Below are 69,400 nucleotides of genomic sequence, written 5' to 3'. Positions count from 1 at the left end.
GACTGTTGTCTCTCCCGTCCGGCTCTCCCAATCTGAGGGCTCTGGCCCCAGGCCCGGGGTAGTGAGCAGAGCTGAGAGGCGAGGAAGAAGCCGGAAGGATTCAGCCACAGAGGGAGTCAGCTCCGTGGAGGCTCCGGCACTGGGACGTGCTCAGGGTTGACTGCACGGCAGACACACTCTTTTCCTCAGCCTGTGTGCTCATCTCCAGTGGCTTCGGCTGAGAGGGGCTGAGGTGGAGCCAAGGTGTTCACGGTCCCCAGGGCTACACTCAGCATGTATACTCCTCCAGACCCTTGACTGTGACAAGCCCTGGGTTTGAGAAATTGTTACTTGAAAATGTTCCTTGTATCAGCTTTCAGTCGAATTCAAGAGCCAACCTCTTTGAGGTTTTGTCCAAATCTTCATGTTTGTTTTTGTGTACCCAAAAACCAATCCTACCAGATGGGGAAGAGGCACACTGCCTGTCAGGGTGTCTGCGGGGATGCCCTTTAGGATGGGGAATTAGAAAGGAAAGCAAAGCACCATCTTTATACAGCTTTGCTCCATCAGCTGATAAATAAGCAAATAAAAGGTGGTATATGCATACAATGGAATATTACTCAGTCATGAAAAAGGAACCGACTGCTGCCCCCTTGAAAACACTATGCTAAGAAGCTAGACATCAAAAACTACATCTTAACTGATTCTTTTTATGTGAAATGTGCACAATAAGCAAATCTATAGAGAGAGAAGGTAGATTCGCTGTTGCCTAAGGTTGAGGGCAGGTTAATTGGAGCGTGACCAGTGGTGGGTACAGGGTTTGTTTTTGGGTGGTAGCAGTGTTGTAAAACTCGATCATGGTGATGGTTGCACAACGATGTTTAAATCCTTAAGACTTCTGGCCCTGGCCGGTTGGCTCAATGGTAGAGTGTCAGCCTGGCGTGCAGGAGTCCCGGGTTCGACTTCCGGCCAGGTCATCTGCTTCTCCACCCCTCCCCCTCTCCTTCCTCTCTGTCTCTCTCTTCCTCTCCGGCAGCCAAGGCTCCATTGGAGCAAAGATGGCCCGGGCGCTGAGGATGGCTCTGTGGCTTCTGCCTCAGGCGCTAGAATAGCCCTGGTTGCAACAGAGCGACGCCCAAGATGGGCAGAGCATCGCCCCCTGGTGGGCATGCCAGGTGGATCCCGGTCGGGCGCATGCCGGAGTCTGACTGCTTCCCCGTTTCCAACTTAAAAAAATTACAAAAAGAAAAAAAAGTTATAAATCCTAAAGACTACTGAGTTACACATGTTAAATCAGTAAATTGGTATGTAGTGTGAATTGCATCACAATAAACCTGTTTAAAAAATAAATATTAGAATCCAAAAATTAAAAAAAAATGTTCTTCAGTGTCAGCTGCCAGTGTGTGGCCAATGCATCCAGGCTGGTGAGGATCCCGCAGGACCTGTCCTGGCACTGCTGACAGTTGGATAAATGGTCCGTCTTTGTCAGAACCAGGGTTCGGCTTCAGAGGTTTGGTGCCTCCGGGCGCCCAGGAGGTCCTCAGGATCTCGGGCACAACAAGACGGCGCACTGTGGGCTGGCAAAGGGTTTGGTGCCCCTCACGTTCATGTAACTCGGATTTTGTCGGGGTGGGGGAATGATGTACTAAAGGAGGCATTTGCAACATGCGGTCTTCTGTAACGGACATCTTGCATGGCATGCTAACCCGTTCACAACATAGGTGATCAGAGAGATCCCTCCGCCACGCTGGACCGCGCACCGTGCACTTCGGGGTTTCCGTTCACTGTGACTGCATCTGGATGCGCTGTGTCAGCTGGTCGCACTCGGACCCCACGGAGCACCCCTCAGGATGCACAGGGCCAGCTGGAGGCAGGCTCCTCCTGCTGCAAGGAGGTTTTTACTTTTTCCAGTAGGGGGCCCTGCCCATGTTGGCGGGGGCCGGGCAGTTCCTATGGTGGCTGCTGAGGGCTCTTTGGGTCTCTTTGTGAATTGCACTCTGGCCCCACGGTTCTGGGCAGGAACAAGGTTGAACTATGATCCACTCTCTCTGCGGACCCCTCAGTCCTCCTGAGGCCCCTCTTGACCTCTAAAAGTCGCCACTGACACCTTCTACTCAAATTTTATAAAGAAAGGGCCTGGACAGAGCCTGTGCCCAGCCACAAGCTTGGAGAAGCATGCTGAGCTCTCAAGAAGACCCCCTGGCTCCAAGCCATAGAGGTTTGGCCCGCTGTCCAGACGGTTCCTTCTCGTCAAAGCCCTTGCCTACTTGGAAGGGACATTTGCTTCATTTGTAACTTGGAGGGAAAACATGGGTGTAGCACTTAAAAGGGACCAGAGCCCCCTGGGATGTCTGTATGGGGCAGGAGAAATCTCTGGGCCCAGAGCCGCAGAGGGGGATTTATTTTGAGGTGGAAGATTAATGAGGAGGATTAGCTTGGTCTACACCGAGAGATAGACGAGAAGGGAGAAGAGTGTCCACAGTTCTGACAGAGACCAGGCAGGGAGGAGCCTGTGAAATTCTAGCACAAAGCAGCCCTGAAGCTGAAACAAACAAATGTCAGATGGAGGTGTGACCTATTCCAGCCATTTTGCGTTTCACTCAGTTGACAGTAGTTCTAAATCAGCAGCCAAGGTACCTTGGTGATGTTTCCCCGCAGGCGGGTGCCTCAGTGGTTAATAGCACAGATGGTGTGAGTTTGAACCCTGGTCAGGCTCCTTCCAAGGTAGGGACTGTGACCAAGTTACTGAACCTCTCCGCCTCAGTGTTCCCTTCTGTACAGTGGCATTCATAACAATGAACAGTATCTGCCTCTGAGGGTTGCTGTGAGGTAGCTAGCACATGCAAGGCGCTCAGGATGGGCCGGCGCTCAGGATGAGTTCCACTGAAATGTCAGATACTTTTTTGTTTATTTATGAAGACAGCATGGACAGTGAGTGCTGAGTTCGTGCCTCTGAGAACCAGCTCACTATGCCTGTGATACCAGGAGGCATCTCTGTAGAGGGTAAACTAATAAAACTGCCAGGAAGGAGTGAGAACCTTCACCTGGAGCAGGCGTCCCCAAACTACGGGCTACATGCGGCCCCCTGAGGCCATTTATCCGGCCCCCTGCCGCACTTCCAAAAGGGCACCGCTTTCATTGGTGGTCAGTGAGAGGAGCACTGTATGTGGTGGCCCTCCAACGGTCTGAGGGACAGTAAACTGGCCCCCTGTGTAAAAAGTTTGGGGACCCCTGACCTGGAGCTTCCTTGGATCCCCAAATTAAAACACGGGGGACAAAAATGACTGTTTGTCCAGATTGTGTCTGTTATTGTTATGACGTCCAGAAGCCCAGGTTTATGGGGCAAAGCTCTAAAACCACTCTGTTTGGGAACATAGATATGCCAATCTTATCCAAGTGCACCTTGATACCTTGCTTAAACACGAGTCAACGTTTCATAGTAAAATGGAATATTTGTTCATAATCTTAATCCTGTGCTATTCAGTGTTTTTTTTCCTAGAAAAAGCAGAAGGAGGTGGGATCTGGATCTTCTCTTAGCTGTTGTTGGCTTGTGTTCAGATGAAAGCTGCCGAAGTGTGTGTGTGTCCTCTGAGACAGGCCTCACCTGGCTGGTGGCTGCCCCCTCTGGAGCTCAGAGTCAGTTTCCTAACTGTCCTGTCCACAGAAGCCCCAGGGGGAGGTGTTAACATGCTGATTCCCGGACCCTGCCAGAGACTCAGACTGGGTGGGGTTTGGAATGTGCCCCTCGGCTAGGACTGATGCTGGTGGTCCCAGTCCCAAGAGAAACACGGCCCTACATTCCCCTTCCCCACAGAGGAAATCAATTAAACAGAGAATGGAAATTCCAGGTTTCTGCTGGGCTGCAGCCCTGCCCACGCACGTTGTCGGCAGGGTTTCTGTACCAAGTGCACTTGGTGTTCCCCTCAGACCCTTAGAGAGCAGTTCTCAATGTGTGCTTCTCAGAATACTCATCCCACAGCCTGGCCCTGTTTTCTCCCTGTCTCATGTCTCCTCGTTTGACATTTGAACTCTCTAGAGAACCAGGGACACACTTCTCCCCACTGGGTCCTCTTGGCCGTCAGCTTTCTGCTCGGTTGACTGTCGCTGCTCAGACCGTTCCTGTTGGCTTGAGTGCGAGGGAGCCGACGGTCCTGTGTGCTGAGTGGCTTTGAGGGCAAGGACCAATGGCGAGGTTGTAAATGTCTTAATTCATTTGTTGTAAGGTACCAAAAAGCTGCAAATTAATATTAATATTCTGGGCGAAAAGGTCAGGCTTTCCTGACCTTTCTTTGGAAAATAGAGGAAAAAGAATGTAGAAGTCTCCTGACCTACAAAGGACGACTAAGGTCATTTGGCTTTAAGTTCTCTGAAAGGACTAAGGTTATCTGAAGAACTCCCTTCCTGGAATCCTGAGATTAACATGTACCTCTAGGCAAAGGAGGAGAGATAGATGCTAAAGGGATTTGTGAATGACTCTGATTGTATTACCTTGGAAGTTTTAAGTTTTTTTGTAAATCCCCTAGACAAATTTAATCTTATTAATGTAACCTAAATCTTATCAAATGTTAATCTTGGTAATGATTATGTCATGCTGTCATACCCCCCCAACCTGTGTGTAATCAAAGGGTATATAACCATCCCCTGAAATATACTCGGGTGTATGATTTGGGCCTGCAGACGCCCCCTGTCAGCCATATGCGGCCGGCATATATAACAAATCTCCTCCTTCAATAAAACTCTTCAAAATTTATCTGGACTGAGTGTCTCTATGCGGACTCAATGAAGTGAGGTACAGTGCCGTTCAGAATCTGGGGTATGGTACTTTATAACATTTGAGGGCTTGTCTGGGATCTGGTGTTCCACGTCACCAGATAGAGACACCCCTAATCGAATGGACTCTCCACTGACCTGCCAGGCCTCGCTTGAACTTCGAGGGGAGGCACCACCTGAGACTTTTCAGGGCTCCTGGTCTTCCTGTGGGGTCCGGACAGTTCTCTGGTAGTTATCTCGTAGTTTCCAAATTCGACAATTTGGATAATTCGGCAGAGAAATCAGGGAGGTTGGTAAAGCAACTCTTTTTTGCTTTACTGAATTTTCTGGCTTTCCTCTGAACTCTTGCTTTCGCTTTTCTGTTTCGGACTAGAAGTAGGTAGAGTGGATTGGGGGGCTTTATTGAGTTGTGACTCTGGAGATGTGGAACTCCGGTGAGGTAGGTAGGGCTTTCAGAACTGTTTTGCTGTACGTAACTAGTCTATAGTCTTTGTGTTTTGGGGTACGGCGAAACAGAGCAGGTGTGGTCGTATGTTCTCAGCACACTCTCTAAGACCGAGACGTCGGTAGGGAGTTTCAGTGGTCCTGCCATGGGTTTTGCTGGGGAACATCTGGTTACTCTCTGGAGGGGTGATTGGAGAGGATTGGGTCCTGCTCCAGGCTCTCGGGGATATCAGTTCTCTAAGAGAGGTGTTAGTAGGGACTTCATCCTGCCCAGAACTTCCAGAGGTGTCTAGTTGTGCTCTCAGTAGAATGCCAGAAGAGGGGACAATTGTTTCTGTCTCTGGGAGGGCATTGTAGAGATTGGGTCTGTCCAGGATTAGTCAGTCTCGCATCGCACTGAATCAATGGAGACTGATCTAGCCTGGATTAATAAATTGGCCCGGACTTCCAGAGACTTCTCTCTTCTCTGTGTTTGTCAGGATCTCAGTTTTTGTTTTTAATGTGTCTACCTAGAAACCCCTGGTTTAAAGGACTCTCTGGTGCTGTGGCCAGTGTGCACCTGAGAGGCCACGAGGGGGAGCCCTCCCCTTGTCAGTGAGGTACAGTACCTTTCACAATCTGGGGTATGGTGCTTTCCATTGGGGGGAACCCCTTCCTCATCTATTGAAATTTGTCCTTGTTTATCAGAAAATATCCAGTAGAATTTTAATTGAAAAAGTACGCTCATTAATTGTTTATGTGAAGTCTTTGTTTAATGTGTAATTATGTTTGTTTCTAAGGCCTGAATGTAAGCTGTCCCCTTGCTCTGAGGAAGAAGGGTTCAGTTTCTTCCAGCCCTAATCTAACTATCTGTGATCGGACATTGCCCAGCCTGCTGGAACCTGCCACTGAAGGATTAAAGTTGCTCAAGGCCGTTGGCCCCCATCTCACGTCACTGTTTATGAGTCTAGGGAATTTCTTCCTAGCAGCAGGTAAACTGATCTCATTCTTGTAAACACAAGGGCCATTTACTATGCCTTGCCTGAATATTCAAGTTTTATTTATTTCTTGAAGATCTCTACTGTGGATATCGACAGTCTCATCTCTGTTGCTTTATTTAATGTATAGTGTCTCCTTTATTTCTTTTGTCTCAATGCCCCTTTTGGTCAAATAAGTTTGTAAATATGATAAATATGTTTGCTTGCTTATAGTTTGTATTGGGTGTGGGAGACAGGCTGTAAACAGGCCAGGTTGTTATGGCCTAAGGCTTAGTTATAAGACTAAGCTTTTCCCCACTCCCTTGACTGATTGCATGATGTAGGTGGTGCACTCTCATGAGGAATTCCATTATGCCTAAGAAAAATGAGTTTGTATCAGAGACTTCCTTGTTTGTATATTGGATTAAAGGTTTTGATTTCTATACTATAAAGTGGGGCAGACCGGGAGCTTGCTCTCTCTCGGTTCCTGCTATCACCATTGCAGGGGCCTCCCTGATCCATCGCCCTTCATGGGAAAAGCAGATTTTCTGCTTGTCTTCTCTTGTAGTTTGCCTGACTTGGTGAGACACCAATAAACAGAATGGCTCACTGTAAAGCCAGTAGCCACGGCCACCATTACAGCCGCCAGGCCCATGCAGGTTCGCATTGGATTTGGTCAGATGGTAATGAAACAACAGAGCCAAGAACTGGTGGGCTTTAATCCTATCTTGCACCCAGTGGGCAAGTAAAAACACACATGGGGCTCCAAAACCCACTCATTTAGTGCTCACAAAGCTATTGACTTATCCGAGTTTCCTAGAATCAAAAGTTTCTAACTCACTAGCCTTATTCACATCTGTTCCCCATCTCTTTCCTTCTCTCTGCACAAACTCTACACAAACTGGATTCTCCCTCAGCACTGCGCCATTTTGGCTGCTTCCCCTGGCCTCCTCCACGTGGCCTTTCTCTGCTCTCTCCTCTCATACTCATCTCAGGAACCAAGAGAGAGCCTCCCCCCGGTCTGCCCCACTTTATAGTGTAGAAACCAAAACCTTTAATCCAATATACATACAAGGAAGTCTCTCATACAAAGTCACTTATGGGAGGCACAATGGGAGTCCTCATGAGAATGCATCACCCACATCAAAAAGGGTGGGAAAGGCTTAATCCCAAAACCAAGCCCCAGGCTACAAGAATTGTGCCTGCCCACAGCCTGCCCCCAACACACATTAATATAATCACGCCCAGCCCAAGCAAGAAAGGCAACTAATATCATCACCTGGGTGATGGGCTTCCACGTGGGCAGCGCCATCTTTAACAAAGTAAGCATAATATATTTTATCTGCCCAATACCCATCATCCTCCAACTTCACCATTTCTTTACCGTCTGCTCGAATCCAGTGGCAACCTGCATGTGAATGGCCATGATGGCGGCTCCTGGCCTTACAGCCCCCATGGCTATTTTAGGCTGGAATCTCTCCTAATTCCAGCTAGAAACAGTGGTCATTACGACTTGGATTCTAGCTGTAGAATGTAGAATGTGACCACAATTCCAGTGCCTTGTGGACCTTTCATAAATATGCGTAACTCCTACTCATTGGGACATTTCTCAGACTGAAGTAAAATTGAATTACATTTGCAAATGATATGAAACAGTAATAGTGTCAATCATAGACTTTAGTGAAATTATGTTAACATGTTAAGGACATTTGAGACTGTAAGAATTTTATTTTGAATCCTGTTTGTTGGTCAAATAAGTTTGTAAATTGATATATATGTTTGCTTGCTTCTAGTTTGCATTGTGTGTGGGGGACAGGCTGTAAGCAGGCCAAGTCATTATAGCCTGAGGCTTAGTTTTAAGACTAAGCTTTTCCCCACACCATTAACTGTTGCATGATGTGGGTGGTGCACTCTTACGAGGAATCCCATTATGCCTCAAATAAGTGACTTTGTATCAGAGACTTCTTTATTTGTATATTGGATTAAAGGTTTTGATTTCTGTACTATAAAGTGGGGCAGACCGGGAGCTTGCTCTCTCTCGGTTCCTGAGATTAGCATTAGAGGAGAGAGCAGGGAAAGAAGAGCAGAGAAAAGCCATGTGGAGGAGGCCAGGAGAAGCAGCCAAGATGGTGGAGGGCTGAGGAAGAAGCCAGTTTGTACAGAGTTTGTGTAGAGAGAAGGAGATGAGAAACAGAGGTGGATAAGGCTGGTGAGCTAGAAACCTTTGATTCTAGGAAACTTGGATAAGTCAGTGGCTTTGGGAGCCCTGAATGGAAAGGGAAGTGTCCTATAACTGTGTATATTGCTTGCCCGCCAGGTGCAAGCTAGTATTAAAGTCACCAGTTATTGGCTCCCTTGTTTCATTACCGTCTGTCAGAATCTAATACGAACGTAAACAGGCCAGGTGGCTGTGATGGTGGCCGAGACTACTGGCTTTACACTGTTATATTGGTTAGATTAGAACTTTGAGACTTCTTTATTTGTATATTGGATTAAAGGTTTTGATTTCTGTACTATAAAGTAAGGCAGACTGGGAGCTTGCTCTCTCTTGGTTCCTGAGATTAGCATTAGAGGAGAGAGTTTAATAATATAATAGGCTTGGCCCTGGCTGGTTGGCTCAGCGGTAGAGCATTGGCCTGGCGTGCGGGGGACCCGGGTTCGATTCCCGGCCAGGGCACACGGGAGAGGCGCCCATTTGCTTCTCCACCCCCCCCCTCCTTCCTCTCTGTCTCTCTCTTCCCCTCCCGCAGCTGAGGCTCCATTGGAGCAGGGATGGCCCGGGTGCTGGGGATGGCTCCTTGGCCTCTGCCCCAGGCGCTAGAGTGGCTCTGGTCGTGGCAGAGCGACGCCCCGGAGGGGCAGAGCATCGCCCCCTGGTGGGCAGAGCGTCGCCCCCTGGTGGGCGTGCCGGGTGGATCCCGGTCGGGCGCATGCGGGAGTCTGACTGTCTCTCCCCATTTCCAGCTTCGGAAAAATACACACACACACACAATATATATATATATATAATAGGCTTTAGTCATTTTATTGTATTAGGACACTTATTATAGTATTTGTTAACATTAGCTATTTGAATTTTATTAATTGAATGACTTTCCAGTCTGCCTCAAAATAGGAACATAATGATTCAAATGAATAGATGCCACCCCAAACCAGTGGAGTCTTGGGACCCTTATTGCCAAAGGGTTATTCAAAACCAATTAGAAAAGGATTTTTTCAACAAGAAAGGAATAATTAGAAAAGCCAAACTTAGAATTTATTACAGAAGGCATAATATCTGAATGTTTGGTTTATGTCCAAGTAAATACTGAGCAAAATAAAGGAATTATAGAGAGAAACAGGGAAAAAGGAGTTTTCCCTTTTCCCAGGTAAACATTTAGAAATAGACTTTAATAAGTAATTGACAATTGTTGGGAAGTTGCTATATAGACTTCTTTCCAGGTTTAGCTTGCCCATTCTAATGATGGGTCTGCATTTGAGTCTAAAGGTCTCACAGCTAGTACGAAAGAAACCCAATATTAAATATTAAATTACATTGTGCCTAGAAGCCCCCCAAAATTCAGAACAAGTAAAACGCATAAATCAAATCATAAAGGAAACATGACCACTCCTTCCTTAAGTCCTGGCAGGATTTACAGGTTACTCAGCAAACTCTTCAAAAGACTGTCCAAGAGGTGTTTCCAACATTACCAGGAGATCCAGTACATCACCCGAGGACTGACTCTCACGTGGACGGGTCCACACACATGATCCTGACAGCTCCCACTGCTGCTAAGGTAGAAAAACTGCGTGCCTTACTCCAACCACAAACCGGAAGCTGGTTGGTCTACGTACGGCGAATGTATGAAGAAACTCACCAAGGACTCTTTTTTAATCAGACTTTGAGAAAAGAAAAACTAGAGTAAAAAGAAAGTCTACTTAATTGTCACTAAAGATGAAAGGTTTTAAAATGAAGAGTTCTGACTAAAAGTAAAGTGTTATAAAGGCCAATTAGTTTTATATAAGTTGCAAGAGGTTTGTACAATTTATAGGGAATCAACTAGTAACATTTGTTTCTTTAGTGGACTGTATTGCTATTAATACTGTTTGTTAAATATTTGTTACATGTTATAAGTTAATATCCCTACACAACAGCCTCATGCTTTTCAGTAAATTAAGTCAAAGATTTGACTTAAGACATAAAGCCAGTGGGGAATGTTGTAAGGTTGTAGCCATGGCAACCATCACAGCCGCCTGGCCCACACAAGTTTGCATTTGATTCGGACAGATGGTAATGAAACAACGGAACCAAGAACTGGTGGGCCATTAGCTTTAATCCTAGCTTGCACCTGGTGGGTAAGTAAAAACACAAACTGGGCTTCAAAACCCACTCATTCAGTGCTCACAAAGCTACTGACTTATCTGAGTTTTCTAGAATCAAAGGTTTCCAGCTCACCAGACTCACTCGCCCCTGTTCCCCATCTCTGCACAAACTTGAACAAACTGGCCTCTCCCTCAGCATTCTGCCATCTTGGCTGCTTCTCCTGGCCTCCTCCATGTGTTCTTTCTCTGCTCTCCTCCCTAATGCTAATCTCAGGAACCGAGAGAGAGCAAGCTCCAGGTCTGTCCCACTTTATAGTGTCGAAACCAAAACCTTTAATCCAATATACAAATAAAGAAGTCTGTAATACAAAGTCACTTATCTGAGATATAATGGGATTCTTCATAAGAATGCACCACCTCTGTAAAGCCAGTAGCCATGGCTACCATCACAGCAGCCTGGCCCATGCAGGTTCGCATTGGATTCGGACAGTCGGTAAAGAAACAACGGAGCCAAAAACTGGTGGGCCATTAGCTTTAATCCTAGCTTGCACCTGGCGGGCAAGTAAAAACACACACTGGGCTCCAAAACCCACTCACATTCAGTGCTCACAAAGCTACTGACTTATCCGAGTTTCCTAGAATCAAAGGTTTCTAGCTCACCAGACTTATTCACCTCTGTTCCCCACCTCCTTCCTTCTCCCTGCACAAACTCTGCACGAACTGGCCTCCCACTCAACACGCCACCATCTGGGCTGCCTTCCCTAGACTCCTCCACGTGGCCCTACTCTGCTCTCCCCTCTGCTCTCTCCTCCAATGATAATCATAGGAACCGAGAGAGTAAGCTCCCATTCTGCCCCCATTATATAGTGTAGAAATCAAAACCTTTAATCCAATATACAAAACAGGGAAGTCTCTAATACAAAGTCACTTATCAGAGAAATGATGGGATTGTACCACCCCACACCAAAAAGGGTGGGAAAGGCTTAATCCCAAAACCAAGCCCCAGGCTACAAGGATTCTGCCTGCCCACAGCCTGCCCCCAACACACATTAGTATCACCTGGGTGACGGCCTCCACATGGGCAGCACCATCTTTAACAAAGTGAGTATAATATATTTTATCTGCCCAACAATCACCACCCCTATGCTCACTTTACTACCCACAATCTATATACACCAGCATCCCTGTGCAAGGAAATTAGGCACATTACACAAATTACAACAGCACAAATCATACAGTTTCAACAATCACAAAGGTACACTTTACCAGTCTCTGAGCACTTTGCCCAAAGCGCAAAATGTCCTCGGCCTTCTTTCTAGCCACGGGAAAAGCTTCCCGGGGCAGGGGAAGGGCCTCTAGCAAAGCCATCCCCCACCCCCATCAGGGTATATCACATTGTCCAAAATCCGTAAGTCCATCCAACAAAGGAGCCAGTGCCCACTCCGGTCGTAGTCCAGGAAATCAGTCCATTCACATGGGGCATCAGCCACCCCCCTCATTCCTGCCATCCTGGCAGGTCTTACACTGTCCCAAAGAGGAGCATGTGGTAATGGCAGTCAGCATTTCCATCTCTGCTCCAGAGAGCATATCCAGCCCTATGTCCCCAAATCGCAGACCTACCGGGGCCGTAGTAGGTGCTGCTTCCAGCTGGGCTTTCACCTTCTGGAGACTGTGGATTGCCACTCCAGCCCAATTCTCCTCATCCTCCAAAGAGGAACTGAAAACACCAGCTCCTGTTGCCAGGCTCGAGCCCCGGGCTGCTGCCGCCTTCTGCTCTACAGACCTTGCAGCTCCGGACCCGGCCTCAGCCTCAGCCTCAGCCTCAGCCTCAGCCCTGGCCTCTCACCACTGCTGGCTCTCCACAACGTCCAGGGCAATCTGCAACTCATGAACCTGTGAATCCTCCCCCAGCAGCTGCTCCATTTCCAGGGGAATCTCGCAAACCTGGTTGGCCTTCTCCTCCAGCACTTCCTCCAGCTCCAGGGTCAGCATCTGTTTCTCCTGTGTTTGCTGCAGCTCCTTCCACTGCTCCGTTTGCAGGTCTCGGGCAGCCTCTTCCACAGAGCTCTCAGTTTTCTCACGCATGGCTGTAAAAGTCAGCCAGCCTATGGTCCCCAAAAGGACAGCCATGGGGAACCATAACAGCAGCCAGTATTCTATTCCACCACTCAAAGGTGGTGGTGGCTCCTTGCCGATCTGTATCAAATCCTGCCACAGGCTACGCCAAATGTAAAGCCAGTAGCCATGGCCACCATCACAGCAGCCCGGCCCATGCAGGTTCGCATTGGATTCGGACAGTCGGTAAAGAAACAACGGAGCCAAAAAACTGGTGGGCCATTAGCTTTAATCCTAGCTTGCACCTGGCGGGCAAGTAAAAACACACACTGGGCTCCAAAACCCACTCACATTCAGTGCTCACAAAGCTACTGACTTATCTGAGTTTCCTAGAATCAAAGGTTTCTAGCTCACCAGACTTATTCACCTCTGTTCCCCATCTCCTTCCTTCTCCCTGCACAAACTCTGCACAAACTGGCCTCCCACTCAACACGCCACCATCTTGGCTGCCTTCCCTAGACTCCTCCACGTGACCCTACTCTGCTCTCCCCTCTGCTCTCTCCTCCAATGATAATCTCAGGAACCGAGAGAGTAAGCTCCCAATCTGCCCTCATTTTATAGTATAGAAATCAAAACCTTTAATCCAATATACAAAATAGGGAAATCTCTAATACAAAGTCACTTATCAGAGAAATGATGGGATTGCACCGCCCCACACCAAAAAGGGTGGGAAAGGCTTAATCCCAAAACCAAGCCCCAGGCTACAAGGATTCTGCCTGCCCACAGCCTTCCCCCAACACACATTAATATCACCTGGGAGGCCCTGGCCGGTTGGCTCAGCGGTAGAGCGTCGGCCTGGTGTGCGGGGGACCCGGGTTCGATTCTCGGCCAGGGCACATAGGAGAAGCGCCCATTTGCTTCTCCACCCCCACCCCCTCCTTCCTCTCTGTCTCTCCCCCTCCCGCAGCCAAGGCTCCATTGGAGCAAGGATGGCCCGGGTGCTGGGGATGGCTCCTTGGCCTCTGCCCCAGGCTCTAGAGTGGCTCTGGTCGCGGCAGAGCGACGCCCGGAGGAGCAGAGCATCGCCCCTGGTGGGCAGAGCGTTGCCCCTGGTGGGTGTGCCGGGTGGATCCCGGTCGGGCGCATGCGGGAGTCTGTCTGACTGTCTCTCCCCGTTTCCAGCTTCAGAAAAAGTACAAAAAAAAAAAAAAAATTAAAAAAAAAAATCACCTGGGAGAAGGCCTCCACGTGGGCAGTGCCATCTTTAACAAAGTGAGCATAATATATTTTATCTGCCCAACAACCTCACATCAAAAAGGGTGGGAAAGGTTTAGTCTTTTTTTAATTTATTTTATTTTATTTTTTATTTATTCATTTTTAGAGAGGAGAGAGAGACAGAGACAGAGAGAGGAGAGAGAGAGAGAGAGACAGAGAGAAAGACGGGGGGGGAGGAGCTAGAAGCATCAACTTCCATATGTGCCTTGACCTGGCAAACCAAGGGTTTTGAATCGGCGACCTCAGCATTTCTAGGTCGAGGCTTTATCCACTGCGCCACCACAGGTCAGGCCAGGTTTAGTCTTAAAACTAAGCCTGAGGCTATAAGATCCTGCCTGCTTACAGCCTGTTCCCCCTCATATATAAGCAAGCAAACATATACATCATATTTTCAAACTTATTTGACCAACAGGTAACAAAAAGCTGCAAATTAATATTAATATTCTGGAAGAAAAGGTCAGGCTTTCCTGTCCTTGCTTTGGAAAATGGAGGAAAAGGAATGTAAAAGTCTCCTGACCTACAAAGGATGACTAAGGTCACTTGACTTTAAGTTCTCTGAAAGGTTTAAGGTTATCTGAAGAACTCCCTTCCTGGAATCTGAGATTAACATGTACCTCTAGGCAAAGGATGAGAGATAGATACTAAAAGGATTTGTGAATAATTCTGATTGTATTACCTTGAAATTTTTAACGTTATTTTTTGTAAATCACATAGACAAATGTTAATCTTGTTAATGACTATGTCATGCTGTCATGCCCCCCAACCTGTGTGTAATCAAAGGGTATATAACCAGCCCCTGAAATATAATCAGGCGCAGGATTTGGGTCTGCAGATGTCCCGTGTCAGCCATATGCGGCCGGCATATTGAACAAATCTCCTTCAATAAAACTCTTCAAAATTTATCTGGACTGAGTGTCTCTACATGGACTCGATGAAGTGAGGTACAGTGCCTTTCAGAATCTGGGGTACGGTACTTTATAACATTTACCCAAGTCCTTCCCTGCCCCAAGCAGACAGGGATGCCCAGAGGCAGAGAGGACAGTGGGGGAGCGATGCATGTGACTTCCTGGATCATGCAGTTGGGAGACAGAGCAAATGTCAAAGCCCCGGACATGTTTCTTTTTATCGGTTTCGATGTGATTAGGGATTCAGGTCTCATTCTCTTGTCTGAGATCATCCGCGTAACACTGGTGATGGGGAAGGGAAGACAGGACACAGTGTCCACAGGCATTCGAGACTGGACGATATAAATCTGGGAAGAGGAAGGGGGCCCCAGAGCCGGGTCTTCCTCGCTGGCTGCAGGAGACTGAGCTGCAGGAAGCCAGAGGCAGCTGAGCGGACCGGGTTTTACCTGCACTCCAAGTGACCATGAGAGCTGTCACGCAAATCACAGTCTTGCTCCTCCTGGTGACCATGTCTGACTGTGCTACAGTCAATGAGGTAAGTTGCTAAGGTTTCCCTGGGTTTCAGAGGGTGTCATGGTCTGAATGGGAGGGAGCCAGGCACCCCGGTGGGGGAAGGGCAAAAAAAGGGCAGAGAGGTTAGCCATCCAGTGGCACTTCCGAGTGTTTGACATGGTTTTCCCATGAGCTGGACCTCACTCTACTAAACGGCTCTGCTTTGGAGAAGCTGTGTGTATGCACACCAAGTCCTGTTTTCAATGCGTGAGGAGAACACTGAGCAATTTTTAAGTTCGGACCTTTGGTGAAATGAAGGTTCTTATTCGGTGTAAGAAACCTTTATAAAGTGGATCAGCATCTTCCAATAAACCTTCTGTGTAAGTTTGGGCTTTCCTCTATGGTCTGGTGTGTGTGGCAAGTTTCATTTATACGGCATGTTGGCTTCATTAAAGGCAGGGAGCTTATCAGCATCTATCGGGGACTGTCAGCCTCTGGCTTCTCTGCTCTTAACAAAGGCTGTCCTAAAGCTCCCTTGTCCTCACTGCCGGCAATGATTTCACTCTGTGCCCAGTTCTGATAGGAACAGGGGTGGCTCCAGCAATTGTCCAAGCGGCACCCAGAAGGAAGCGTGGGGTAAGCCGGAGAAATGTCTCACGGCGAGGTTTGTGCAGCCGGGCTCTGCACACGAGAGCAACTGAACACTCAGGCCGTGGGTCTCTCTCAGAGGTTTGGGGCACACACTGTGTTCCGGGGTGGGACCATTCCTCTTTCAACAGGAAGGAATGGTTCACCTAGGAGCTGCCCAGATAAAAGCAGCAAGGAAAAACAAAGGGAAATTTGTTATATCTTTGCCTCCTCCAACTTTCCCCCTAGAGAATGAAAATGCAGAAAAATGAGCTATTTTGGATGTACTTTTCACTTCTGGTTTCTCTCAGGAGGCACTAGTGGGCTCTAATGACTCCTTTGTCACCCCCCCACCCCCAGGCCTGTGATTGGGACGTCCAATGTGGGGAGGGCACCTGCTGTGCCATCAGCTTGTGGGCTCGAGGTCTGCGGTTGTGCACCCCACTTGGGAAGGAAGGATACAAATGTCATCCCGCCAGCCGCAAGGTATGGCACAGGTTTGCTTGGGACACACAGCCAATGAGATAGAGCAGGAACCACTCCTCCTACCGAGTGCTTTTTGCAAGTTTGAGCCTCTTTACAACCATGTGGTAGGCTTTGTTATTAACCCATTTTACAGGTAATAAAGTTGAGGCAGAGAGTGGTTAAATAACTTGCCAGTTGTCACATAGCTCGTAAGTGACAGGCGTGGGATTTGAACCCAGGCAGTGTGACACTAACTATGGTCTTAATCGCTCCTGCTCTTCCCCCTGACGAGCCTCAGTGGCTCAGCAATCCTCTGGGTGAGTCACAGGCAGAGAGGGTGTCTGTGCTACCCCGCTGCTGCCCAGCACCCACCGTGTCTGCACATGGGGATGAAGTATAAGTGGTAGTCAATGAAGGGACGTGTGGGTGAGTGTGTGTGTGCACGTGTCCAGGCCAGCGAGGGGTCAGCAGTGTTGGGGCTTGTGCAGTTCCTTAGGGTTGGAGGTGGACAGCATTGTGCTGTGGCAGGTCCCTTAGTCTCTTTGAACCGTGGCTCCTCTACCAATTAGCTGTGTGACATTGGCACCTTGCTTAGCCACTCTGTGCCTCAGCTTCCTCCTTGATAATAGCTGTTATTGTGCTCAGCTGGGGGTCATGAGGCCCTAGTCAGGGCCAGCCGGTCAGATGCTCCTGCCAGGAGGCCTGTGTGCCTTGGAGGAAGGTGTCATCCTTCTCTTCCTCTCTCCCCAGGTTCCCTTCTCCGGAAAACGCCGGCACAACACCTGTCCCTGCCTGCCCGACCTGGTGTGCTCCAAGGGCTCGGACGGCCGGTACCGCTGCTCGAAGTTGAAGAAAGACAATGTTTCGGAGCTTGTCTGATCTCAGGACCCTCTGCCCCCCGTCTTGCTGACACAGCCTAAAATGGTCTCTTACTGACTTCTATTTTATTAGTCATGTGGCCCAGCTCCCCACTGCCTCCTAGCTGTCCCTGTCGCCACTCCTCACACTGCCCACCAGGATTCCACCTTCCCAGTATAGACCTGTGCACCACCGGGGGCGTGGCCTTCTAGGCCACACCTCCCTCCTCCCTGCATGTTCCAACTGAACAGGAGTCCCAGCACGGGCCCAGGAGCAGGCCTGGAGTCACAGGTCCTGGCCTGCACCTTGGGCCTGTCTGTGAAGCCTGTGCATGTCAACCTGCAGAGGCCCGAGGTCAGCCCTGCCCAGAGGGGTGTGGTCAGTGACCTCATCAGGTGTGAGGAGCCAGGGAGGTCCACTGGCCCTCCAGATGGTGGCCTGCCCCCTAGGCTACAATCACAGGGCATATAAGGTCTTGCCGTGCACACTCTATCAGTAACCAGGGAACCCCCATTCCCATTGCCCCCCTAAAAGACAAATGGTCCTTGGCCGGTCACTCAGTGGTTAGAGCATCGTCCCAAACTGCTAATGTTGTGGGTTAGAATCCTGGTCAGGGCACATATGGGAAGCAACAATGAATACACAACTATGTGAAACAAGAAAGGAATCCCCCCCCCCTCCCCTCCCTCTCTTCCTTTCTCTCTCTGTCTCTCTAGAATCAACCAATAAAAATTGATTAAAAAAGGCAAATGGTGGGGTTCTATCTAATGCACTTTAAGAGGCAATTAAGGGCCTGACCTGTGGTGGCGCAGTGGATAAAGCATCGACCTGGAAATGCTGAGGTCGCCAGTTGGAAACCCTGGGCTTGCCTGGTGAAAGCACATATGGGAGTTGATGCTTCCTGCTCCTCCCCTTTCTCTCTCTCTGTCTCTCTCTTCTCCCCCTCTCTCTCTCCTTTCTAAAATGAATAAAAAATAAATAAAAAAAAGAGGCAATTAAGGAGTGACCTTAAACAGCTCCCCTCCAAGGCTCAGCCCCTGAAAGCAGGTCTGTGACCTTGAGGAGGATGGGCGGCCTCTGCCCAGCTGGGGGAGGGACACGGAGTGAGGGGAGGGGCGGGGGGGCATTGATTTCAGATACAAGGAGGCAGCTACCAGCAGGGACCACAGCCAGACCCCCAGGCCCCACGCTCACCGGATAAGGTGTCCTGCTACAGAAAGCAAGGGTGTCTGAAGATCACAGCAATCTGTCTGGAGGCTGTGTCACCAGCCTCCTTTCTTGTCTAAAACACCAGCTCCATAAGCACCTCACATGAGGACACCTCACATGGGGACGGGCCCGAGGCTCACTGGGGACGGGGAGATACCCGAAGCTGGATCCCTCACCTGCGGGCTGCAGAATAAAAGCTCGAATGAGGCCCAGTGGCCGTGCTGTCCCTGCTGTGCCTGTGTGGGGGACTTGGGTGGGACTCGGCTGGGGGCCTCCTCCTAGCTAGGGCAGGGTCTTGGGGAAAGTGCATTAAGCATCTTAGAATAAAGAAGGAGAGGAGCTCAGCGGCCACGGCTCGTGGGTTAATGGTCACGTGTTGATGGTTGGAGGCCGGAAGGGAGCCGTGACTGGCATCAGGTGGGGAGACTCTCCACTGGTGTCATCTGAATGCTCATAACCCCCATTCCTACAATTCTGTCCCTTTGGCTCAAATACTTGCCGCCACCACGTGTGCATGAAGGAGTCCATCTCAGGGATGGGCTGGCGGGACCCTGAGCCGGTGTCTTTACCCAGGGCCTGGGAGCGTCCCCTGAGGACTACAGTTTGGATTCTTCTTCTTTCTCCTCCTCCTTCTCCTCCTTCGCCTCCTCCTCGTCTTTTTCCTCCTTTTCTTCTTCTTCTCCTTCTCCTTCTTCTTCTTTTTCTTCCTCTTCTTCTTTTATTTTATTCAGTGAGAGGAGGGGAAGCAGAGACAGACTCCTGCATGTGCCCCCACCAGGATCCACCCAGCAAGACCACTAGGGGGCATGCTTTGCCATCTGGGGCACTGCTCTGTTGCTCAGCAACTGAGCTCTTAGTGCCTGAGGCAGAGGCCATGGAGCCATCCTCAGCGCCTGGGGCCACTCACTCCAATTGAGCCATGGCTGCAGAATGAGAATATATATAGAGAGAGAGTGAGAGAGAGAGAGAAGTGAGTGGAAGAGGGGTGGAAACAGATAGGTGTTTCTTCTGTGTGCCTTGACTGGGAATCAAACCCAGGACATCCAAAAGTCAGGCCAACGCTCTTCCACTGAGCTAACTGGCCAGGGCCATGGATCCTTCTTACTTCAATTTCTAGTCTAGAGAAATGTAAATGTAGGATGAAAGTATGTCATATCTTCCTGTTTCTAAGAAGCCTCCAGGACTGTGGTTTCTGAGCCTTGGGTTTCCTGCCCGCCCTCATTTGCCCTTGATCCCCTCAGTGCTGTGCTTGGCAGGGGGTGGGGGGCATTGCTCAGGATAAGCGGCTCTCCTGCAGGACCCACTCAGGCCAGGCCTTGCCCCACGCGGAGGCTCCCACTCTGCTGACTGTGCCCCTCCTTGGAGCCCATGAGTCTCTATCCCCTCTCTCAGGTATTCCAGTTTGCCCATCCCTGTCCTTTTGGCCTCCAGGTAGCACTGAGGCTGCCAGCCATGCTGTTCTGCGCACCCTCTCTGTGTGCAGAGCCGCCCTGGGAGAGGTAAGGGCTGCAGATACCAGGTTCCCACAGCACAGAGCGCCCCTCTCTGTCTCCACCTGGGAGTAGGTCAGTGTCCAGACCCATCAATAGGTTGAAACATCCACTTAACCTAACTGGACCAATTCCCACATTTTTATATCAGAATTTTCGGCTCTGGATGGTTGGCTCAGTGGTAGAGAGTCGACCTGGCATGTGGCAGTCCCAGTTCAATTCCTGGTCAAGGCACACAGGAAAGGGAACCATCTGTTTCTCCCCTCACTCCCATTTTTCCTTCTCTCTCTCTCTCTCTCTCTCTCTTTCCCTCCCACAGCCATGGCTCCATTGATTTGAACACGTTGGCCCCTGGCGCTTTACCTCAGGCGCTAAAAATATCTCCCTTACAAGCATGGTCCCAGATGTGCAGAACACCGGCCCCAGACGGGGGTTGCTGGGTGGATCTTGGTTGGGGCACATGTGGGAGTCTGTCTCTGTATCACCCTCTTCTCACTTAAAAAATCAATCAATAAAATAAATAAAATAAGAGAATTTTTGGGAATGTTATTGGTCTCTGCCCCAATATTTCCTGTTTTTCTTAAAGACTGAAGGATCAAGTTGGGGTGGGAGCCCGGAGAGGCTAAGGAAAGTTCATTCGTGTGATTTTTTTAATATCCAGGGCATATTGTTCACACATATGGATAGAAAAAGAATCTACTTATAAGTGGAATAGCTTCATAATAAGTGTATCTTAGAAGAATTAAATTAAATTAGTATTTGGTGAAAAGCACATCCCTCAAGACTCAGGCCTTTCAGGGGCAGCCACTCCCCACCTCTCATTCACCCCAATCCTTTCTTCCCAATCACTGGAGTCTGCTGCCCTCTTGTGGTTGGAGTGGGGATGGCACACAAACGCTGGGGAAAAATGGAAGCTTACGAAACATGCAAACTTCCCAAAGCAGATGGGGACCCATGTCCAGATACCCCCAGGAGTTAGACGCACTCAGAGGTTTAGAGGAGCAGTGCTTTCTCCTGCAGAAAGAGGGCTGCTGTTCTAAGGAGCACAGGAGAAATGGGTCCTGCCCCATCCTACATACTTCTCAGAAGCCACTGTCATCTTCCTGTGAGACATCTCTCCCTCTTTCCCCAGGTGGGCGGGGCAGATGGAGAGAGTGAATGGCCCTCCCGTCTGTGTGTGCTAGTCCTCTGGGTTAGTGTTTCCACCCCCCCACCCCCCCCAGTATCCAAGTCTGATGTTCAAGATCAGCCTAGGTTTTTCTTCTCTTTTACAGTCCCTTCTCCTGGACTTCCATGTCAACTAGTCACCAAGCTGTTTCTTTTGCCTCCTTGTCCCTCCAGCTGTGCCATCTGAGCAGCCCCTCTGCCTGGCATGGTCTAGGGCAGTGGTAGTCAACCTGGTCCCTACCACCCACTAGTGGGCGTTCCAGCTTTCATGTTAGGCGGTAGCGGAGCAACCAAAGTATAAATAAAAAGATAGATTTAACTATAGTAAGTTGTTTTATAAAGATTTATTCCTGGCCCTGGCCGGTTGCCTCAGCGGTAGAGCGTCGGCCTGGTGTGCGGGGGACCCGGGTTCGATTCCCGGCCAGGGCACATAGGAGAAGCGTCCATTTGCTTCTCCACCCCCCCTCCTTCCTCTCTGTCTCTCTCTTTCCCTCCCGCAGCCAAGGCTCCATTGGAGCAAAGATGGCCCGGGCGCTGGGGATGGCTCCTTGGCCTCTGCCCCAGGCGCTAGAGTGGCTCTGGTCGCGGCAGAGCGACGCCCCGGAGGGGCAGAGCATCGCCCCCTGGTGGGCAGAGCACCGCCCCTGGTGGGCATGCCAGGTGGATTCCGGTCGGGCGCATGCGGGAGTCTGTCTGACTGTCTCTCCCCATTTCCAGCTTCAGAAAAAAAAAAAAACAACAAAAAATAAAAGATTTATTCTGCCAATCTTAGTGAAAATCCAACATAAAGTACTTGGTAAGTAATTATTATTATATGCTTTAACTTGATGTAACTCTGCTTTATAAATTTTATAATGTAAAGTTACTTCTCTACTTTATAAATCACCATTACTGTGGAACCGGTGGGCGGTTAGAAAATTTTACTCCTTAGAGAGATACAAAAGTGGGTGGTAGGTATAAAAAGGTTGACTACCCCTGGTCTAGGACAACTGCTTCCAACCTAGTCACTCCTCCTCCAGGCTTCCCCTTAAAATCCACCCTGGGACGTCTGCCGGTCATCTTTCTAAGCAGCACATTTACCCAGTTTATTCACAGTTAAAAATTCTTCTGTGGCTTTTCAGCGCCAAAGGAGACAGCTCAGCCCTTGGCAGAGGGTGAAGAGCCCCTTGTGGCCCCTCCCACCAGGCTTCCTGGCCACAACACCATCCACAGCATGTGGAAGGTGCCAGGTGTGTCTGCCTGGGCTCTTCCCTCTGTGGGGACTGCTCTGTGCCACCTATGCTGTCTGGTGACTGCCACGCCTCCCATAAGGTCAGCTCGAGTGTAACTGCTGCCCCCACATGCGTCCACCAGCACAAAAGCCCCTGGGACTTTCTTCAGGCCCTGAGCGGGCACCTGCTCTCAGAAACCGCCCACGTCCATGTCAGCCCTTGCTTGCGAGAAGAGAAAAGGCAGTGTCTGAGTCCTGCCGTGTCCCCAGGTTTGAACATTGGGGGTCAGAGTCAGATTGGCTGTGCAGCCAGAGGACAGAGGCCCCACCTATTGGCAGACTCAGCCCCGCCTGTCCCCTCGGTGGCCTCTTATCCCTAGGACCTGGCTCCCGCTCCGCCCAGCACAGACTCCTGGCTGTAGCCTTTCCCTGCTGTCGCTCCAGTCCTGCCAGCCTCTCTTTTCCATCTCAGAAGCAGGTTAATTGAAAAAACTTAGAGGCTCTGGCCGGTTGGCTCAGTGGTAGAGTGTCAGCCTGGTGTGCAGGAGTCCCGGGTTTGATTCCTGGCCAGGGTACACAGAAGAAGTGCCCATCTGCTTCTCCACCCCTCCCCCTCTCCTTCCTCTCTGTCTCTCTCTTCCCCTTCCGCAGCCGAGGCTCCACTGGAGCAAAGATGGCCCAGGCGCTGAGGATGGCTCTGTGGCCTCTGCCTCAGGCGCTAGAATGGCTCTGGATGCAACAGAGTGATGCTCCAGAGGGGCAGAGCATCGCCCCCTGGTGGGCATGCCGGGTGGATCCCGGTTGGGCGCATGCGGGAGTCTGTCTGACTGCCTCCCCGTTTCCAGGTTCGGAAAAAAAAAAAGCAAAACAAAAAAACCCAAACCTTAGAAAGTTGCCTTGAGCAGGGCTCATACCCCTATCTGCGAACCAGTCAGACCCTAGGCAGACCGAATGCTTGGGGCTTGAGGCCCAGGGACCAAGAGGGCCCCAGGCCTGGGGGTGGTGGCAGGGGGAGAGGAGGAACAAGGAAGGAAGGGTCAGCCCCACCGCAAGGGGCCTGCCGGCCTCCCACGGCGTCACGCCCACCAGCAGCGCGTCCCTGTGCTGGTCAATGCCAGCGGCCACCCTGTGACGGACTGCTTCTGAGTTTGAGGTCCCAAGGCTCTTCCCAACACACAGCAAACCAGGACTCTCCCAAGGAATACGGACCCGTCACACAGGCGGTGACCTCTGCTCCATGGTCTGCCCCTGGTGGCGGGAGCTGGGGTAGGAGGCGGGGCTGTCCTGGCCCTGACCACGCCCCTCCCCAATGTTCGAAGTGGAGACTGGACCTGGAAGGGCTGGCCTTCAGGAACCAGGCCTGGGCACTACCTATGGATGGAGAAGATGGCGAGCACCTTGGCCAGTCTAAAGGGAGGGCCAAGAAGTTTCTGGTCATCTCATGTGGAACAGCAGCTAGACCGAGTTTATTAGCTAAGGGTCCCTTCATTGCATGGTAAACAGAGTACTAGAGGCTGCTGCAGGTTGGAGATTATGCCTTCCTCCTGGTGTTCGTGCCTGGAGCACAGCAGAGCTCAGTCAGCATTTACTGATGAAGTAGGGACGGAAGGAAGGGAGGGAGGAAGGAGGAAGGAAGAGAGGGAGGAGAAAGAAAGGAGGGCAGAAGGGAGGGAGGGAGAAAGGAGAATAAAGCAAGGAAGGGAGGAAAGAGGAAAGAAGGAAGGAAGGAAGGAAGGAAGGAAGGAAGGAAGGAAGGAAGGAAGGATGGAAGGGAGGAGGAAGGGAGGGAGGGAGGGAAGGAGAGAGGGAGGGAGGGAAAGAGAGAGGGAGGGTGGGAAAAAGGAAGGAAGGAAGGAAGGAAGGAAGGAAGGAAGGAAGGAAGGAAGGAAGGAAAGAAGGAAGGAAGGAAGGAAGGAAGGAAACAGTAGCATCACTTTCTAGGAGGGGATAGGCAGGGTAGGGTCTCAGGGGCCCCAGGGCCTGGGGGCTCTATAACTCCCAGCTGTCACAGGTTTTCTCCCTTAGTCCCCACACCCAGTACTCACTACCCCAGGGTCCCCTTCCAGTTTCTCTCTCATGAGAGGGAGGCCTCCGAAGTCCTGGAGATTGGAGTCCATATTGACTGTTGTCTCTCCCGTCCGGCTCTCCCAATCTGAGGGCTCTGGCCCCAGGCCCGGGGTAGTGAGCAGAGCTGAGAGGCGAGGAAGAAGCTGAAGTCTTCAGCCACAGAGAAAGTCAGCTCCATGGAGGCTCCGGCACTGGGACGTGCTCAGGGTTGACTGCACGGCAGACACACTCTTTTCCTCAGCCTGTGTGCTCATCTCCGGTGGCTTCGGCTGAGAGGGGCTGAGGTGGAGCCAAGGTGTTCACAGTCCCCAGGGCTACACTCAGCATTTGTACTCCTTCAGACCCTTGACAGTGACAAGCCCTGGGCTGAGAAATTGTTACTTGAAAATGTTCCCTGTATCAGCTTTTAGATGAACTCAAGAGCAAACCTGAGGATTTTCCCAAATCTTCAAGTTGGTTTCTGTGTACCCAAAAACCAATCCTAGCAGATGGGAAGAGGCACACAGCCTGTCAGGGTGTATGCGGGGATGCCCTTTTGGATGGGGAATTAGAAAGGAAAGCAAAGCACCATCTTTATACAGCTTTGCTCCATCAACTGATAAATAAGCAAATAAAAGGTGGTATATGCATACAATGGAATATTACTCAGTCATGAAAAAGGAACAGACAGCTTTCCTCTTTAAAACACTATGCTAAGAAGCTAGACATCAAAAACTACATCTTAACTGATTCTTTTTATGTGAAATGTCCAAAATAAGCAAATCTATAGAGACAGAAGGTAGATTGGCCGTTACCTAAGGTTGAGGGCAGGTTAATTGGAGAGTGACCAGTGGTGGGTACAGGGTTTGTTTTTGGGTGGTAGCAGTGTTCTAAAACTCGATCATGGTGATGGTTGCACAACGATGTTTAAATCCTAGACTGCTGAGTTACACATGTTAAATGGTGAATTGGTATGGAATGTGAATTGTATCACAACAAAGCTATTTAAAAAATAAATATTAGAATCCACAAATTAAAAAAATGTTCTTCAGTGTCAGCTGCCAGTGTGTGGCCAATGCACCCAGGCTGGTGAGAATCCGGCAGGACCTGTCCTGGCACCGCTCACAGTTGTATAAATGGTCCGTCTTTATCGGAACCAGGGCTCAGCTTCAGAGGTTTGATGCCTCCGGGCGCCCAGGAGGTCCTCAGGATCTGAGGCACAACAAGACGGCGGCACTGTGGGCTGGCAAAGGGTTTGGTGCCCCTCACGTTCATGTAACTCCGATTTTGTAGGGGTGGGAAATGATGTACTGAAGGAGGCATTTGCAACATGTGGTCTTCTGTAATGGACATCTTGCATGGCGTGCTAACCCGTTCACAACATAGGTGATCAGAGAGATCCCTCCGCCACGCTGGACCGCGCACCGTGCACCTCGGGGTTTCTGTTCACTGTGACTGCATCTGAAAGCGCTGTGTCAACTGGTCGCACTCGGACCCACGGAGCAACCCTCAGGATGCACAGAGGCAACTGGAGGCAGGCTCCTCCTGCTGTAAGGAGGTTTTTAATTTTTCCAGTAGGGGGCACTGCCCATGTTGGCGGGGGCCGGGCAGTTCCTATGGTGGCTGCTGAGGGCTCTTTGGGTCTCTTTGAGAATTGCAACCTGGATCCACAATTCTGGGCAGGAACAAGGTTGAATTATGAACCACTCTCTGTGCGGACGCCCTCAGTCCTCCTGGGGCCCCTCTTGACCTCTAAAAGTCGCCACTGACACCTTCTACTCAAATTTTATAAAGAAAGGGCCTGGAGGAGCCTGTGCCCAGCCACAAGCTTGCAGAAGCACGCTGGGCTCTCAAGAAACCCCCTGGCTCCAAGCCATAGAGGTTTGGCCCGCTGTCCAGATGGTTCCTTCTCGTCAACGCTCTTGCCTACTTGGAAGGGACATTCGCTTCATTTGTAACTTGGAGGGAAAATAGGGGTGTAGCACTAAAAAGGGACCAGAGCCCCCTGGGATGTCTGTATGGGGCAGGAGAAATCTCTGGGCCCAGAGGGACAGAGGGGACTTTATTTTGAGGTCGAAGATTAATGAGGAAGATTAGCTTGGTCTACACCGAGAGAAGGGCAGGAGAGAGAAGAGTAGCTACAGTTCTGACAGAGACCAGGCAGGAAGGAGCCTGTGAAATTCTAGCACAAAACAGCCCTGAAGCTGAAACAAACAAACAAACAAATGTCAGATGGAGGTGTGACCTATTCCTGCCATTTTGCGTTTCACTCAGTTGATAGTTGTTCTGAAATCAGCAGCCAAGGTACCTTGGTGATGTTTCCCTGCAGGCGGGTTGCCCAGTGGTTAACAGCACAGATGGTGTGAGTTTGAACCCTGGTCAGGCTCCTTCCAAGGTAGGGACTGTGACCAAGTTACTGAACCTCTCTGCCTCAGTGTTTCCATCTGTAGAATGGCATTCATAACAATGAACAGTATCTGCCTCTGAGGGTTGCTGTGAGGTAGCTAGCACATGCAAGGCGCTCAGGATGGGCCGGCGCTCTGAGTTCAACTGAAATGTCAGATACTTTTTTTGTTTATTTATGAAGACAGCATGGACAGTGAGCGCTGAGAGTCCCGTGCCTCTGAGAACCAGTTCACCATGCCTGTGATACCGGGAGGCATCTCTGTAGAGCAGTGGTCCCCAACCTTTTTTGGGCCACGGACCGGTTTAATTGTCAGAAAATATTTTTCACTGACCAGCCTTTAGGGTGTGATGGATAAATGTATCACGTGACCGAGACAAGCATCAAGAGTGAGTCTTAGATGGATGTTACAGAGGGAATCTGGTCATTTTTAAAAAATAAAACATCGTTCAGACTTAAATATAAATAAAACAGAAATAATGTAAGTTATTTATTCTTTCTCTGCGGACCGGTACCAAATGGCCCACGGCCTGGTACTGGTCCGCGGCCCGGGGGTTGGGGACCACTGCTGTAGAGGGTAAACTAATAAAACTGCCAGGAAGGAGTGAGAACCTTCACCTGGAGGTTCCTCAAATCCCCAGAATTCAAACACGGTCGACAAAAATGACCGTTTGACCAGATTATGTCTGTTATTGTTATGATGTCCAGAAGCCCAGGTTTCTGGGGCAAAGCTCCAAAACCACTCTGTTTGGGAACATAGATACGCCAATCTTATCCAAGTGCATCTTGATACCTTGCTTAAACACATGAGGCACCGTTTCATAGTAAAATGAAATATTTGCTCATGATCGTAATCCTGTTCTATTCAATTTTTTTTTTCCTAGAAAAAGCAGAAGGAGGTGGGATCTGGATTCTCTCTTAGCTGTTGTTGGCTTGTGTTCTGATGAAACCTGCCGAAGTGTGTGTGTGTCCTCTGAGACAGGCCTCACCTGGCTGGTGGCTGCCCCCTCCAGAGCTCAAAGTCAGTTTCCTAACTGTCCTGTCCACAGAAGCCCCAGGGGGAGGTGTTAACATGCTGATTCCCGGACCCTGCCAGAGACTCAGACTGGGTGGGGTTTGGAACGAGCCCCTCAGCTAGGACTGATGCAGGTGGTCCCCGTGTCATCCTCCCCCCCCCCCAAGAGAAACACGGCCCTACCTTCCCCCTCCTCTCCAGAGGAAATCAATTAAACAGAGAATGAAAATTCCAGTTTTCTTTTCAAGGGGCAGAGAGTCTAGTTTCTATCAGGAAATACTCCTGTCAAGCTAGAGTGTGGCCTTCATGTTAACACAGGAGAAGGAGGTGGGAGGAGGGGGTGCATGTGCCTCTCCCTTTGAACACCTCAGCCACCAAATTGGTGAAGTAGAAAAAGGATACGAGGACAGGGTGATGTTGGAGGAGAGAGGAGGTCGCTCTGAGGGGCTGTCATTTCTGCTCACCGAGCGCGGACAGCTGGGCCAGCACCTGGAGGCTGGAAGCCCTGCAGGTGTGGAGGCCGCACTGGCCGCCTGAGGCCCTGGCCAGGAGGCAAACACGCGTCCCAGTGGGCTGCAGCTCCCATCTGGGGCCCAGCTGGGATGTTCCGTGTCTGGAGGGGAGCTAGGGAGTCAGGGCAACAGAAAAGGGGGCCCATGCCCTTGACTGGGGGCTGCCCCACTCTGCCGGGGGCCTGCTGGGGACAGGTGAATGGGTAGTGGCCGCACGGGGCGAGGCAGCCCGGCCTACTCCCAGGGTGAGGGGACGGGAACCGAATTAGAGATCCCCTCTGCTGGGCTTGTCATCCCTGGTTCCGTTAGTCCCCTGGAGGGGCACCGAGGTGAGGTCAGAGGAAGGAGTGGCCGGGGTCCTGGGAAATGAAGCACGGAGGGACAGGGCCCCGCAGGGCCGCGGAGCCCCGGCTGGAGAAAGATGGGGGCAAGGTCCTTGCCTATTTCTGTCTCAGGCTCGGGCGGACAGACAGCTCCAGGGTTCTAACTGGCAGGGGCAGCTGGGACACGACTGTGCACTGTCAGCAGTCTGGTCTCAGGATACTCATTCCTACCTCTCCCTGGGGTCTAGGTGCCTCCGACCCAGGGAGGCTGCCTGTGCTCACCACACCCCCTGACAGCCTGCACCCTCCTGGGGGCCCTGGATGGGCGGGGACAGCCTATCACAGAGCGAGTGGGTCAGAAGGGGCTTCGCTGGCCTGTCCCAGAGCTACCCTGAGCTCTTGGGGAATGGGGGACCATCAGAAATGGGGCCGCCTGACCAGGCGGTGGCGCAGTGGATAGTTCGACGGTGGCGTTGAACTGGGATGCAGAGGACCCAGGTTCGAGACCCTGAGGTCTCCAGCTTGAGCCCAGCTCATCTGGTTTGAGCAAAAGCTCACCAGCTTGAGCCCAAGGTCGCTGGCTCGAGCAAGGGGTTACTTGGTCTGCTGAAGGCCCACGGTCAAGGCACATATGAGAAAGCAATCAATGAACAACTAAGGTGTTGCAACACGCAATGAAAAACTAATGATTGATGCTTCTCATCTCTCAGTTCCTGTCTGTCTGTCCCTCTCTCTGACTCTCTCTCTGTCTCTGTCAAAAAAAAAAAAAAAGAAAGAAAGAAAGATAAAGAAATGGGGCCATATGCTGCCCCCAGCATCTCCTGCCCTCCTTCCCAGACGCGGCCCTGCCATGTCCACGGTAGGCCGCCATCTCCCCTCCATGGGCTCCCTGCCTCCCCTGCCCTCCGCCTGGGGGCCCAGCGTCTCCTTGAGGCATGGGGAACAAAGGTTTGGATTCTCAGCCCCACTTCCCGAGGGTCAGGCAGCTCTCAGAGCCTGTTTTCACGTCTGATATGTGGGGACACAAATTCCTGCCCTTTCTGAGGTTGTCATGAGGGGCGCCCAGGGCACGGCTCCCCCAGCCTTCCCTGGTGCTGGGCTGTCCAGCGGGGGGCGGGGGAGGGGGCTCATTAGGTATCCAGAGTCCCGCCCCCACCCCAGAACTCCTGGAGAGGGAGCCAGGGAAACTGTCGTTTTAAAAAAATGTTTTCAACATTTCCCCAAACAGAACCCCTGCCCGGGACTTGATTGCACACTGCGCCAGTCTCCATTCTGTCCCCGCCCCCGCGGAGGCAGTCTGCTCAGTGCAAGGTGAGGATTTTAACGCCTGGGGCTATTTATAATTCTCACCATGGAGCGGGTGCTAGTTTCAAAGCCCTCACGCCAGATGTCGACTTGCAAGTTGAGAGGGAGACGGACGTTCTTATAAATTAATGTTGCCTGTGATTAACATTTGATATTTTTAACGCACATTCATCCCGGAGGAAAAAAAATCCCAGCTCTCTGATTAGTGTCTGGATTTGCGCCGTCCTCCCATTGGCTGGAGATCTCCGGGTGCAGCTGTGGGCGGAGGTCTGAGGACGGGGAGTCAGTGGACCCTGGATGGGATGCGCTCACAGACCTGCGGCTGAGAGGGGCGGGGCATCCTGTTCTTCCTTCCTCCCGGCCCCCCTACACTTTCTCCTGTCCCTCCTACTTCTTCCCCACTGGGCCAGGCTGCAGAGGCCACTGGTTGGTTTGGTCAGGGCCTGGGAGCCAGAGACTTACTTCTCTGTCGCCCGGGCTCTGCCAGTAAGTGAGGTGGCCATGCTGGACAGCCCCTGGGGGCTTGCCCAGAGACTTACTTCTCTGTCGCCCGGGCTCTGCCAGTAAGTGAGGTGGCCCGTGCTGGACAGCCCCTGGGGGCTTGCCTGCAGACCTGTCTTGTTCCCTCTTCATAGTATAAAAATAAAGGGTTCGCTTTCCTACAAGTTGGTGTATTTCCCCCTAAAGACGCACTTCTGCATCTCTGGGAAAATGGACAGTCCTGGTGTCCCTGGGTCGGGTTCCCACAGTGGCACTATTATGTCAGCCAGTGGTTGCTGGTACTTTGGACACACCTGAACCCACCCCTGACAGGGTCTCCGGCACGCCCTGCCTCACATGGCCAACGGGAAGCTGGGGTTGGCAGCCGACCTGCACATAATTTGTCTGGTCTGCACAGTGTTGGCGTGCAACATGCTTTAAGAAATGTTGGGCCCTGGCCGGTTGGCTCAGCGGTAGAGCGTCGGCCTAGCGTGCGGAGGACCCGGGTTCGATTCCCGGCCAGGGCACACAGGAGAAGCGCCCATTTGCTTCTCCACCCCTCTGCCGCGCTTTCCTCACTGTCTCTCTTTTCCCCTCCCGCAGCCAAGGCTCCATTGGAGCAAAGATGGCCCGGGCGCTGGGGATGGCTCTGTGGCCTCTGCCCCAGGCGCTAGAGTGGCTCTGGTCGCAACATGGCGACGCTCAGGATGGGCAGAGCATCGCCCCCTGGTGGGCAGAGCATCGCCCCTGGTGGGCGTGCCGGGTGTATCCCGGTCAGGCGCATGCGGGAGTCTGTCTGACTGTCTCTCCCCGTTTCCAGCTTCAGAAAAATGAAAAAAAAAAAAAAAAAAAAAAAAAAAAGAAATGTTGGGAAGTTCTGCCGACCACATGGCAGCACTCTGACGCTCTTTGATGCTCACAGGACCTGCTCAGCGTCACTTCTCCAGAGTGGAGGACACTGAGGCACTCATGAGTAGAGGGACTGGGCTCAATGTCACGCCACCACGTGGCAGACCCAGGATGGCCACGCCTGCACTTTCCAGCCAGAGGCGTCTTGTCTCTTTGGATCCCCTCCGACAGAGCTCATCAGGGCAGGCTCACAGATGCGACCTGTCCCCACCCAGCCGTGGGCTCCCTCGGGGTGGAGATGACATCAGCTCCCTAGCTCTGAGGGTGGCGTGACCCCAGAGAAGATGCCCAGGGACCTGCGGAGAGCTGGCTTTGCTGCCGCTCCTGACTGAGTGCAGGTCACAAGGCTGGGTGCCCCGGAGAGGTCGCCCTGGGCCCTGGTTCTGTTTTCGCCACTTTTGGGGGTGGGTCCCCAGGCACAAGGAATCTAGACCGAGTGGAGTTGTCCCCACCTGGTGCTGGGTAAGCAGTAATGAAATCTTATCATGCTTTTCTGAGAGCCTTTGCAGGTCTCGGCCTGCCCCTCCCCACCTGGATACACAGGCCGACTGCGCTGTGAGGTCTCGGCCTGCCCCTCCCCCCCCTGGATACACAGGCCGACTGCGCTGTGAGGTCTCGGCCTGCCCCTCCCCCCACCTGGATACACAGGCCGACTGCGCTGTGAGGTCTCGGCCTGCCCCTCCCCCCCCTGGATACACAGGCCGACTGCGCTGTGCAGGCTGGGGTGGTGCTCCCGATAGCGTGCACCTGGATGCGGTTAGTGACCCCAATCTGGCGAATACACGGAGCAGCCAGTGCCAAGGGATCTTTGTTTCTTGGCCTTGAGGGTCACCTTGCAGGGGCTGAGCCTCGCTTCCAGGGCTCACTGCCCAGGAGTGTGCTTGCTGCTGGGTCAGTTTGGGCCACTGGTGATGGGGAGCAGAGGTTGCTGACCCCAGAGGGTCCCAGCCCCAGATGGGCCCGCTGCCCATAGGTACAGCTCTCCCAAGTGGTGTGGCGAGCTAGAAACAGAGCTGCCCCCCCCCCCCAGACTTGACATTGTCAACTCATGAAGTTCCCACCATGTGCCTGGCCCTGTGGGGTCCTGTCAGGACGGGAGTCTTGTGACCGTTCACACTCTTCTTCATTACGGGCAAGCCCTTTACCCTCTCTGCGCCTCCCTCTCCACATCTGCAGGACACACAGTATGCCTCAAGAGTGGCGGAAACACCACGCATCTATCCATTGGCTAATGCAAACATTTCTTGAGCAGCTACTATGCATCCTGCTCGGTGCTGGGGTGTGGGAGGAAACGCCACTCCGAGGCAGGATCCTTGGGACAGGGCAGCGTCCCCGGGAAACTAGCTTTACCATTTAGCATGTGTTTTTCTGGCTGCTTCCTGGCTTTTGCAAAGGGGGGGTGTGATGGAGACAGCTGGATGTGCTCGTGGCCACTTCCTGGGCCCGAAGAGCAGCGGTGTCCTGCCTTCGGGGCAGGGTCGCGGGTGGGGCGCTGCCGTGGCAGGGGTCAGATCTGCTGTCTCCCTAAGTCTCGTCGTAAAGCACTCAGTTCCCTGTTGACATGCCTCCTGAGGCTCCTTCCTGAGGCTTTGATAAGTCAGAGACTGGACACTTCTGGGTCCGTCTCTCTCCGTGGCTCCCCAGCCCCAGCCCTGCCCACCCAAAGCCCCCACATGCTCACCTCTCTAGCTGCCCAGTCCGCCCTCTCTGTTCCAGGTCCATGCTACCCTCTCCCATCACCGTCAGGCCTCCTGTGGGGTGTTAGTGGCTGGCTCTGTGGCCCCACGTGTCTACGGTCCCTCGCACGTCTGTGGTCCCAAAGCCCCCGCCTTAGCCAGACTTGATGTTGATTTTCCGGTTCAGAGCCTGCCCTCACCCCTGGGAGGTGATCTTCTCCACCGCCTTCACAGCCCGGTCTCTGTTTCTCCTTACCCCAATTCCAGGCTGCAGGCCTGAGAACATCTGTGGTCTCTCTGGCCAGGACCCGGGCACTACGCAGCACAACCGCTGCACATGGCCTTCTGAGAAACGGGGCCCCTGCAGGGCCCTCGGAAGCCAAGCTGTGGCCTCACCTGTCCTTGCTCCTTTCTCTCTGTATGTGGCACATGTCCGCCTCCCCTGTCCACCTCCTTGGTCCTCCCAATGCTAACGAGATCCAGCATCTACCCCTCACCTTCCCAGCACCCTCCTAACAGGGAACCGAGGGCCACAGCTCTAGGGGTGCAGGGACCCTGCGTTTGTCGTCTCTCTGAGGTCCCCCGGACAGGGCTGGCTGCTGGCTCCTTCCTCCAGGGGGCGGGGCAGCGAGGGCAGGAGCGGGCTCCTCTGGAAACAGGCCTCTTTGCAGACCAGAAGGCGGAACACGGGACAGGTTTCTGGGGGTGGCCCCAGCTGTGTTAGCTTAAGAAGTTGTGTTTGGAAGGGTAAATCGGATCACGGAGGCTGGGGTGACATTTCACACCATGGCATGGGGACCCCTTCCCCTTTGAAGTCCCTGAGCCATGGAACAGTGACCCTTATCAGAGTGGGGCTTGGGGTATCTCGGTGCTATCTTAATGCGTTTGTGGAGCGGCCCGAAGTCAGGGGCTATCTCTGCAGCCTGGGCCTCCCGCCAGAGGGCACCTTGCACCCCCTATAAAGGCTGGGCGGCGGCCCGGCTGGAGCAGTGGTCGCCCTGCCGTCCAAGATGAGGTGTCTCGTCGTGCTCCTTGCAGTCCTTGCTCTGTCCCAGGGCAGTGGGATCACCAGGTGGGTGTCGGGCCCCAGAGGAGGGCACGAGCGGCTCACACGTCCACTCTGGGTGGGTCTCTCCTGGGTCTTCTAGTCCCCGGTTCCCCTGGGGAGTCTTTGGAGAACACGCACGTGTCCACTCTGGGTGGGTCTCTCCCGGGTCTTCTAGTCCCAGGTTCCCCTGGGGAGTCTTTGGAGGACACGCACGTGTCCACTCTGGGTGGGTCTCTCCCGGGTCTTCTAGTCCCCGGTTCCCCTGGGGAGTCTTTGGAGGACACGCACGTGTCCACTCTGGGTGGGTCTCTCCCGGGTCTTCTAGTCCCCGGTTCCCCTGGGGAGTCTTTGGAGAACACGCACGTGTCCACTCTGGGTGGGTCTCTCCCGGGTCTTCTAGTCCCCGGTTCCCCTGGAGAGTCTTTGGAGGACACGCACGTGTCCACTCTGGGTGGGTCTCTCCCGGGTCTTCTAGTCCCCGGTTCCCCTGGGGAGTCTTTGGAGGACACGCACGTGTCCACTCTGGGTGGGTCTCTCCCGGGTCTTCTAGTCCCCGGTTCCCCTGGGGAGTCTTTGGAGGACACGCACGTGTCCACTCTGGGTGGGTCTCTCCCGGGTCTTCTAGTCCCCGGTTCCCCTGGGGAGTCTTTGGAGGACACGCACGTGTCCACTCTGGGTGGGTCTCTCCCGGGTCTTCTAGTCCCCGGTTCCCCTGGGGAGTCTTTGGAGGACACGCACGTGTCCACTCTGGGTGGGTCTCTCCCGGGTCTTCTAGTCCCCGGTTCCCCTGGGGAGTCTTTGGAGGACACGCACGTGTCCACTCTGGGTGGGTCTCTCCCGGGTCTTCTAGTCCCCGGTTCCCCTGGGGAGTCTTTGGAGGACACGCACGTGTCCACTCTGGGTGGGTCTCTCCCGGGTCTTCTAGTCCCCGGTTCCCCTGGGGAGTCTTTGGAGGACACGCACGTGTCCACTCTGGGTGGGTCTCTCCCGGGTCTTCTAGTCCCCGGTTCCCCTGGGGAGTCTTTGGAGGACACGCACGTGTCCACTCTGGGTGGGTCTCTCCCGGGTCTTCTAGTCCCCGGTTCCCCTGGAGAGTCTTTGGAGGACACGCACGTGTCCACTCTGGGTGGGTCTCTCCCGGGTCTTCTAGTCCCCGGTTCCCCTGGGGAGTCTTTGGAGGACACGCACGTGTCCACTCTGGGTGGGTTTCTCCCGGGTCTTCTAGTCCCCGGTTCCCCTGGGGAGTCTTTGGAGGACACGCACGTGTCCACTCTGGGTGGGTCTCTCCCGGGTCTTCTAGTCCCCGGTTCCCCTGGGGAGTCTTTGGAGGACACGCAGCAGGTTCCCAGGACAGTCGCTCCCTGTCTTACTATTGCATTTCGGGACCTCTTCTCCTAAGGGTGCCGCTTCGGGGTGTGGGGGCAGCCTGGGATGTTCAGGGCGGAGCTTCTGAATCAGACTGCCCGGGATTTCATTCCCAGCTGCACCACGAGCTCAACCCTCTGGGCCCAGTTTCCTCCTCTGTTGTTAAAGTAGGATGACAGCGTCTCCATCTGATAGGGTTATGGTGAGGGGCAGATGAGTTAATAGTGGCAAAATGCTTTGAACAGTGGCTGGCGCTTTGTAAGAGCTATGCGTGCATTTGTAAAACGAAATTCCGTCCTCTGATGGAACAGGTCCTTAGTGGGTAAAGTTCTCAGGTTCTCCTTCCAAAGCAATAACTGATTTTATACAGCTCTTTGCTATCAGGTGCCAGACACTTAACAGGTCTTAGCCAGACTGTCACAGATCTTCATGGGTTAGGCAGATATTATTATTTGCATTTTACTGATGAAAAAACTATTGGTCAGCCTGACTAGGCAGTGGTGAAGTAGATAGAGGGTCTGACTGGGATGCAGATGACCCAGGTTCGAAACCCCAAGGTTGCCAGCTTGAGCACAGGCTTATTTGGCTTGAGTGCGGGCTCACCAGGTTGAGCACAGGGTTGCTGGCTTGAGCGTGGGATCATAGAGCTGATCCCATAGTCACTGGCTTGAGCCCAAAGGTCCCTGGCTTGAAGTCCAAGGTCGCTGCTTGAGCCCAAGGTTGCTGGCTTGAGCAAGGGGTCACTTGCTCTGCTGTAGCCCCTCAGTCAAGGCACATATGAGAAAGCATTCAATGAACAACTAAGGAGCTGCAACAAAGAATTGGTGCTTCTCATCTCTCTCCCTCCCTATCTGTCCCTATCTGTCCATCTCTGTCTCTCTCTCTCTGTCACAAGCAAACAAATAAACTATTTTTCAGGGCGGGTTGCTGAGCTGCCCAAGGCCACGTGGTTAGTAGTGGAGTAGCCAGGACTTGGTCCCATGTGGACTTGAACTGTTGACACTGCACTATCTCCAGTTTCCAGTTCCAGGTCTCTTTGAGGGAGGCTCCCTGGGGCCGTGCACTGGGATCGGACAGCCCCGTAGAACCACGGCTCCCACTGTGGGAGGTCCTGAGTTGATGAGGAACCAGAGCCGAGCCAGCAGGAGGCATCGGGGGCCTGGGCATGGGACACAGGGAAGGGCAGCTCTGGGCTTGGTCCCAGCAGCTCGTCCAGACTTTTCTTTAGGACTTAGGTCCTTTTCTGTCATCAGCGACAAAAGCGAGAACCATATCGAGAAGTTTTCCTCTGTAAGTCAGGTCCCGGCTAAAGTCAGACACGAGGGCGGGGGTGGGAGGCGCCAGAGGAGACACTGTAACTCACACACAATCCATGTGGGGTCCCTTTGGGATATGGACAACCAGAGAAAATCCACTTCTTTTTGGGTCTTAAAACTGCTGCCTAGAATTAATTAATTAATTAATTAGCTAATTAATTAATTTGAAGAAAGGAGAGAGAAGGGGAGAGCAAGAGAGAGAGAGACAGAGAGACAGAGAAGCATCACTTGTTGTTCCATTGAGTGCTTCTTCTTTGTGGCCTGACGGGGCTCGAACTCATGACCTTGGGGGTCTAGCAGGCACCCTCGGGATTGAGTTAGAGATCCTGGGATTGAGCCGGTGACCCCAGGATCAAACCGGTGACCTTCGTGCTCCAAGATGATGCTCTATCCATTGCGTCACTGGCCAGGGCCAAACTGCTGCCATTTCATTCTTCGCAAAGCACGTTCACCCCTGTAGTCTCCAGTCTCCCTTCCATCAGCCGCACACCGGGGGACCATGTGCCTCTCCCACTGGGGCTCCTCGAGCTCCATTCCCTCGACCTCCAGGAGAGAAGACTAGCAGAGAGGTTAGGCTACGGGCTGGTCAAAAGCAGGGTGGGGAGAGTGGCTGGGAAGGAAGGTCTGAGTCCATTTTGTGGAGGAGGGAGCTGAGACTCTGAGGGCTTTGGGGAGCCACCCACGTGCCACAGACCCGCTTTGGCGGCATCCCCCCTTGAATCCCCTGCTGTAGACCTGCCACCAATCGCCCGATACCTGAACTGCATCAGGAGCTCCCGGGAGTCCGTGCTCTGTGCTGAAATACTTTGGAGAATTTCCACCCACCTTAGACCACACAGAGAGTCGTGCCAAGGGCAGGAGTGTTGTCATAGCATTTACATGTGTGGGGGACATGTGTTCTTCTCCAGACAGCATGTTCTAGAAGGTAGAGACTGCACCCTGTTCACTATTGTGTCTCCGAGTCCTGTACGGAGTCTGGCACATAGTAGGTGCATAGCAAGTCTTTGGAGACTGAGTGATCACGTGCTTAGTGTTTCTCAGACCTCAGGGTTGCAATACTCATTAGCTGGTTATAAAATACACCTATCGAGTCTCCACCGGCATTAAAAGAAAAGAGAAAGGAATAGACAAATAGAGGCTGATTTGTGAATAGCTGTAAAGTACGTTTTTCGCTTTGGGTTCTTAGAACTAAGGGGGGGAGTGGCTTACAGGGCACAGGACATCTGGGCACTTACTTCTCAGAGGCCGGGCAGCCCTGGGAGGTGCCCACCTGCCCCCCTGACCTCCCCGCCTCCCCAGGATCCCTCTGCACAAGGGCAAGTCGATAAGGAAGGCCCTGGAGGAGCACGGGCTTCTGGAGGACTTTCTGAGGAGACACCGCTACGCCGTCAGCAGCAAGTACTCCAGCTCCGGGCGGGGGGCCAGCGAGCCCCTGTTCAACTACCTGGATGTGAGCGGCTCCACTAGCCTCCCAGTAGCGATTGTCCCACAGGGCGTGATGGACACCCCACCCCCCCCCGCGCAAGCCCCCACCTCTGCCCCCTCTCTGAGGAATCACACGGGATGTGGAGGCTGCTTCCTTGCCCCTCAGTCCGCGTCGCAGCACTGGGCTCCCCCCTCCAGGCTCTGAGTGTCACTAGTGCAAAGGGCTGAGCTCAGACGAGAGTCCCACAGATGACATCCCTTGCGGCCCACACTCAGCTCCCAGATCCAGCCTCACGCCGGCCTTTCCTGGCCCAGGGAGCCCGTGTCTCATTCTGGGCTCGGCAGTGTTGGGGCAGCCGGTGGCCACTCCACAGCTGCCCAGGACACGGCAGGACGGCCCCTCGTGCTGAGTCCCTCTGTCTCATCTGTCACTCTGGGCAGTGAACGGCCAGCCTCTGCCCTTCTGCGCTCGTTACCTTGTCAAGGTCATCCTTCACGCTCCCACTCTGACGCACGGCAAGGCAGTGTGGCAGGGCCGCATGGTGGAGCATGGGGCCTTTACCTAGCTAGTGTCCACCTTTGGGCCCCTGCTCCCAGCAGGGTGGCTCAGTGTCCCTCCCAGGCAGGACTTAAATTTTGCTCTAATGTCTGCCTGCCTCTGGGGCTGATGCCAGCCATGGCTGCAGGGCCCGTGGGAGGGGCGGGCCAGGCGTGGCTGAGGATGGGCGTCCAGCCTGGGGGCTGGAGGCCTGTCCCCGGGAGCCTCCTGTTTCTTCCCCTTGGACCTCCCTCGTCTCTGGGCAGAAAGCACAGGGCCTACAAAACCGCACATGCTCCACGTCTAGCATCAAGCCTCACCCGCACGCTGCCCCTGTGCCCCTGACCCTGTGCTCTCTGTCCTCAGTGCCAGTACTTCGGGAAGATCACCATCGGGACCCCACCCCAGGAGTTCACCGTGGTGTTCGACACCGGCTCCTCGGACCTCTGGGTGCCCTCTGTCTACTGCAAGAGCGATGCCTGCAGTGAGTGACCTCCCTTCCCGTCCAGCCCTCCACACTCGGACCCCGGGCCGCTCTGCCCACAGGGCTCTGGGTGGCCGACGGGCAACGTGAGGCCGCAGGAGAGCTTGCTTTGACATTCGCAGCCTCCCACGTCCCATGTCCTTGCTCCACCCTTGCAAATGGCCACAGACCGGAAAGGGCGCCACCTCGGGTCGAACATCTACAACAGCAGTTGGGAATGAGGGAAGCTTGGCTTTTCCTTTTGTCTCTATAGGAGCCAAGGCCAGCTGCTCACTCTTCTGGGTCCTCAGGTTTCCTTTCTGTACAGTGGGGCTATGACATGCCAGGTGGTGCTGGGAGAATGAAGTGAGAAAGCCTCTTACTAATGAGAAAAGAAATTAATATATGTTATAATTTATTTCCCAACAATCCTCTGTGTGTGTGTGTGTGTGTGTGTGTGCGCGCGCACGCGCGCGCACGCTCACTCTTTTCACCCCCATTTACCAGAGGGGAAAACCACGTTCAGAGACAAAAGAGAGACTGGCCTCAGGTTACAAAGCTGATAGAAGTGAAAGAGAACCAGGGGGTGGCTTTTTTCTTTTAGTTTTGTTTGGAAGCTGCATAGGGAGCACCGGGCGTCAGAGAGGTGGGTGGAGCAGCCAAGAACTATTTTCTTTATTAAACTCTGTGTGCTCAAGAGGCAACAGGCTGCTTATTTTCAGTAGAGAGATGGTCAGGGTTCAGACCTTATTCTTGCAAGGCCCGGTGAGGGTTTCAACTCTGCCGGCTCTGTGGAGGGACCAGGAGATTCGATGGCCCCCACTAACCTTGGGTCTGTGTTCTAGAAAACCACCACCGCTTCGACCCGTCCAAGTCCTCCACCTTCCGGAACCTGGACGAGCCTCTGAGCATTCAGTACGGCACCGGCAGCATGGAGGGCATCCTGGGCACAGACACCGTCACTGTGAGTGAGGGCGGGGGACGGGGGCACCGGTACTCACTTTCTCTGCCGGCTGCTGTTCCCCACCCAGACCCCTGGCTCTGGCCGGCTGCACCCCCCAAGCCAGTGGGCCCTTTGGGTGCTGCCCCCTGGTGGCCAATGGTGGACAAGGTGAGACGGATTTTAGCGAGCCTGGGCTGTGAGCAGTCCTTCTCTCCTCCTCTTCCCAGGACCACCCTCCAAGCTTTCCAGGGTCCAGTTTCCATCTTCCCCATCTTTTTTTTTTCCCATTCGTCCTCGCCATAGGTAGTTCAGACTCCCGACCCTGTGCCAGCACTGAGCTCGCCAGTGTCACCTGTGTGATCTCACTTTAAATCCAGCCTTTCCAACAACCCTTGGAGAAAGGTGTTACTCTCCCCATTGTTCAGATGGGGAGACAGAGGCTCAGATGAGTTGCCGACACGGCTGGTGACTGCGGGCGCTGAGTGGGAGTCTCCGTCCCCGGCTCTCTGAGTAGTGCCCTCGGCTGGCGCTCACTCTTTGTAAGTTCCAGGGAAGCACTTCCCTTCAGGCCGGAGAACATCCGTGCCCTCTGGACAACAACGGCCCGTTCTCCCCTCCTGTGGCTCCTGAAGTCCCCCACACGGCACCAAGTGAATGCCCAGTGCTCGTTAGTGTCTATCTTTCCTTCCTTGTTCACCATCCACCTGAGCTGAAAAACGAGGTCGCATCCCTTAGTCCTTGTCACCTTCCTCTTCCTTGGGGTCTTCACTGGGTCTGGCTGATGTCTTACTGGCTTAAGAGCCCCAAAGGCCACGGTCCTTCTCCACTGACAGCCCCGTGGGTGGGTGCCCACCCAGCGCCGGCCTCCCTGAGTGGGCGCCGGACAGATTATAGACTATTGTGCAATTAGCTCTTTCTCAGGAGAGTGTCCATGTGTGTTCTCTGACCAAGCACTTAGTACGCGCTGGACAGATGTTCAGCATTCGTGTGATTTAGCCTAAGCACAGCCTGGAGAGGTGGGTGTTATTACTGCATGACACACCAGGAGGTTGAGGCTGGGAGAGGTATTGTCCCCGGTCACACGGTACACATAGTCTTTGACACACCAAGGATATAAGGACACACATTGGTTCTTTCAGATGCAAAATGCTGCGTGTTCTTCCCGCCCGTTCACAGTGATTCTCTGGGAGCCCCCCCCCGCCCCGGCGTGGCCGATGGCAGATGGCCCTGGAGCATTCTCCCTCCATTCTGTGGACTCCTCCCCCAACTTCTGCACATGAGCCCTGCTGTCTGCTCCCTCCACCGTGTCCTCTCTCTCCCTCTCCCCCCAGCCACCGAGCCAGTTCCCTCAAAAGCACAGCACAGAGCTGGGAAAGGAGGGCTTTCCCTTTAACTTCACACAACCCCTCTGCCCAGCAGAGGGTGACCTTGCTGCCTTTGGTCAAGTGGTCCCTCTGCCTCTCCTGCAGGTCTCCAACATCGTGGACCCCCAGCAGACTGTGGGCCTGAGCACCCAGGAGCCCGGCGACGTCTTCACCTACTCCGAGTTCGACGGGATCCTGGGGCTGGCCTACCCCTCCCTGGCCTCCGAGTACTCCGTGCCCGTGTTTGACAACATGATGAGCAGGCACCTGGTGGCCCAAGACCTGTTCTCGGTTTACATGAGCAGGTAGGAGCCGTGCCCCATCAGGGCCAGACGCCCACCGTCTGGCGAGGACTGTCGGCTGAGGGGAGTGTCCACCCCTCAGGGGGACGCTGCATCCAGCCACATTCAACCTCTTGTCTAAAGGTCCCCAACATAGTCACTGATGCAGCCAGAGCCCACTTCATTTCTGGAGTTTCAGTAAGGAAGCCTGATCCAGTCTCTGCTTAGGGGCTTTAAACTTTCTTCCAGAGTGGTGGGCTCAGCAAACATTTGTTGATGTCACTGAGATTCAGATCTTTAGAGCAGGCTCTAGAGGAGTCCTGCCTTCTCATTTCACAATTCAAGAAACTGAGGCCAGGAGCGACAATCACTCCGGGAGCTGGTGGCCAAGCCATGCCTGCAGCCCAGGGCTCCCGACTCTAGTCCCGTGGTCCCTGCTTTCCCCGCCTGCGGCTGCGATGGTGCAGCTCAGCCGGAGGGACAGACAGGGCGTGAACTGGTTCATTCATTCATTCACTCATTCATTCATGTATTCACTTATCCATTCAATAGGAGTTCGTGGGTCCTGACTGTGCGCAGGGGCTGTGCCAGGAGACGGGGATGAATCAGGGGCTAACTTTTTAGCAGAGGAGACACACAGTGACACTCGATTGTGATGACCAGTGTGGAAAGGCTGCCTGTGGGGAGATCTGTGTGCATTGCAGGCTGAATAAGAACCGGGAAGCCTGGTCTAGCGGAGGGCTGTGTGTGGAGGGGCCGGGGAGCTTCTCAGAGGCAGGAGTGGGAGCTGTCCAGCTGAGACAAGGGGACGGTGCATTTAGGCAATGGGACAGCATGTACTGTGCCGAGGTTGGACGGGGCTAGGTGGGGCCTAGGAAGGGGGACAGCAGAGTGGGGAAAAGGTGACATTGGTGAGCTCAAGGGGAAGGTTGCCGTAGCCGGGGTGCCAAGTGTCACAGCGTGCCTGTCCTCGATTTCAGGAACGGGCCCGGGAGCATGCTCACGCTGGGGGCCATCGACCCGTCCTACTACACAGGCTCCCTGCACTGGGTGCCCATAACCGTGCAGGAGTACTGGCAGTTCACCGTGGACAGGTGGGTGAGCGGCGGTCGAGGGCCTCATGGTCCAGGGGTGGGGACGTGAGGTTCCCGGGTCAGCCCAGAGGCTCTGAGGACTGCAGCATGGCAGCTCGTGAGACCATCACATCAGAGTCTGAATTAGACACTCCCAAGGCCAATGACCTAGACCGTCACGCCTTCACCTCTGCTTAGTGATCAGACTAGCTGTCCTGGGAGGGGGGGGGGGATTACCACCTGCTAGGCATCGGCCGAGCATAAAGTGACTCGTTTAGACCTCACTGAAACCCAGTGAGGTGGCATTTTATAATTCCCTAACACCGGGTTTTAACCTCATAAGCATCCCTTGAGGAAGTCAAGGAAGGGGTCGTTAACATACCCATTTTGTGGATGAGAAACCCGAGAGCAGGAAGGTTGGGTAACTTGGCCAAGACACACAACAGGTAAATGGCAGGGAGAACTCGGGTCTTCGGGGGACTGGTGAAGGTCCCATCCCACCTCAGAGGCACGGGACTCTGCTGTCTTATTGCGGTTTTTGTCCCATAGCAGCTGGGCTATTCTCAATTTAGCCACGGAGGTGGGAGAAAATGGTTCCAGGTCTTTCCGCTGAGCTCAGGAGGTTATGGGGACTCCAGGAAAGGGCCTGCGGGGACTGGGCGTCCTCCCTGTCCGGGATCCTGGCAGGGGAGGCCGGGGGCACCCAGAGAGGGAGGGCCGATGCTGGGCGCACTGCAAGGCCACCCTGTGTCCCCCTGCAGTGTCACTGTGGATGGCGTGGTGGTGGCCTGCAACGGCGGCTGTCAGGCCATCCTGGACACGGGCACCTCCATGCTGGTCGGGCCCAGCAGTGACATCCTCAACATCCAGAAGGCCATCGGAGCCACCAAGGACCAGTTTGGCATGGTGAGGCCAGGCCCTCCCGAGGAGGGTCCCCTTTGCACATGGGAGGAGTGACAAAAGGAAAGGTGAAGGGGACACATATGTTGGGGTGTCTCAGGAGGCCCTCACAGGGACCTCCGGGCTGTGACCCACCCTGGCTCTCAGGCAGCTGAGTCTGACCCCCTCCCATCCCCCAAGCCTGACCTCGTGTCCCACGCTGAGGTCCGGCCCTGGATTGGCCGACAGCTGGTCCCCCTCAGTGTGACTCTTTAGGGTCCTTTGAGAAGCAGCCCCTCCCCACCACTGGCTTCCTGTGCAGAGGAAGGGGCCTGGCCTGGGGCCTTCTCTGCTGCCTCCCGTCACACCCACCACCCTTTTAAGAGGACTTCCCTCTGGTCTTAAAAAAAAAATCACTGTTGCCCTGGCTGGTTGGCTCAGTGGTAGAGCGTCGGCCTGGAGTGCAGGAGTCCCAGATTCGATTCCCTGCCAGTGCACACAGGAGAAGCACCCATCTGCTTCTCCACTCCTCCCCCTCTCCTTCCTCTCTGTCTCTTTCTTCCCCTCCTGCAGCCAAGGCTCCATTGGAGCAAAGTTGGCCCGGGCACTGAGGATGGCTCTGTGGCCTCTGCCTCAGGCGCTAGAATGGCTCTGGTTGCAACAGAGTGATGCCCCAGATGGGCAGAGCATCACCCCCTGGTGGGCGTGCCGGGTGGATCCCGGTCGGGCGCATGCGGGAGTCTGTCTGACTGCCTCCCCGTTTCCAACTTCAGAAAAATACAAAAAAAAAAAAAATCATTGTTAATTATTTGTTAAAGTATAGCTGACATACAATATTCTATTAGTTTCGGGTGTGCAACATAGTGATTAACATTTAGATACCTTATGAAGTGATGCCCACGATAAGTCTAGTCACCCTCTGTCATGTGCAAAGTTACTACGATATTAGCGACTGTTTTCCACGTTGCACACGACGCCGTGACTTACTTAGGTTGTCACTAGAAGTTTGCCCTCTCAGTCCCCTTTCAGCCTTCCACCCGTCCCCCCCCCCGCCCCGCCCCTCTGCCCCCATCAGTCAGTTCCTGGTGTCCTGAGTCTGCTTTGTGCTGTTTTGTTGGCTAGTTCGACATCAACTGCGGCAGCTTGAGCAGCATGCCGTCGGTGGTCTTCGAGATCAACGGCAAGAAATACCCACTGCCCGCCTCCGCCTACACCAGCCAGGTAGAGTCTCAGCAAGGGGAGCCCCGGTTCACCCCGTCCCCTCCGCCTCCCTCCCGGAAGGTCAGCGAAGTCAGGGACAAGGGGCGACAAGGGGCAGGGCCCAGGTGGAGAATGCAGGACGCGTGTTTCTGAGTGGGACTCTGTGATCCTTGGGCCTCATTTGTGACTGCCACAGCCTCGTCCTGGGAGAAAGGGGGCAGACAGGAAGGACAGAGCCCAGGGGAGTGACGGAGCGGGTAGGCAGGACCACAACCCCCTGTGGGAACCGCCACCCACTGCTCTAGCTTCTAAGCCCAAGGACCTAGAGCTCCGTCTGGGATTTTCTTAGCTAGCCTGGGTTTTGTGGGGACCCAACCCTCATCCTCGGTGATCTGCTTCCACCTAATCCTAAGCACCCCAAACTGGCAAGCTTGGGGCCCCAGGACAGCTGGCCGGTCACCAGGGTGGTCGGGGACCCAAGTTGGAAGGCTGGGGGCTGGAGAGGACAGGGAATGAGGAGCAAGGGGGTGGGGTGGGGTGGGGAGGAGGCCCCACCAGCTGCTCTTGGATTGTGTCACTTTATTTCTTGAACATCAGTCTCTCCATCTGTTGAGTGAGGTGAATCTGATACTTGTTTGCCTGCCTCAGCAGGTGATTTCAAGGATGAAAGGCAATAATAGATGAGAGCGTGATGGGGGAGGGGCGGGGGAGGGGGAGGGGGAGAAGGAGGGAAAGAGCACTTGTGGGCAGAGCAGCTGGGGTTGGCACCAGTCTCATCTCAGCCTTGCCTTTCCCAGGACTCGAACTTCTGCACCAGCGGTTTCCAGGGCGATGACAGCTCTGAGCAGTGGATCCTGGGTGACGTGTTCATCCGGGAGTATTACAGCGTCTTCGACAGGGCCAACAACCGCGTGGGGCTGGCCAAGGCCATCTGATGGCGCTCCCGACCGTGAACCTCGCCCCCCCCCCCCCAAACCCACATGTGTGCACACACATAGATCAAGTTTTTGGGCAGATGGTTCTCAATAAATCCCACATCTCTGCAAAGCCTGGCTTCTCTGGGGGCTGAATTCTCGCACTGTTACAAGGTGTGACTGTCATGTGGTGTGTCTGGCAGAGTTGGGGCCACACGGGTGGGGGAAAGTTGGGGACACTGTTGATGGGTGAGACTTTCAGAAGGCAGCTGGCATGACAAGCTCACGTCAGGTAAACAGGTGAAATCTCGTCTTCCTGTTCGGCTGCAGCTCTTTCTGGGGGCAGGCACAGCAGGGGAGACTGGCAGGGAGACCCTTGTACCCGGGAGTGAGGGCCTGGGGGTGTGGGGCCCAGCGGAGAAGACTGAGCGGGCAGAGAAAGGCTCTGGGTCTGTTAGGAGAAGTGCCTCGCTGCATCTGGGAGACAGTGGGGGACCAGGCGGAGGCTGTCCTGTATGAAGAGGTGTGTGTGTGTGTCTGTGTGAGTGTGTCTCCCAGCAGGAGCTGCAGACGGGGTCCTGGTGCCAGGCCCCTCTGGGGGCAACTCCAGGGGTGTTGCTATACCCGAGGACAAACAGGAGGAGGGACCTCTGGCATGCAGATGTTGTCCACAGTCCCAGTGCTGGTCACAGGAGCATGGGGACCTCTGGCCGGGAAGGAGCGGGCTGGGCTCTGTGTGGGGGCTGACGTGGAGGGCGAGGGGCCCAGGCTGCAGTCCCAGGTGAGCTGAAGAGCTGGGGGTGGGAGGGGTGGGCTAGGGCAGCGGCTACAGGGAGGGGACAGTGCAGGATGTCCAGGATAGGGGCGGGCCTCGGGGTTCGAGCCCCTCAGGGTCAGGGAGGACAGCGTGGCACCCAGGAGGAAGTCCTGGCATTGGGTGACTTCTCTAAGCCCTGCTTTTCTCACCTAAGACCAACACCGTCTTTCTGCCAACAGTCAGACAGAACTGGGTCACGTTCATTATTTTAGGCTTCTTGTAGATTTTAAAAACTGCCGAACAGGCTCACAAAAATTGTGTGACATTTCAAGGTTTATGCTTAACAAATTGTATTTTAAATAGTCAAACCGCAATTGGAGGTTAATGTAGAAAGTCTAAATTTAATGACGTTTCTAAATCGGGAGCTTGGACCAGATGGCCCCTCACCACACCGGGGCCCAAGCCCCGCCCACCGGGCCCTGGTGGCCTGGCCCCTCACCACACCGGGGCCCAAGCCCCGCCCACCGGGCCCTGGTGGCCTGGCCCCTCACCACACCTGGGCCCAAGCCCCGCCCACCGGGCCCTGGTGGCCTGGCCCCTCACCACACCTGGGCCCAAGCCCCGCCCACCGGGCCCTGGTGGCCTGGCCCCTCACCACACCTGGGCCCAAGCCCCGCCCACCGGGCCCTGGTGGCCTGGCCCCTCACCACACCTGGGCCCAAGCCCCGCCCACCGGGCCCTGGTGGCCTGTCCCCTCACCACACCTGGGCCCAAGCCCCGCCCACCGGGCCCTGGTGGCCTGGCCCCTCACCACACCTGGGCCCAAGCCCCGCCCACCGGGCCCTGGTGGCCTGGCCCCTCACCACACCTGGGCCCAAGCCCCGCCCACCGGGCCCTGGTGGCCTGGTCCCTCACCACACCCGGGCCCAAGCCCCGCCCACCGGGCCCTGGTGGCCTGGCCCCTCACCACACCCGGGCCCAAGCCCCGCCCACCGGGGCCTGGTGGCCTGGCCCCTCACCACACCCGGGCCCAAGCCCCGCCCACCGGGCCCTGGTGGCCTGGCCCCTCACCACACCTGGGCCCAAGCCCCGCCCACCGGGCCCTGGTGTCCTGCTGTGTCCTGAGAAGGCAGTGACCAGGCACTGAGGCAGCTCCCCCCAGGGGCTGATGGGAGTGGGCTGCCCCGCCCGTCCTGCTCCCAGGTCTCCGGGCTGCTGGAAAACACTGCCCAGACTTTCTTCCACACCCCAACCCCTCGGACGGTTGATTGTCCTGCCGACCTCCCCTCAGTCCAGTCTCTTCAGGATGCTCCCGACCAGTCTGGGCTGCGGCCTCTTGGTGCCCCACTCCTCAGTGGAGTGCTTAGTGTCCCCACCTTAGTTTCCGGTCTGTCTCCCTCACCGACACTGTGCTCCTCTCGTTTTGATATCTTGGGTGCCTAACTCATGGATTGCCACAATTCAAGTCCTGTTGGAGGACTGAGTGAAAGGGTGAATGGATGAATGACCTGCTCGGGGAGGTCCTCGGGGTCACACTGCTTGCTGTGGTCTCCTCTTCCCTTTTAGGTCTCTGTAAGTACCCACCCTGCTCACACCCGCCCGTTCCTGAGCCCACAACACTGCCAGCCCTTTGCTGTCCCTGGGGAGCGGCTCAGTGCACTCTGGGAGGACGCTGAAGGGGCGAGAAGGTGGCCAAGCTGCCTCCAGGTTTTAAGGTTCTGCCACATGTGTTCTGCAGCAGGCCCAGATGTCTGTGGGGTCCGCAAGGGGATGGAGGGGCCAGGTCGCTAGCACAGCTGCTGTTTGCTTATGGGGAGGAGCTGGGTGGACTCACCACCCGGTTCCCACCAGGGCGGGGAGAGGGTAGCCCAGTCCTCCGGATGTTCCCATCCGCCCCCGGGCATCAGTTGCCTTGGCTACCCCAGCTCCCTGCAGGGCTGGCCCCGGCCTGGCTCTTGCCCTCTCCTTTGCCTGATGCTCCTTTCTTCTCTGAGAACTGCTTCTCATCCATCAAGACCAGCTTCTGCGTCCTCTCAGGTGACACCCCATTCCACCTGACCCCCATCTCCCTGTTCCTAATTGCTCAGCATTTATCCTGGGGGTGCTTCCAGGTTGTTCCCTGCCCGGGAGCCTGGTGGACAGCACCCGGTCCTTCCTCTGCATCCTCAGTACCCAGGAGAGCTCCTGGCATCCATGGGGGCCAAGCAAGTACCGGGGGTAGGGGTGGGGGTGGGGAGCTTGTGCCTTGTGACAGGAGTGGGCAAATCTCTGCTTGAGTGGCACGATCCTGAGTGCTGAGAATTGCAAGGTCACAAAGACGCGAGTGCACACAGGCAGACACACGAAGGACACAGCCACACACGGGATCTCCCACCAGCCCCTGCCAGCCCAGCCCCCTCCCTGCCCTGCGGAGCTGCAGCCAGAGTCCTCAGGTCTAGCGCCCCATTTCCACTTCCTCTCTCTTCCTTGTCACTCATCTCTCCTGCTACATCTCCTCATGCTAATGAGAGGAAGCATTTGGCCAGAGAAGCTTGGAAAGGAAGTCTTTGAAATGGAAATGTTATGACAAAATGATGGATTGTTTTCTGAGCTGTGCAGTTTGTTTCTTGCTTGCAGCCGAAGGGGGAAAGAACCGACAGGTTGCCAGTGTCAGGAAGGCCGAGACAGCTGGAAACGCAGCAGCAAAGGGCAGGAAGCAGACAGTGGGAACGTGGGGGTGGGGGTGGGGCAAAGCCCTGGTCACGGTTGGCAGCCCCGAATGGCAGGGCATGTCCCTTCCTGCCGAGGGACATCTGGTCTGTCCTGGCACTGTCATGCCCAGCTCTGCAGGGCTGGCCTCTCCACACCGCTCATGCTGTTCCCTTTGCTAAGTAAGCCCCTTCCCACTTCCTCTAACCTGTGAACTGCTCTTCGTCCTTCAAACCCAGCTTCAAGGTCACCTCCTCTGAGAAGAACCCGCCCCCCCCCCCCCCACTGCATGTGACGCCCACTTCACCAAACCTCTCAAACTGCAGGAGCACTTGCTGGTGGACCCCTGGCCACTGGGTTTGCTTGGGACTAATTAGAATCATCGCTGGTCTTATTTATTAAAAAGTATGCTTTGTGTACCTACTGTGTGAAGCTCTCTGTTCTGGGTACTGTGTCCATCAGAGAGCACGACAGGGACCCTCCACCTCATGGGGTGCTTTGGGGGGCTCGGATAATGGAGATGATAAAAATTTATGAAATCAGCCTCTCATAAATGGAAATCACCAGTAGACAGACACGAATATGTTCCTTTTCGTTCATGCCTCTCATCTTTTGAATGAGATGACCCCGCCGTTGAGGGCAGCAGTTGCATCAAAATCATTTTATGTCCTTCATAGCACTTAGCGTTTGACACAGAGTAATTAATTGCTCAGTAGATGTATTTGAAGGAGTAAACAAACCCCAATCTGCCCCTCTCTAAACTCCAGAACGGGTGCGAGCTGCCGACACTCAGCTCTTGTCCTGGAGCGCCCTCTAGTGGTCAAGTCTCAAATACCTGCTTTGTATACACCTTGTTTTCTATCCAGCAATGTTCCTCCTTCCCCACCCCAGGTTCCCAGGGCAGTGGCCAGTCCAAGAATAGATTTTACTAAATGCCTATGATGCAGAACATCAGCTTCTGCAGGAGGCATAGAAACAGAAAATGTGGTGCCTGTCCGGAAGCCCCTTCCTCAGTGAATGTCTTGCTGGTTAGCCTCTTCTTCCTCAGTCTTTGTTCTCTGCTGTCCTCCCTCTCTGACCTTTCGGGATCACCTGTGATACCAGACTGACATTTGGGACTGGAGTTGGCTCGGCAAAGATGTACCTGCTGTGTGTGCCTGAGGGGCTCTGAGTCGGTGGAACAGCCCTTCACCCCAAGGAGCTGCAGCTCCAGGGAGCCTGGAGACAAACCAGGATTGGGTGTATTAGACACTCCCCGCAGCCTCGGGGCTGAGGCGAGGGGGGATGCAGACCCAGGCTGTCTCCCCGCTCTGGCTGGTGGAATTGCGCCTCCCTTTCGGGAGCTGCTCATGGCCCGGCCACCTCCTCCGAGCTGGTGGCCTCGGTTTCTCCAGGGCCGATGCTGGAGCTCCATCTGCACCCTCCCCTCCCCCACCTCTGTCCTTGTCCTCTCCTCTGGCCCCAGCCACGAAACTTGAGAGCCCCTTTCTTTCCCAGGGCTCCGTTTAGCACTGAGACCAGAATAACTGTGTCCTAGGCACTTTATTTTTAGGGCCTGTGAGAGGGAACAAGGAGCCCCTGGAGACAGGCCTCTCCTGTGTCCAGGAGTGTCCTGGGTGGGGGCCAGCCACACCTCCTGCGGCTCTGAGCTGTAGCCTGGGAAGTCCTGCCAGCTCAGCCCCAAGTTGTAGCTGTCCCCATATCAGCTCCCTGGGGGACGTTTCTCATCAAGAGAGAGTCGTTTATAAGTAGCGAAGGGGATTGTGGATAGACTGGCTGTCCAGATGCCCAGCCTTGTGTTCCCGGGACTCCCTGGGTCATGTTGGTGGCCAGTCTCATGGCCTCAGCTTCTGAGATGGTCTAACCTGAAAGGGTGCTTGTGCCTTGTGACAGGAGTGGGCAAATCTCTGCTTGAGTGGCACGATCCCTAGTGCTGAGAATTGCGAGGTCACAAAGACGCGAGTGCACACAGGCAGACACACGAAGGACACAGAGTCACACACGGGGTCTCCCACCAGCCCCTGCCAGCCCAGCCCCCTCCCTGCCCTGTGGAGCCGCAGTCAGAGTCCTCAGGTCTAGTGCCCCATTTCCCTAGTGCTTCAGTCCCTGGTCTGAGGTCCTGGCGAGTTTGCCTAATATGTAAAAAAGTAGAGAGTCTCTGAGCACTTTGAGTCCAGGGAGTCCCAGGCCAGTTAGGGAGAGAACGGATCGGGATCTGGGAAACTTCAGAAATCACAGTCTTGGGCCTGAGAGTCAGATGAATGGATCAATGGTCAAGCTGGTGCAGATTGTGCCATGCAGATATTTTAGTTACCTGGTGACAGCTGGGCTATGGACTTGGCCTGGATTCCCAGGGTTATTTAGACCTAAGTACAGAGGAAGGGCTTTCTCCTGCCCAAGGGGTACTCCCTGGCAAAGCTGTATGTCTCCCGGGACCCTCTCTCCTCTGACCACTCTGACTTCTGTAGCTTTCTTCTCGTCTCCAGTGGTGTGTTAGTTAGTTTGGGATATCATAAGAAAATATCACCTACTGGTTGGTATAAACAACAGAAATTCATTTCTCCCTCTTCTGGAGGCTGAAGTCCAAGATCAAGGTGTCGGCAAGGTCAGATTCTCCCCAGGCCTCTCTCCTTGGCTTGCAGATGGCTGCCTTCTTACTGTGTCCTCTCACGACCTTTCCTCTGTGCCCACATATACCTGGTGTCTCTTTTTCTTTCCCCTTCTTCTTCTTCTTCTTCTTTTGTATTTTTCTGAAGTGAGAAGCAGGGAGGCAGAGAGACAGTGGTCCCCAACCTTTTTTGGGCCACAGACCTGTTTAATGTCAGAAAATATTTTCACGGACAGGCTTTTAGGGTGGGAGGGATAAATGTATCAAGTGACCTAGACAAGCGTCAAGAGTGAGTTTTAGATGGATGTAACAGGGGGAATCTGGTCATTTTAAAAAATAAAACATCATTCAGACTTAAATATAAATAAAACGGAAATAATGTAAGTTATTTATTCTTTCTCTGTGGACCGGTACCAAATGGCCCACGGACCAGTACTGGTCCACGGCCTGGGGGTTGGGGACCACTGATCCAGGATGACCTCCCATCTCAAGATCCTAATGTAGTCACATCTGCAAAGTTCCTTTTGCCATGTTAACACAGTCACAGGTTTCAGGGATCAGGATGTGGACATCTTTGGGGGACCAGTATTTGGCCTCCCGTATCCTCCTATTGCTTTCTGCCGTGAAGTTCATATCTGGACAGTTTCTGCCCTTCAGGTCTAGATGGAAGAGAGGGAGGTTTTAGTAGAGGCGGGGGCTCCCCATCCACCTGCCCAAGTCCCTCCTCTTTGGATGACTGACACTAAGAATCCACTTCTGTAAGAGCATTGTCCTCTTCCTCAGGGGGTGGCCTCTCTCTATGGTTGCTGCGGGGCAAGGTCATTAGAATGCCACCCAGTGCCCCCAACATCAGCATGCCTCCCCCCCAAACCACAGCAGGATGATCTCCTTAAAAACCTCAGAAAGCCGCGGACTGAAGCTAAGACAGCACAACCAGATAGCCGTCCCCCCAATCCCACGCCCTGCTCACAAGCCTGTCTGCTTTACTGAGAGTTGCTTCTACAAAGGGAAGGGGAGTATGTATTACACACGTCCAAGTAGAGTAGAGGGCGCTCCGGTGGCGGAAGAGAAGAAAGGCTCCACCTTCAAAATCTAAAACTGCCGATGCTGGGTCTTCCCCCACAAGTCCTGGTTGAGCCTTAAAGTGCCTGCGACACCGGCTGACATCCAGCTAAGCTGCCTGGATTCTTGACCCACAGAAACTGTGAGATAATAAATGTACTTTATTTTAAGCTAAGTCTTGGGATGATTTGTTACGCAGCAGTAGAGAGCTCGTGCACACTCATTCAGCACCAGAGAACCAGTGTCATCACACTTTAATTTAGAAAATACAACTGAACACCGACTCTGAGCCTGGCCTGTAGTATTGGGGTTCTGAGGCTATAGTGATGAGCTGAGCTGGGGGAAGGGGAAGGTAGACACAGCATGGGCAACGTCTGATCCAAATAAGCTTCTTGGAGGAGGGCGTGTTTGCTGGGCAGGATTTCAACAGGCAGAAACTCTCCTGGGCTCAGCCATCCAGGCTCTCCTCAAACAGTGCTGTGAGTAGAGGTGGTTTGGGGCAGAGACCTACACTGTAGACAGACCTGCAGCCAAGCTTCCAGGTTTGAATCCTGCCTCGGCCACTTGTTAGCTGCGGCATCTGAGCATCTTAGAATCGTGCATGGCATACAACAGAGGGAAGTTATTGTTGTTTGTCAGGGGAGCTCATCTGATCATTGTGTCACCTCTACTTTTCTCTCTTACTCGTTTCCTTCTTTGATTTGCCGAGTGCCTGTTACACACCAGACACTGGGCAGGGATTATACTATTACAAAGGCACAGCTGTGGCCCTTGAAGGCTTTACCCTCCTGCAGGTGAGTTCTTATCCTGGGCACCATCTACCTTCATCCTGCTTGCTATACCATGTTTTACCTTTGGCTAAGGAATTTCACACACTATCTTATTTCAGTTCCACAATCGCCTTGGGCACTTGGTGTTATTATTTCTGTTCTGTTTATTTTTTTTTCCTGTTATATTTGCACATATGATTTCTGTTAACAATCGGACAGTAGGGTGGTGGTGGGAAGAAAGGGGTTCATCCGTGGCCCCTCTGGCTCAGAAGAGAAAGAAGAACCACCCAAAATTCCGAATGAGGTTTCCTGTCATTCCCTCCACATGCATCTGACAGGCACCTCCGTGACGAGGGGAGCAGCACTCATTATCCGGTGACATTTCGCAGGCGGCTTTCTGCCTCTGCTCCCCCTGGGAAGCAATAACAAAAGTCTGTCTGATCTTCCTGTTCCCCACCTCCCCGTCCCGGCCACTGCTGGCTCCTTTTCATCCCTGCGTTTGAGGCAGCCGGTCTCCGGTCTCCTGTCTCTGGGAGCTGCCGCCAGGCCACACGGTGGTCTCTGAGGAGACCAGGGTGGCTTTCTTCCTCTTTTCAAAGGGCCTCTGGGGAGCTTCCCTCCATGGGGTGAGCGGGTTTTATTTTATAGGAGGCTGGACAGCTGCCGCGGGGCCAGGGGCACCTTGGGTGACCCCTTCCTTCCATCCCTGGGATCTAACACGGAGGGAATACGGGGAGAAGGGTGAAGCTTTGTCACTGGAGGCGGGACCGCACCCCTTCTTCAGAGGCTGGTGTGGAGGCGGCCTGGGCAGGAGTCCCCGGGGGAGCAGGCGTCCTGGGGAGGGGCCGGCTGGGTCAGCGCCGGGTGGGGGTGGGGCTCCAGGCAGAGTCTGGGCTCAAGGGGAGGAGCTCATGCTGCCCTGGAGGCGGGGCTTGTGGAGAAGGGCAGCCTTCCGAAGGCTCAAGTGTTCCCCTGGAAAACTTGTGAAGGGGTCCCAGACGTGACCTTCTGAAAGACTTCCCAAATTGGGGTCTCAGAGACGGCGGGGGTCCTCCTCTCCTCTAAGTTTTCCCCTCAGGCAGATGGGCCCGGGAGGGTGCTGGGGAGTCTGCAGGGCCTTAGGCCAGGCCTCCCCTGTGCCTGTTTCCTAGCTGCACCCCAGCCTCAGAGCCCAGGCCCACTGCTGTAAGGCTTTCAAGGGCCCCTGCATTCAAACCCCTCACTGGGAGCGTCTGGCCTTCCGCTATAGTCTAGGAGGGTTTGGGGGTGGAGGGATGGGCGAGAACAAAATCTTACCAGGCCATAGAGTGGCTTAGTTTGGTCTCTTTAGGGTAATTGGGAGGGAAGGCTTGAAGGGACAATTCATTATGTCAACACACGTTCCTTGAGTATCTGCTGTGTGCTGTGACAGACCCCGGGAACACAGCAGTGGGCCAGAGAGAAGACAATCCCTACCCTCAGGATCTAACATTTCTGCGAGGAATGATAGATAATAATCAGATGCAAAGGTGATTACATGTGTGTGCATATATGTATTTAGTTTTAGTTAGTATTCTTTTTTGGATAGATGGAGACACGCTGTGACCTGCGGCAACCGTGCTCCCTAGCCCCCGGAGAGCGCCTGCGTCAGGGGGAAGGGATGCCGTCCAGCCTCAGAGGCATGCAGAGAAGGGAGGTGGACAGAGGCGACAGGAGCTCTGGAGGTGCCATTAGGGTCCCCAGACTCAGGGGCCCTACAGTCAGTTTCCCTCCTGCGTGTCTCAATCACGTGAACCGATCCGGTCCTCTCTTTCGGCGCAGTCTGAGTTGGGTTTCTGCCACTTGCAACCGAAAGCATCCTGCCTGATACATCTCTACCCCAGTTGTGGCCCCCGGAGGGTGTCTGAGGGAGTCGTGGGAAGGGGTCAGCGTCTGGGGCAGAGTGAGGGCTGGGCAGAGCCATCAGAGGGCGAGCTGCTGACCAAGTTGGAAGAATAAGGCGGGGAACCCTTGTGTGTGAGCTGCGTCTGGGTGTAAGCCACTCCGGCCACACTGCACGGGGAGCTCTGTGTCTGGGAGGTTGTCCCAGAGGCCCAGCCCCGCCTTCTTAGATGAGTGACTGAGCTCCTCTGCGAGGCCTCTGCGCAGGCGTGAAGCAGGAGAGGCTGGTGCAGCGAGGGGTAGCTCCACTCTCAGCCTCTCTGATGTCCCAGAACCGCAGAGGATGATGCTGTCCCAGGCGATGGTACCACTACCTTTAGTTTGCCTGGTAGGTGCAGGTGGATTGAGGGTGACAGATATAGGGGCTGGGTCTTTGGACAAGAAGGTGGGGAGAGAGGACAATTGGGGTTCCATTGATGTCTGCTCATCTTGGTTTTGCATTCCCTTGATTTGGGGGTGCCTGTGAATGTTTCCCATGTAGGGAGAGCTTATTCAACTCTTTGAAGCTTCAGTTTCCTTCTCTGTACATGGAAGTAAGATCTCCCTTGCAGTGGTTGTTTCAGATGAAATAAAACAATGAATGTATGATGCGTCCAGCAGGGGGCAGTGTGTTGATCATGATGTGATCCCCACCCTGACTGCTTTCCCCACCCCTCGTCAGTTAACTCTTTCTACAGAGTCCTCAAAATTAGTTTCTGTCCGTGAAACCAGCATGTGACCCAACTCCTGGACACTGTGCAGTGTATCGTGGCTGCAGCTTTGTGTCTTGCAGGGTTGTGTAGAGCTGGGTGTGTGCCTGGATTATGTGTTGTGGGGTGTGACTTAGGTCTTGTAGAGTGGAGCTGTGCAGTGACCGGTGGCTGGAGGCCATTGTCACCTTTGAGGTGTGGCCAGATATTGAGCGTTGGGTCTGAGGAAGGCAGGCGCTTCCTAACTTGAGGGAGTGAATGGGAAGGGATGGAGAACAGGCGTCCCTCCCTGACTTCTGGGGATTCCCAGCTCCATCCCCTCATTGTGGGAGCTGGTGGGCTGAGCTGGATTCTCTGCCAGGTGGCCTGCCACAGCCACCCTCCTTGGGGAGGCCTGGCCTCTGGGCACATGACTTAGGACCCTGCTACTCCCACCCCAGATGCCCCACAGGTCAATTCCTGATGGCCCAAAGGGGGCTGAATGCCAAGGCAGGAGCATATGACCATTTCCCTAGCGCGGTCCTTGGGTGTACACCTCTTTCTCCTCTTCACAGGAGGCCCCCCACTCAGGGTTCCAGCCTGTGCGTAAATTCATGGAGACACACCAGCTGGAATGCACCTGGGGATGTTTCTTCTTGTCTCCTGCTCAAGGAAGGCACTGAGGGGCCGGGCCCAGGCAGGTCCTGCCTTCCCGAGCTGCGTGGAGGTGGAGGGGCCCTAGGGAAGATCGTTCCTGCCCAGAGGTGTGCTGCCTGAGTCCTCTGAATGACAGAGCCCTCAGCCCCTCCGCCCCCGCCCGCGCCCCCATCACATACCTTAGTGGAGAGAACACTAGACTGGCAGGTAGGAGATTTGGACCCCAGCATTGACTCTGTCACTGTTTCTGGTGACCCTGGGTAAGTGGCTGTCCCCTAGTTCCTCTGCATAACTATTATGGGAATAATAATCAAATCTGTTCTACTGGTTGTTTAGAGATGCAATGAGATACCGAACATCGCAGGGGGGAAGATTGTAGGCATCCTGTGTGCCATTGCAGGGGTCCTCACCATTGCCCTCCCTGTGCCCGTCATTGGGAAAGACCAATAGAGCTGGTCTTGGGAACCACAGGTGAGAAGCACGGACCCGAACTCCCCGCTCACAGGAAAGGAGAACAAAATCTTCCTGTGGTTGGTTGAGAAGAAACAGCTTAGAAAACGCGGCAGCAAAATACGTTTATTAAAACCACTTGTAGTCAAAGATAGCCTGTTGGTCACAAAAAGATGCATTTTGGTCTTTGGAAAAGCAGAGTGCAAGAGGCAGGGGAAGAGAGACAGAGACTGGAGGAGGAGGGAGAGAGACAGGGAGACACAGAGACAGAGAGACGCAGCGAGCCAGGAAGCCCCGGACGGTTCACTTCCTAGGCTTCTCTGCAGAGCAGCCGCCGTTGCTCTTACTAAGAGACTCGGTGCTGCCCATTCTTGAACCCGCACTGTGGATGATTTTGTTGATTTCTCTCGGGATGTTCTGCCTCTCATTTTCAGTCTCCCGATGGTAGAAGTAGTTAAAGTTGGAGACAATGACGGGCACAGGGAGGGCAATGGTGAGGACCCCCGCAATGGCACACAAGATGCCTACAATCTTCCCCCCTGCGGTGGTCGGGCACATGTCTCCATACCCCACCGTTGTCATGGTGACCACGGCCCACCAGAAGCCATCAGGAATGCTAGAGAAATGGGACTCCGGCTCATCCACCTCGGCGAAGTAGACGGCGCTGGAGAAGAGGATGACCCCGATGAAGAGGAAGAAGATGAGCAGCCCCAGCTCCTGCATGGAAGCCTTCAGCGTCTGTCCCAGGATCTGCAGCCCCTTGGAGTGGCGGGAGAGCTTGAAGATGCGGAAGACCCGCACCAGCCGGATGACCCTCAGGATGGCCAGGGACGTGTTCTGCTGGGCGCTGGGTTCTGTCTGCTGGACCAGCTCTGTGATGACGGTTGCAAAGTAAGGGATGATGGAGATGATGTCGATGATGTTCATGATGTTCTTGAAGAAGCCGGTCTTGCTGGGGCAGACCACAAACCGGAGCACCAGCTCGAAGGTGAACCACACGATGCAGGTGGACTCCACCATGAAGAAGGGGTCGGTGAATATGGTGTGGGCGAGGATCGTCCTGCTGGTGTTGAGGCCGGGGTCCCTCACCACCTTCAGCTCCCTGTCCTCTCGGAACTCGGGGAGAGTCTCCATGCAGAAGATGGTGATGGAGATGATCACGACCAAGACGGAGACCGTGGCCACGCCCCGGGCGGCGTTGGAGCTCTCGGGGTACTCGAAGAGGAGCCAGAACTGCCGGTGGAAGTCGTTGGCGGGGAGCGGCGTTTCGGGGTCTTTGATGAAGCCTTCGTCCTCCCGGAACTCGTCCATGGCCTCGCTCCCCAGCTCATAGAAGTTGATCTCATCGGCGAAGACGTCGATAGGGACGTTGGCCGGGCGTCGGATTTTCCCACCAGACTGGTAATAATAGAGGATCCCGTCAAAACTGGGCCGGTTCCTATCGAAGAAATACTCGTTTCTCATGGAGTCAAAGAACTGTACCCTTTTGTCCCGGTCTCCCAGGAGGGTCTCTGGAAACTGACTGAGGGTGCGGAGCTGGGTCTCGAATCTCAGCCCAGCGATGTTGATGATCACCCGCTGGTTCCCTTCGTTCATGACCGCCGGCTCAGGCCCGGGCAGGTCGACGAAGTCTTCGGGGAGCTTGGCAAAGGCCGACTCGTTGCTGGTGCTGTCACTGATGAGGGTCCTCCAGTTGGAGAAGGGGCCGCTCCCAGGGCAGCTTTTGGGGCTGGTGGGACTGAAGTCGGTGGTGTAGTCTGGCTGTTCCTGGATTTCGTCCGAGTTATCGAAATTGACCAGAGCGACCTCCATTTCTTTCCAGCCGCATCCGTCCATCCTAGGGGAGTCGGGGAAGCAGCATGGAGACCCTCAGTCTTCCCGGCCTGCCGTGAGCTGCGAGAGAGAAAGAAGTTCGTCATACGGGAGTGAGGACGAGGGACAGCTGGCTCTTGCTCATTGACGTAAGGTACGCCATTGGACTGAGAAATGATTTCTGTTTAGCTGGGAAAAGAATCTCGTGGTTGTTTTGGCAACATTCTTCCTTGGAGATCAGTTTGCACCCTGAGTCTGACTCAGGGTGCAAATCACTTGAAAAATTGCATAGAAAGAAAAAATTTCTCTAGCCAAGAGAGTCTCCATCCATGGTAGTAGAGAGAGGCCATAATGAAAGAGGAAGCTAATATTTCTTTTCTTTTTTAGATTAAATGAAATTATTTGTAAGTTAATGTTTTCTAATAATAAAGCATAAAATTTTGCATTTGTAGGAAGTCCTCCGGGGTACTGAACCCTTCCACACCCAATCTCATCCTTATCACTTTTCTTTTTTTCTTTTTTTTTTTTTTGTATTTTTCCGAAGTTGGAAATGGGGAGGCAGTCAGACAGACTCCCGCATGCGCCTGACCGGGATCTACCTGGCACGCCCATCAGGAGGCGATGCTCTGCCCATCTGGGGCATCACTCTGTTGTGACCAGAGCCATTCTAGCGCCTGAGGCAGAGGCCATGGAGCCATCCTCAGCGCCCGGGCCAACTTTGCTCCAATGGAGCCTCGGCTGCGGGAGGGGAAGAGAGAGACAGAGAGGAAGGAGAGGGGAAAGGGTGGAGAAGCAGATGGGCGCTTCTCCTGTGTGTCCTGGCCGGGAATCGAACCCGGGACTCCTGCACACCAGGCCGACGCTCTACCACTGAGCCAACCGGCCAGGGCCTTATCACTTTTCTTTCACTCACACTCGACAGCCAGTGCCTCGTGTGTTCTTTTGGTTATATCTTCAAAACATACCTAGAATTCAACGACTTGTCATCACGTCCACCACTACCCCTCGGCCCCAGTGGTGGGCGGCATACACGACCCCACTGGCCCTGTGGGGAAGAAAGAGCCTGAGGGAGGGGGCTGGTGGCCCAGGAGCGCCCCCCCTCCCCGGCAGTGAGCCCTCTGTGCCGCAGCTCCGCCTCGGCCAGGAGCCCCGAGCCTTGATTTGAGGGGACATCAAATGAGATAACGTATATAAAATGCCTGTTGGAAAGATCATTAAGGTATAGCTATTGCTTTCCCCAGCTTCCCTACCTAATAGGAACTTTAGAAGCCAACAGCTATTAGGGTTTTTTGTTTGTTTGTTTGTTTGTTTGCCTAAGTCCAGGATGTTTATTGAGAGTGATTTTTTTTTTTTTTTTTTTGTATTTTTCTGAAGCTGGAAACGGGGAGAGACAGTCAGACAGACTCCCGCATGCGCCCGACCGGGATCCACCCGGCACGCCCACCAGGGGGCAATGCTCTGCCCCTCCGGGGCGTCGCTCTGTCGCGACCAGAGCCACTCTAGTGCCTGGGGCAGAGGCCAAGGAGCCATCCCCAGCACCCGGGCCATCTTTGCTCCAATGGAGCCTCGGCTGCGGGAGGGGAAGAGAGAGACAGAGAGGAAGGAGAGGGGGAGGGGTGGAGAAGCAGATGGGCGCTTCTCCTGTGTGCCCTGGCTGGGAATCGAACCCGGGACTTCTGCACGCCAGGCCGACACTCTACCACTGAGCCAACTGGCCAGGGCCGAGAGTGATTTTTAAGAAATCATTTAGGCAGTTAAGAAGTAAGAAAGTAAGTGTGTGTGTGTGTGTGTGTGTGTGTGTTGGGCTGGGGTTAAGGAGAGCACATCCACTGGTTTGGGATACGTCTATTAGTCCACAGACATAGCCCAGGGTTCCCTCCTCACACTTTGATTTCAACTTAAGAACACTGGCGGCAGGCTGGCCGGCCGGGCTGAGGGTCACAGCCCGTGGAGCCATTTCTCTCACCGGTGACAAGGACAGCCTCCAGCGCTGGAGTCCCTCAGAGTGGTTCCACACTCACGTTCGCTTATCTCACTACGGAGTGACGATGACAGTTGTGTGAGCCAAGATTGGAGCTGGTTCTGTCTGGGGCTGCCATCTGGCTTCTGGGGGGAGCTGGTTGCTCCAGGTGGGGTGGGGCACCCCGCTGAGGGTGGAGATGTAGGGCTGGGGTATTTGGGGGCCCTCTCCCATTGCATGGGACAGGGCCCTGCAGGGTGTGGGTCCCTAGTGGCTTTCCCTGAGTCCTACATTCTTTCTACTACCCAGTAGTCTAAGGCAGGGGTCCCCAAACTTTTTACACAGGGGGCCAGTTCACTGTCCCTCAGACCGTTGGAGGGCCGGACTATAAAAAAAAACTATGAACAAATCCCTATGCACACTGCACATATCTTATTTTAAAGTAAAAAAACAAAACGGGAACAAATACAATATTTAAAATAAAGAACAAGTAAATTATAAATCAATAAACTGACCAGTATTTCAATGGGAACTATGCTCCTCTCACTGACCACCAATGAAAGAGGTGCCCCTTCTGGAAGTGCGGTGGGGAGGACAGGATAAATGGCCTCAGGGGTCCGCATGCGGCCCACGGGCCGTAGTTTGGAGACCCCTGTTCTAAGGCTTCAGTAGAATTACCAGTACTCATGGCTGAACTCTCACCCACAGCTGAAGTAAACACCCTACTCAAGAATCTCCTACAATCTCTATTCCACCCAGAATCTTGGCACTTGCCTGGCCAACTGAGACAGTGCATTGGGTTAAAACAACCTCTTTTCTCCTCTGAACATACAGGTGTTTTCTTTCCTCCAGGCCACCATTTGAGCCAGTCTAACGTCACCAGAAGATGAAGCTTAGCCTAACGATGCCAGGTGAAGGTGCCCTTGCCCTCCCGAGAACCCCCCAGACAGGTTTTTTGTTTTTGTTTTTTTAAGTAAATTTTTAGAGAGAGAGAGAGAAATAAACTTGTTGTTCCACTTATTTATGCATTTCTTGGTTGATTTTTGTATGTGCTCTGACCAGGTTTGAACCTGCAACTGACAGCCTTGGCCTATTGGGATGATGCTCTAACCAACTGAGCTACCCAGTCAGGCCCCACCCCCCACTCCGTGCCAGGATTTTAACACATTATTTGATCCATATCTTATCTCCGCTGAACGCTGTCGTTTTTGCACTTGGGGACAGGCTGGCCCGCGCATGGACCCAGTGAATCTTACACCTCCCACCCCCATCCTGACCTTTGCTCATTCCCTTTTCTCTAAGACAGACAGACAGACAGACAGACAGGGTTTGAATCTCCATTCTGCACTCACTGGGTGTGTGGTCTTGGGCAAATCACCACCTCTGTGAACTCTGTTTTCTTCCTTTCTAAATGGTTCTAATTATACCTTCCTTAAGGTTCCTGACGGGAAAGAGATGATGTATGTTGTGAACAGGGTGCCTGGCACGTAGTAGGCATTCTTAGGATAGTGGAACCACTGTCATTTCCAGCCCCGTCTGTTCCACGAAGCTTTCCTGGCTGCCTGATGTAGTCCTGATGTAGAGACCCTGGCTGCTGCCCATACTCTGTAGCACTTCCTGTTTGCTAGGTGTGGCTTTGCAGTGCTGGCGGCCTCTTCCCAGACAAGATGGGCGCTTCCTGCACGCAGGGCCCAGCAGGGGCTCAGCCCTGTGCCTCTCCCGGAGCAGATGTTGTGCAGATGTCTGTGCGAGTGCTGGGCTGTACGTCTGGCCTCTCAAGGTGACAGAGCCACCCTGAGCCTGAGCGTCCCGAGTCCCTTCCATGGCCTTTCCCATCACGCGCCTTTGGTTGCTTAGCAACTTCAACCCCTCCTACACGCTCAGGTGAGGCAGGAGCCACCTGTGAGTCCCAGAATGGAAGAAGTCATTGCGCAAAGACAACCGTATGCACTGCACATGGCCCTGGGGAGCCCCAGGGACAGGGAACGCACGGCTGCACAGAGGGCGAGCTCGGTTGTCACGGGGCTGGCGGCAGATGGGGGTCGAGGGTGGGAAGGTGGGCCTGGCACAGGGTGCGTCCCCTCTGCCCACTGGTGAGCAAAGGAGGGGACCATGGAAGGAAGGCCAACCTTGGGCTGATGGAAGGCTGGACAGAAGAGGACGCTATGGTTCTGCTGGACCCAAACCACAGTCCACTCTGCCTTGGTGTCTCCACGGTGCCCCCTCCTTCCATCACGGGTGGCACTGCGCTTCCCATCTTCGCTCAGCCAGGCCTGGGGTCTTGCTGACTCTCCCTCCAAGGTGGCACTATGGCCCTCCTCCTCCCTGTCCTCAGCCTGCCCTCAGTCCGCGCCTTAGCTCCTCCTTCACCTTGAACTCCTTGCGGGCCCACCCTCGGGCGCCGGAAGAACATAGATTCTGTTCCTGTCTGCCTTACCAGCGGTCGGGATTTTGTTACCCCACCCTTCATGGGCCTCAGTTTCCCCAGGGAATAGTAAGCTGGAGTCTTAGGCAAGGCTTCCTGGCTGAGCTGCCTGCCCTTGCCCCATCCCCGTGGGGAGGTGCCTACAAGTGCCCAGGCCTCCCAGCCTCGCTGCGCAGAGGGTCGGAACGGCAGCCCTGGGGCATTGGAGGGTAGAGCCGGAAGCCCAGAGCAGCACCGGCCAGGAGGCTGACTCGGTGGGGAAGTGGAGGCAGCCAGCTGCTCGCAGTCCTGGCTTGGCCTCTTAGTGTCTGTGTGACTCAAGACAAGTGGCCTTTTAGTGCCTGCCTCCTACACGTGGTGAGAAAGTGACACCACATAGAATAAACACAGCAGGTGCCCAGCGAACGCTGGCCGCTCTGTCAGCGGGGCCACGGCCAGGATTTGGGTGGGACGGCCGTTTCTTCGTTCCCTGTTCTGGCACCAGTGAAAGGACAGTACCACACACACTAGTGCAACAGCCCGGCCCTCTCCGGGGCTGCCCTGCTCTGCCCAGCCTGCTGGGTGCCCCGGGACAGATGTCTTCGGGCCACAGGAAGCTGGGGACGACGTGTATGGTTTGAACTCTAAGCCCCTTTGCTTGTGGTGAGACTGCTTTCCCCTGTCCACCCGTCTCCTACACTCGGGCTGGCCAGGTGCTTCCACAGGGACTTGAGTCTCACAATGGCCCCTAAGGTAGCGGAGGGTCATTATCCCCACTTAACAGATGAGGAAACTGAGGTCTAACAGGGTGTGTGACTGCCCACAGGTCCTTTAGCCACTCCGTTATGAAGTTGTGACTCAAACTCAAGTTCTCTAGTTCCAAAGCCAACCATCTTCCTGGTCAGTCAGTCCCACAATAGCAGACCCACCACCATGTGTGATCTATGCTCACTCAGCCAGGCACTGTGCTCGGGACACATACACACAGAGACATGGATTATGCACATGGACACACATGCAGCCCCACACAGACACACTCACCAAGATGGTGACATGCACCTTCTCATACCAGTAGTCACAGACGCATGCTTGCAGCCATTACAATCACCAAGTCACCTGAACACATGGATAGACGTGTTCTCGTGTGCAGATATGCAGAGACACATGTGGGCTCCTGTGCACAGACCTGCAGCCCCAGACCCCGCCCACGCTCACAGGTGTCTGTTCCAGGTGCGCTCTGACCATCCCCCCTCTAGCCCGTCTGCCTCTAGGAACCCGAGGATGTTGTTCTGTTACTTGGACCAATTGGAGGACGACAGGGGAGGGTTGGTGGGGGCCTGGGGACCTTGTCACGTGGCTCTCTTCCTTGTCAGTGGGGTGGGCACAGCAGGGGCTGTCTGTCTCTCCCCTTGTGGGGACAGCTCAAGGACAGAGCTGTCTTCCTATAGAGATGGAATGACACCGGCAGCCACTTTTTCCTTTAAAACCTGGGCAGCAGCAGCCGCGATGCTGAAAAGAAGGATTTCAGGATAATTCACGCTGGCAGGAATAGCAGGGCTTACAGTCACACTGCTGCTATTCACCACAGAGGCCGGGACAGCTCCCTCCTGACGTCACAAGCCTGACTCTGGAGCCTGCAGGCCGAGACCTGCCACTGTGACCCACCAGCCCTGCACAAGTCATTCGACCTGTGCCTCAGTTTCTTCACCTGTAAAATGGGGAGGCTCCTTAGATCAGAGGGCTGTTGACATGATTAAACGAGTGCCACATAGAGGTTGGTCACAGTACGTTTAGGAGCCTGGAGCTGGCATGGTTTTGAGAGCATGCCTGGGCCTTCCTTTGGCGCCCCCGTGATTGTTCGAGCTCACCTCGTCTTTTTCGTCCCCCAGTTTGTGCCCCGTCTGGTTCACTATTCAGGAAAAGGTGTCCTTCTCCCCGACCTTCACACCCCATCATTTTCCAAATCCTGGGGGAACTGCCGCCCCCCCCCCCCAGTGAGGTCCAACCTCCTCAACCCTCCCCGCCCCTCCTCTCACGGTGCCAGCCTGCGCAGACCTCCCCTCTGGCCTGGATTGCTGCCATGGCCTCCCCGTGTGGTGACCAGGTGCCCCAGCTCACAGCCAGGTGGATCCAGTTACCCCTGCACAAGGTGCCCAGAGATTCCTCCACACCTGGATGGAGGCCCCCAGCACCCTCAGCCTGGGACCGGGCGTGCCTGTCGGCTTCTGTGCTGTGGCAGGACGCTGGCCTCATCCGGTCTCTATGGCCGCATCCAGTCTCTATGGCCGCATCCAGTCTCTATGGCCAATTCTGGGTTCTGCTACCGCATGTGCTATCCTTCAGGGAACTCGGGGGGGGGACCTTGCTCCATCTGGCAGCCCCCAACTACACCTCTACACTCACCTTCCCAGGCTGGGGAAGCAGGCTCTGTGGGTAAATGTTGACACTGACCAACAATTGCCAAAGGCCAGCCTCCTTTTGGCAAATGCCCCCAATCTTGAGTTACTTTTTTGGGATCACTTCCTTAAAGAAACCCCCCTCATCTGGAAAGCCGGGGCAATAACAGTGTTTACAGAGAGATTTGGGGCAAGGATTCCTACCCTGTACCACCCCACTATGCCCATTGAAGACCCTCCGCAAATATTTATTGAATAATTCATTGATCGGTGCCTGAAGGTGTGAGCTGATGGATGAAGCGGCCACCTGGAGTGGCAGGCACCTGCCCAGGTGGGTGGGTAGGTGGTGGGAGGGGTCCCATGCGGTTGACAAAGTCCCACCGAAGCCAGTGTACCTGTCTACTCCTCCAGCTGAAGTTCTTCTGCGTCTGCCTCCTGGGCTTGGGTATCGGCTCTCATGTGGGCCGTTGAACAGTGGGGACTCTGGGGACTCCTTAAACCAGGGGTCCCCAAACTTTTTACACAGGGGGCCAGTTCACTGTCCCTCAGACTGTTGGAGGGCCAGACTATAAAATAAACTATGAACAAATCCCTATGCACACTGCACATATCTTACTTTAAAGTAAAAAAAAAAACAAAACGGGAACAAATACAATATTTAAAATAAAGAACAAGTAAATTTAAATCAACAAACTGACCAGTATTTCAATGGGAACTATGGGCCTGCTTTTGGCTAATGAGATGGTCAATGTGCTCCTCTCACTGACCACCAATGAAAGAGGTGCCCCTTCCGGAAGTGCAGCGGGGGCCGGATAAATGGCCTCAGGGGGCCGCATGCGGCCCACGGGCCGTAGTTTGGGGACCCCTGCCTTAAACCCTAAGAAGGCTCCCGAATTTCTGGAGCAGAAATGGGCATAGTGGGTGAGGATCTAGGGACAGCTATGACAAAGCCCAGGCATAGATGGGGGGGTTGAAACTGGTACTCTAGAAGGCTCTGAGCCACATGAGCTAGGATTGTGGACCATAAGAATAACGTGTCTTCCTAAGAGTATGCTAGGAACGGAGCCAGGCTGGGTAGCTCAGGCTTGTCGCTGTGCTCACAACTGACTTTCACCGGAATTCTCCAGGAAGTCCAGGAGAAAGAGGTGCAGGGCCCCTTGAGACGGAGGCTGAGATCCAGCTGCAGAGACTGAAGTGTGGGTCAGAGGGAGGAATGGGGCTCAGGACTCACCGGCGGGAGCGGAGCAGTGCGGGAGAAGGTGCCTCTGGTTCGGCCCGTGGGAGTGCTGGGTGCTCGGGCTGGGTCAGCTGCCCATGGCGAGGGACCCGCTGCTGTCAGGCGGGCAGCAGCTCTGGCAGGAAGAAGCCTGGCAGTGGGTGCCTGGATTCAGAAACCCTACCCATCCGTGAAATAGGATCGCCTTTGCTGTCTCTCTCTCCGGAAGAAGCCGAGAGAGAATCGGTCGGGGTCGGTGGGCAGGTGCAGGGCGCAGGGCGTCGGGGCCGACAAAGTGAACTGGGGAAAGGACGACCCTCTGCCTTCATGGCTGAAGGTGCACAGATCAGACACGGACCCAGAGCCTGGATTCAGGGGCCGTTCCCTGAAAGCTGATGGTCACACGTAGGCATGGAGGCTGGTGGTCTTGTAGCATTACCTCCAGCTCGTAGGAGACCTTGCCCTTAAGTGGGTGATCAAGTCAGCCCTGGTGCTGCTGCGTTCCTCAGTGACTGGTCCCTGGCACTGGGGTTCCTATGACAGGGACCTAGACTTTGTCTGGGCCTCTCCCATGTGCCTAGGAGAAGGGCCAGAGTAGGAGTACAACGGGGGGCTTGCTGAAGTCCCCCTGGACCTGGGGGACAGAAGCTTGGCCTGACCAACTGGGGACAGAGCCCTTCCTCCAACTCCAACCAGGCCCCCTTTAGGCATCCTGGGAAGGCCATGGCCTGGAAGGAGCTAGTGTCAGGGAAGACACTGCAGAGAGAGGACCCCTCATCCCCGCAGGGGATGCGCTCTCTGCCTATAGTGTCCCAAAGGGCTCTATTTGGAGAGGCAGAGCACTGGGATAAACTGCATTGGTGTTATAAGACGTGACATTGAGTTTTCTTGCTTTTTTGTTTGTTTGTTTATAGCAAGAGAGAGAGAGAGAGAGACAGAGAGAAAGGAAGGGAGAGAGATGAGAAGCATCAACTTGAAGTTGTGGCACCTTAGCTCTTCATCGATTGCTTTCTCATACATGCCTTGACCAGGGGGCTCCAGCCGAGTCAGTGACCCCTTGCTCAAGCCAGCGACCTTGGGCTCAAGCCAGCGACCTTGAGCTCAAGCCAGCAACCTTTGGGCTCAAGCCAGTGACCATGGGGTCACATCTATGATCCCATGCTCATACTGGCGATCCCGCACTTAAGCTGGTGAGTCCACCCTCAAGCCGGATGAGCCTGCACTCAAGCCAGCAAACTCATGGTTTTGAACCTGGGTCCTCAGCATCCCAGGTCAATGCTCTATCCACTGCACCACTGCCTGGTCAGGCTTGACATTGAGTTTTACAACATTTATTAATCTGGTCACCTTGAGCAGATCGTTTATCTCTCTGAGACAATACAGCACAACAGTCTAGCACAGGCTCTAGAGCCGATTGCCTGGATCTAAATCTTGGTTCAGCTACTAGCTCTGTGACCTTGGGCAAATTACTTGATTTTTCTGAGCCTCCACTTCCTCATTTATAAAGCAAGGATGAGAATAGTAGTACATCCAACGCAGCATTCCTGCCATGGTGTAACTGAATTAACACACACGAAGCACTTAGAACAATGCCTGGCCTACCAACACGGTTGATGGAAATCAGGGCTTTAGCTTGCAGGGGTCCATGGAGGCAGCACATCTACTCCACCAGGACCCTTACTGGTGGGTTTTGTGGGCCATCCTAGGAGAATGGACCTTTTGCTGTCTCTCATGGAGGGCTGGCTAGGCAGCCTGTAAGCACAATGGGGCATTGAGAGTCACAGCTGAAAAAATACAATTCCACAAATTCTGGGTGGGAGGCAGGGCTTTCTAGGGGGTAGAAAACCTAGACTCTGCCTGCCCAGGCAGTGGCACAGTGGATAAAGCATTGACCTAGGTTGCTGAGGTTTCAAAACCCCAAGGTCACTGGCTTGAACATGGATGGGTTCATCCAGGTTGAGTGTAGGGTCACTGGCTTGAACGTGGGATCATAGACATGACTCCATGGTTGCTGGCTTGAGCCCAAAGGTCGCTGGCTTGAGTCCCAAGGTTGTTGGCTTGAGCCCAAAGGTCGCTGGCTTGGATCCCAAGGTTGCTGGCTTGAGTCCAAGGTCTCTGGCTTGAGCAAGGGGTCACTGGCTTGGGTAGAGTCACTGGTCAAGATATGTGTGAGAAGCAATCAATGAAAAACAAAGAGCTGCAACTACTAATTGATGCTTCTCATCTTCCTCCCTTCTTCTTCTCTCTCTCTCTCTCTCTCTCTCTCTCCTTTAAAAAAAGAGAGAGAGAGAGAAGAAAGGAAAAAAATAAGGGATTCACCTTTCACCTTTCTTATTTTTTTTCTCTTCC

At 54.0% G+C, this 69,400-nt stretch overlaps 3 protein-coding genes across 3 annotated transcripts; 2 read left to right on the top strand and 1 right to left on the bottom strand.

Moving 5' to 3' along the window:
- The first annotated feature begins 33,789 nt into the window (after positions 1 to 33,789).
- On the top strand, positions 33,790 to 45,816 carry LOC136383092 (chymosin-like). Its single transcript, XM_066352647.1, has 9 exons — positions 33,790 to 33,946; positions 37,903 to 38,053; positions 38,933 to 39,050; positions 39,875 to 39,993; positions 41,442 to 41,641; positions 42,598 to 42,711; positions 43,452 to 43,596; positions 44,692 to 44,790; positions 45,567 to 45,816. Exons 1-9 carry the CDS (start codon positions 33,885 to 33,887, stop codon positions 45,702 to 45,704), a joined length of 1,146 nt encoding a protein of 381 aa, XP_066208744.1. The 5' UTR covers positions 33,790 to 33,884; the 3' UTR covers positions 45,705 to 45,816.
- A 1,059-nt stretch (positions 45,817 to 46,875) lies between these two features.
- On the top strand, positions 46,876 to 47,565 carry LOC136382924 (MAPK-interacting and spindle-stabilizing protein-like). Its single transcript, XM_066352309.1, has one exon. The coding sequence runs from the start codon at positions 46,876 to 46,878 to the stop codon at positions 47,563 to 47,565; it is 690 nt and encodes a 229-aa protein (XP_066208406.1).
- A 10,001-nt stretch (positions 47,566 to 57,566) lies between these two features.
- KCNA10 (potassium voltage-gated channel subfamily A member 10) lies at positions 57,567 to 59,099 on the bottom strand. Its single transcript, XM_066352767.1, has one exon. The coding sequence runs from the start codon at positions 59,097 to 59,099 to the stop codon at positions 57,567 to 57,569; it is 1,533 nt and encodes a 510-aa protein (XP_066208864.1).
- Positions 59,100 to 69,400: the final 10,301 nt, after the last annotated feature.

Source organism: Saccopteryx leptura, chromosome 11 (assembly GCF_036850995.1).
Source record: "Saccopteryx leptura isolate mSacLep1 chromosome 11, mSacLep1_pri_phased_curated, whole genome shotgun sequence".
Classification (NCBI taxonomy): domain Eukaryota; kingdom Metazoa; phylum Chordata; class Mammalia; order Chiroptera; family Emballonuridae; genus Saccopteryx; species Saccopteryx leptura.
The sequence above is the reverse complement of the archived record's forward strand: the minus strand, read 5'-3'. Positions and strand labels throughout refer to the sequence as shown.

Bases quoted from the DNA above. Each gene is read 5' to 3' on its own strand.
- LOC136382924 (XM_066352309.1), top strand. From the start codon at position 46,876: ATGGCCCCTCACCACACCGGGGCCCAAGCCCCGCCCACCGGGCCCTGG.
- LOC136383092 (XM_066352647.1), top strand. From the start codon at position 33,885: ATGAGGTGTCTCGTCGTGCTCCTTGCAGTCCTTGCTCTGTCCCAGGGC. The intron at 38,054-38,932 runs GTGAGCGGCTCC...CTCTGTCCTCAG, and splicing joins CCCTGTTCAACTACCTGGAT to TGCCAGTACTTCGGGAAGAT. The intron at 42,712-43,451 runs GTGGGTGAGCGG...GTCCCCCTGCAG, and splicing joins TGGCAGTTCACCGTGGACAG to TGTCACTGTGGATGGCGTGG.
- KCNA10 (XM_066352767.1), bottom strand. From the start codon at position 59,099: ATGGACGGATGCGGCTGGAAAGAAATGGAGGTCGCTCTGGTCAATTTC.